The 72,089-nt window shown below is 30.7% G+C and overlaps 1 protein-coding gene across 1 annotated transcript; it reads right to left on the bottom strand.

Annotated features, from left to right (window-relative positions):
• Positions 1-23,610: 23,610 nt before the first annotated feature.
• LOC128993133 (uncharacterized) lies at positions 23,611-50,966 on the bottom strand. Its single transcript, XM_054416891.1, has 6 exons — positions 50,918-50,966; positions 29,774-29,979; positions 26,355-26,490; positions 25,681-25,814; positions 24,895-25,126; positions 23,611-23,694 (listed from the first exon to the last, which is right to left on the bottom strand). The coding sequence occupies exons 1-6, from the start codon at positions 50,964-50,966 to the stop codon at positions 23,618-23,620; spliced, it is 834 nt and encodes a 277-aa protein (XP_054272866.1). The 3' UTR covers positions 23,611-23,617.
• Between the last annotated feature and the right edge of the window lie 21,123 nt (positions 50,967-72,089).

Genomic DNA, 72,089 nt, shown 5'->3' on the forward strand with positions numbered 1-72,089 from the left:
ACTTCAAGCTTACTGAGGCGTTAGGTGGAAAGATAATTGTTAGTCTCATGATGAAAAGTTTCAAGTAACCTGTTTTAGTTCGGTAAAGAATTTGTATATTACTTCACTGGAATTAAGTTGAAGGAGGTTAATTGAATAAGTGAGATTACACTAATGTTTAGTCAAAGGAATTTAAATATAAAATTTTGAATAATCTTTTTATCAAATTGTTGCTTGATCAAACTAATAACTCGTATTTCATATTATTATATTTCATATTATTTATTAGTATTTCATACTTGTTAAATTTAATTACTGATCGCACTTAACTATTTCACTTTAAGTCACAACAAATTTGCATTAATCTCAACTCAACTCTCTTGTAAAATGGCGTTTGGCGTGTATGTAATAAATAAAATAAAATAAAAATAAAATAAAAAAACTAATGGTTTTATTACAAAGGGTATTTTTCAAACAAACAAGATCCCAATATACAGGGTGGCTGAAAAGTAACTTACACCTACCCCTTAACTTTTTAACCATTTATATTTGAAATCGATTTGCAGCAACCTTCTTAGATATGAGGGGCTACAATAATCCACGAAGGTTATTTTGTAAATTTTTCCCTTTAGGGGTAGTGGTGGTAGGGGGTAGGTCAAAATTTTAAATGGCAAGGCTAGTCAAGTATGATAACATTTTACAGGTCTTGACAAAACAAAACATTTGACATAAATAACAAGTAATAAACAAAAAACGGACCACTAATAACAAAATGTTGGCTCTAAAACGTTTCAAATCCAAATGGCAATGAGGGTGGCTGAAAAGTAACTTGCACCCCCGTTAACTTTATAACTATTTGAGATATTTGAAATCGGTTTGTAGCAACGTTTTTGGATATGAGAAGGTGCAATAATTATGGTTAATTTTGAAAATTTGGCCCTTAGGGGTAGTGGGGGTTGGGGGTGGATACAAATTTTTAATTATTCCTAATATGGTTGAGTTTTATCATTTTATAGGTCTTGAAAAGCTAAATAATTGACACAATGAAAATTTAAATTTGACCACTAAGAACAAAATGGCAGTTAAAAATGTTTAAGACACTAGTTATTATAAGTAATTTTGCAATATCTGAAAAGGTTCAAAAGTTAAGTTACTTTTCAGCCACCCTATATTTAAATACACACACTGAACAACATAACATACTACTTGGTGTTCATTTTTGTCCTAAACAAAGCATTTACCCTACGTATAAGAACTATGGACTTTAAACAACGAAGTATCTTCATAACTAATAATTAGATGTATAACAAATAAAGAATTTTCATATTTATAAAACTTAATAACATTTGATGAAATAGTCATCAATCTCCAAAAAATCCAACCACTGAACTAGATTTTACTACAGTACAAGTGCTTAGAAAAAATAGGAATCATAATACAGTAAAGATAATATAAATAAACCCTTAATAGATTACATTAAAAACACATTAGTTTGTGCTTTCCATCCCAACAAAGCAGTTATTTATAGTTTATAGGAATAAGCCCTAAAAACTGTAACTAATAAATTAAATTTTATTAAAGAATCAACATATGAAAAAGAAACTAAACAGTTTTCATTTTGTTGCAACCATTTGGTGTCGAAGCTAACAATAATTATGCGACTCATTATTTATTATTACAACTAATAAACGAATGTTTCCATTACTATAGGTGCTACAAACAAACAAGAATCACAATAAAGGTAGAGCCACAAATTCATTTACTGAACCCAGCTCGTTGCAAATCTGCACCCGCTGTTGAATATACCAGTCGAATTAAGTCGCGAGAGTTCTTTTCACAATTCAGTAGAATTGGTATAAATGTACAAAAGCTTATTTTTTGTTTTGTTTCTCATTCTGGTGGTTTTGGAAGAGTGATTATATTTGTGCGGTATTTTATCTAAATAAAACACAATGTGATTGAATTGATAAATAATTGGTTTGCTTTTTTTGATTGGTAGTTTGACCAAACAGGTATAAGAAATATGAGGTTAGCGTTCAGGTTCGTTATTTAAAATATTCCCGCTTCTGGGGACTTAAAAAAATAAATAAATCGGCCTTGGTTCAAGGTCTTACCAGACCTAACGGTACTAGATTATTCTCTATATGGAAATTTTTAAAAAGGTAGGCCTATTTAATAAGAGTGCAACAAGTTATAAATGTAAACAATTTATTTTTGATTTGTTACTCGTAATGATTACTAATTACAAAACTATTACTGAAAACGCAGTTCATTTAAAAGTAGTATTTTTCGTACTTGATTGATAAAATAGTTCACACCTGTATATAAGTAGCAGTTTGATTATAGTCGATGATATTTTTATGATTCATTATAAATACTTATACTCTGCAAGAGGTGATACTACAGTATGAGTAAGGATAGGTTACGCAAACAGCACATAAGATCATGGACAATGAAAACACCAAAATGCAAATATTTCTGGACGAAGAAAAAAAAAGATCTTGATGAGATGAAAATGTTTTGTTAATGTTTCGAAAATTAAAATAACATTAATTACTCAGGAGTGGTTGTTTTTACAATAATATTTCTTGTAATTTTATCAGTAAATAATTCAATTCATCGAAGAATAGTTTGTTGGTTGATGAATTCGGACCAAAATTATCAAAGAGAGTTAAAACCACGGAATGTTTAATTAAAGTCAATGTCAAATACGAATTCTCTAACTTTTTGTCGTTACTTAGATATTTGGAATTCCAATGGACTGTAAATTGTTGTAATATGTTCGTAAATTATGGCTAAATTGTTTTCTTTAAAAAGTGTTAAACTTGATACAAACTACGTGGGATATGATTGAATTTTATTATTTGAAATGATATTGTTTAAATGATGTTGATTTAAATTCATTTATAAAACATATAGTGCTTAAATGCTATCTTTTTACCATTTTAATAAATAATGATAAATTATACTCAATTTTTATCGAGGTTTCTTAAATAGGACGATTTGCTCTTGCTAGCATATTTTTCTTCAGATAATTTAAATTACATTAGTTATCAAGGGAATATTTTTCTAGAGAAAAATGTCAAAAGGGACGATGAAATAAAATTTGGTTTCGAAAAATAAACATTTATGTACAATGCTTTGCTAACCTTGTAGGCCAACCTATTACGTATTTTTATTTGTTATGTATTATTTAATCATTAGTTAAATAAAAACTATAATATTTTGGAATTTTATTGTTTGTTGATCCAATGTTATAAATATATTTATTATTTAATGTTTATGACACCCTTGTTCATTATACTTAAAAATATCAGTACATTTTGTTAAAAACCACAAAAATATAAAACTTGCAATTGAATATTTACAATGTAAATGAAATATTTTGAAAATAATATTGCTAGCTTGTAGTTTATCAGTGGAATAACTTAATAATCCATTTGCAAAAACTTGAGTAAGGAACAGAGTTATTCGACTAGCTAATTATTTTGTCAGTAAAATAGGTCAAACACTTATCGACAGGTTATCATCTGATTGGAAATTCTACTCTATTTCAACTAAACCGCATAAACTCACTTTTACATTTAAAAAAACCTTATAATTGGAACACCTTAAAATATTTTCTCATTAAACTAGTACCATTGCCCATTAACCATTAACCAACCAGTTAACCATTAACTGTAAGTTTGACGTTGTGTGTAAAGAAATTGTAAAATTAGTTTTGGTTAATGTCGTGATATTTTACTGTAAACTATTTATTTGAAGTAGTTACAGAGACTTGTTAGTTAACAAAAGCTCTTATCTCAAACTTTAAATAAAAAATTCCAATAAAGAGCGTTCTACTCTTGACCAAAGAGATCAAGTTTTCCTTGTATTTATATCCTGTCACCTTCCGAACAATGATCAGTTTACGTCTGAAGCGTTGAAATATTTTTTTATTGTTTAAGTCGTAAATTTAAAGCTGCATAAATATCTAAATGTAAAACCAAGCAATTATTTATTATACATCATAAATGAAGTCAGTATTAAGTAAAATATTTAAACATGTATTTTTTAATCTTATATAATCAACATTCATTATTATATGGTATGGTAAGCCTGATTAGTAGCCACAGACAGCCTATAACATTTGAAAATATATTTTTGCCATTACAAACATGAAAAGATAAGGATAAGTTATTTAATAAATCCACCTAGTAAAGCTCTATTTCACAACTACAGCATTTAGATATAAAGTATATTTAATATTAACCACTGTCAGAACAAATTAAACTTTATGGTATACTAGCTGTTACCCACGGGCTTCACCCCGTTTGACATCATAAGTACAGTATTAATAACACTATTGATTGGTTAAGTTAACCTGAAATAAACAAAATACACTAAAAGAAACAAATAATCACACCTGATTTTAATAAGGTAATAAATTGAATGAATAACATACAAATAAGTCCAACTGAGGTTTTTTTTAACATTAGGTATATGAAAAGTCCCTTTAGAAAGGAATTACGACCTTAAAGGGCAATTTATGAAATAATGGATAGTTTTGCGCAAGGTTTCTCGTCATGATGAACATTTTAAGTATATGGCTTATGGGGGTGTGACTTGTAGTTTTCTCAAAAGTTCATGGGTACTTTTGGCTTTATATATAGATAAATTGTTTCATGGTTAAAACTAATTCGTGTTTGTAAAACGTCTTAGGATTTTATACAGTTAATAGACTTGCAATAATCCTATACTCTAATACGAGCAATGTTTGTATGTATGTATGTATGCTTGCTTGCTTGTACCAAGATCTCGAAAACGGCTCCGACGATTTTCTTCAAATGTTGTAAATAGTTTATTTCTGGCCTAAAAACGAGTTTACTGCAGTTAGAACTGCCAACAAAAATCTAAATACGTAGAAAAATGAAACTGAAAATCACATTTTTTTAACATTATTCTTATGGGTTGCTAGGTAACCATGTTGGGTGAATTGAATAACAAGGAAAAAGTAAACAAAAGACTTGTAATTTGTCTATCCACAGTACACTAGCAAAACAAAATACAGTACAAAAGGAAAAACATCAGTTGTTCCTATTGAGCAAAGATTATACTGAAGATTACTAGATTCTATAGTCAAGGGTAGCAGTGTGGAGTGTAGGATCTGTTTATGACGATTAGATTACGGTATCTGCAATCCTTAAATGCTATGGAAAGGGAGGAAAACAGGTCCACGACATAGGAAGTGGTGAAGGAAGTAGTAAAGGCGAGCAGTCTGGAGTGTGGGAACTGTTTATGACGATTAAATTAAGGTATCTGCAATCCTAAAATGTAATGGTAGGGAGGAAAACAGGTCCATGACGTAGGAAATGGGGAAGGAAGTTATAAGGCTAGCAGTGCAGAGTGTGGGGACCGTCTGTGGCATTTATGTATCTGCAATTCTAAAATAGTATAAAGAAGGAGGGCAAACAGGTCTACGACATAGGGAGTGGTGAAGGAAGTAGTAAGGGTGAGCAGTCCGGAGTGAGGGAATTGTTAATAACGATTAGATGAAGTTATCTACAATCCTAAAATGCTATGGGAAGGGAGGGAATCAGGTCCGCGACGTAGGAAGTGGTAAAGGAAGTAGTAAAGGCGAGCAGTCTGGAGTGTGAAAACTGTTTATGATGATTAGATTAAGGAATCTAGAATCCTAAAATGCTATGGGAATTGAGGCAAACAGGTCCGTGACGTAGGAAGTGATGAAGGAAGTAGTAAAGGCGAGCAGTCTGGAGCGTGAAAACTGTTTATGACGAATAGATTAAGGAATCTAGAATCCTAAAATGCTATGGGAATTGAGGGAAACAGGTCCGCGACGTAGGAAGTGATGAAGGAAGTAGTAAAGGCGAGCAGTCTGGAGCGTGAAAACTGTTTATGACGATTAGATTAATGAATCTGCAATCCTAAAATGCTATGGGAATGGAGGGAAACAGGTCCGCGACGTAGGAAGTGATGAAGGAAGTAGTAAAGGCGAGCAGTCTGGAGCGTGAAAACTGTTTATGACGATTAGATTTATGAATCTGCAATCTCTAAAATGCTATGGGAATGGAGGGAAACAGGTCCGCGACGTAGGAAGTGGTAAAGGAAGTAGTAAAGGCGAGCAGTCTGGAGTGTGAAAACTATTTATGACGATTAGATTAAGGAATCTGGAATCGTAAAATGCTATGGGAATGGAGGGAAACAGGTATGCGACGTACTTTATACTTTACTTTTATACTTTCTTATGAAATGGCGACCATACAATGTAGGTATTTTGAAGTGATGAAGGAAGTAGTAAAGGCGAGAAGTCTGGAGTGTGAAAACTGTGTATGACGATTAGATTAAGGAATCTGCAATCCTAAAATGCTATGGGAATGGAGGGAAACAGGTCCGCGACGTAGGAAGTGGTAAAGGAAGTAGTAAAGGCGAGCAGTCTGGAGTGTGAAAACTATTTATGACGATTAGATTAAGGAATCTGGAATCCTAAAATGCTATGGGAATGGAGGGAAACAGGTCCGCGACGTAGGAAGTGGTGAAGGAAGTAGTAAAGGCGAGAAGTCTGGAGTGTGAAAACTGTGTATGACGATTAGATTAAGGAATCTGCAATCCTAAAATGCTATGGGAATGGAGGGAAACAGGTCCGCGACGTAGGAAGTGGTAAAGGAAGTAGTAAAGGCGAGCAGTCTGGAGTGTGAAAACTATTTATGACGATTAGATTAAGGAATCTGGAATCCTAAAATGCTATGGGAATGGAGGGAAACAGGTCCGCGACGTAGGAAGTGGTGAAGGAAGTAGTAAAGGCGAGAAGTCTGGAGTGTGAAAACTGTGTATGACGATTAGATTAAGGAATCTGCAATCCTAAAATGCTATGGGAAGGGAGGGAATCAGGTCCACGACGTAAGAAGTGGTGAAGGAAGTAGTAAAGGTGAGCAGTCCGGTGTGTGGGAAATGTTTATGACGATTAGATTAAGGTATCTACAATCCTAAAATGCTATGGGAATGGAGGGAAACAGGTCTGCGACGTAGGAAGAGGTGAAGGAAGTAGTAAAGGCAAGCAGCCCGGAGTGTTGGAACTGTTAATGACGATTAGATTAGGGTATCTGCAATCCTAAAATGCCATTGGAAGGGAGAGAAACAGGTCCGCGACGTAGGAAGTGGTGAAGGAAGTAGTAAAGGTGAGCAGTCTGGAGTCTGGGAACTGTTTATGGGAATTACATTAAGGTATCTACAATCCTAAAATGCTACGAGAAGGGAGGAAAACATGTCCATGACGTAGGAAATGGTGTAGGAAGTAGTAATGCTAGCAGTGCAGAGTGTGGGAACTGTCTGTGGCATTTATGTATCTGCAATTCTAAAATGGTATAGGGAAGGAGGGCACACAGGTCCACGACGTAGGGAGTGGTGAAGTAAGTAGTGAAGGTTAGCAGTTTGGAGATTGGGAGTGGTATAATGTATCTGCAATACTTTTCAGAGTAAACTAATAATTTCCCCCGAGCGAAGCTTGGTCCCCAGGTACTTATGGTTATTTGAACAACAATCTAGAACACTAGAACCTTTTTCCATGCAAATATTATTTTTTAAGATCGTATAAGTCAGGAAAATGTCAGCATATATTCTTTCTTAGCATATATGCATACCGTTACGTCATTGTTGTCACCATTATAAGTTCCCTCGAGGTTCTGTTTACCAATTTAGTCTTGTAACATGTTTATACATCATTCCTCTTAGCATGACAGAACACGTTGGAACATGTTTACGTCACGTCAATTACCCTCTAGTTTCTATAACGTTTTACTCACATTTACGAGGGCGATTTGTACTCAGTATGACAAAAATTTGTTGGTGTAAGTACAAAGTAAATGAAGTGTGATGATGCATATAAAATGTTCCAAGTCTAAAAATTAGTTTCCCAAAAATTATTTTATGTTTTTCAAAAATAACCATGCTTTTTAACTTAATACAGCGATTTCCCAATTACCTGTATATGGATTTGAGTAGATAATGTAATTTTCGTGTTCTACATTAAATTTCGAACAAGAATAATAGAAAATGGCGGAGGATCAGTTGTAAAAACTCCATTGTAAATAGATTCAAAGATAAAAATTAAGATGTTTGATAAAAATAAAAAAATAAAACAAAGGTCCATTGCATTTTTCACACCCTGTATACAAGAAAGTGTCGGAATATGTTAAAAAATGCGGCTTTTTATTAGCTTACCAACCATATGCTATACTATTTATTTCTTGTAAAATTGTTATAGTCAAGTTAAGTCCTTAATTATTATATTGGCCTAAATATTTTTAAATTTGGGGACGGATTAATAAAAAAATTAACAACGTTTTAGGTATTATTTATATATATTATTATTTATTTATATATATTTAGATATTAGATTACCATCAAGGTATGGTAAATGTAGAAAACGAACAAACAATTACTTTACTCCAAGCTATGATTATTTTTTTAAGTACTGTATGAACATTGAGTACAATTACACAAAACTATTACAAAAACACATACACCAGGATCGTTAAAACCTTTCCGTTTACTGCATATAAATTCAAAGTACATTTTAGAAGTACTAAATCATTTCTATAATTTTATTTCTCGGCTTCATTACCTTTCCTAGCTTCTTTTGTATATTTATAAAACGATAAACACTTAATTTTTAGTAATAAAACAAAATCGTTGGACTTTTAGTGATGAACATTGAACACAGTACAGTAATATACACTCGCAGGTCTGTTGTCTGTTCAGCTGTAATAATGTCTAAGCAAACAACGAGTAAAAGCAATTGTTTTAGAGCGTTCATATGTGCAGACAGCTCTTTTGTGAATACCATTCATGACAGCCAAGTTTATCTTAATTTGACATAAAATGAAAATACTTTTTCAACATTGATAATTCCTCGTGAAACAGAATAAACATTTTATTTCGTAAAACATTATAAAAATATAAATAAAAATAACAATGTGTCTTGAGATCGGAAAAATTCATGCATTACATTTTAACATACTGTATATCGCTCTAAATAAATGTATGCCTTGTGTATTTCAGCTAGTAAGGTTTTGTGTTCTTGTTTGTACTATGAATGTAAACAAATAAAATTATTTTAAGATCAATACCGAGGGAAATATATCATGTTATGTGCTATAAAACTACTAGTGGTTTTAATGATAAGTAAAATGCTATATTAGACGTAAAAATACGTTTTTCCAAAGAAATAGGGCCAAACGGGGGTAAAGGATGTAATTTGGATTGAGGAAATTAACAGATTGGTTAACAATACATTTTCTTTGATCTTTGGATTTCCACACAAATGCAGAATAGATAATTCCATCTTAAGTAGTAGTACGTCGCGTGTTATTCAATTTAAAAAAAAAAACCATTTCAAAAAGTGTGATTATATTAATATTGTTTTTGTTAAATAAATTGTGAGTAACTACAAGACAATAAATAAATAGCTAAAATGGCCATCTTAATAGATAATTTATTAAAAGAATTATTCATTTTAGTAATTGATTTAGACAGTTTGTAAATTATCTATTACTGAACGAACACCTGTAATAAAAACAGAATATAAAAGCATAGGATTATTGTTTGTATCGAGGGATCTACAGATAGCCTGAGTTGTGCGATATACGTGATAAATTGTAAGCATTTTGGATAATTTATGGTGATCTTTTACAATTTGCACATTTTAATGTTAACCATAAGCTATTAACATGTGCAGTTGAAGCATTAATGATTAGAAAATCGAGATAATTTGTCCTTAAAGAAGTGATGAATTGTGTTAGTTGTCCTAACTACTAACATGAAGAGAGACTACCTATTATTTTTTATATTTTTAAATGATAAAATCTTTGTGATCCACGCACTGCAAATATCAATGGCTGTAAAGTTCTAAAGCAGGAATAGCATTATCACTAATAAGACCATTCTTGTAATAGTAGTCGATATAGTTTTAAATCTTAACTAATTAAATTTAAGTCCTTTTATTTGTGTGCACTAATTTTTACACGAATATATCATAAATAAATTGACCACTAAGTTTGCTAAAACTATACAAGTTTTTTTCTGTTACATCATTTTAATTGGTATTTAACCAGGCGTTTTAATTGAAACTTCAACACGACGTTTTTAGTAGTTGTTTTTTGTCTTCAAAGGCTCTCTGATTTTAATAATATTACAACAAGTGCACGGCTATTAAATGCTTTTAATAAATTTTGTATATATTTTTCTTCTAAGTAATGCACTACAGTTCTCTATAGTTTTCGAAGATGTTTTTAGTAATGCAATTTTTTAATTGTTGTTTATATCATAAATATATGTCTAGTAATACTTAAAAACACATAATAATCAAATAAATTGTAAACATAAGAAAATACAACTTGATTGATCACTAGGGAAAGAAAATACAATGTGAATTATAAGATCTTGCTATTGAATATATTGCTCTTCCACAATTTACGTATATAATACGATAATAATAACCTCCTTACATTACAGTAACAATTGTATTTTGCTTTGTTCAAGTTGAGATTGTACAATTAGTATCATTGAAGACTGATGAAAGACAATTTTGAAAACAATTGATTTTGGTAGGTTCTTGGTATATGATAATTTACCAAAGATTTAACCAAAATAAGGGCGTTTGATAAAAAAAAACATGTTTTAAACGCAACGTTCCTACAAAAGAAATCAATCACGGAAAATCCACACTTATTACACCAACTTTATATGTTATATCTTATAAGTACCTGTATTAATTTCAAAAGTTATAGCCTATGCATGGTGTATTCTTGCCTCATCTAGTACAAAATTCTATTCTCTGGGCATTACACAACAATAAGCAATATTAAATATATATAGGTTTGGTTAATATTTAATATACAAAATTATTTGAAACTATATTCTTTGACTAAAAGTAATTCCACAACGATTTTACATGATATTAACAAGTTTATGATAATCGTAACAAATAATATAATAATATCATTACATCCTTATATATAATAATAATTTAAAAAATGTTGTATGGCAAAATTGCTTTTCATAGTAGTTCAATGAAGGATTATATTTCCGTTTTTTTATAATTGCACTGCGTTTAGTTTGACTTTCATCCAAATGCATACGCAAAGACAACGTAATCAATTAATTAATTGAACTTAATATCTCCACAGTAAACCAAACATAGATCCTATGCAGCCTGTAGTTTCCTTTGAGAGTAAAATGTAATAAATATAAATGAATAATGACCACAAAAGAGTTATTTTACCTTCCATTAAACATCATAAGATTATATTATTATAGTTTTCCTAATGCTATTGACTATATAATTTTGCATAATTGTATGTTCGTAGCATTGAAGGGTTTAAACCTATATTCACAGATATTTTTTGGTAATTTTACTTCTAGTAATTCTTAAACAGCATTTGTTTACAGTATAACACTTCTAGTTACAATCCAGTTATGACACTTGGTACTACAACGTGACAAGTTCACCCGGGATTATGTCAAAGTACAGCTACATACATATTTAATCCCTCAATCCTTACCCAAGAAACGTGCTTCCCATACAACGGTGAGGTGTGTCCTGCATAAGTTCTTACGTGTTTTGCATCTAGAGAAATTTATGTTTGATCATTTTAATCTGTAGAAGATTTTTGCTGAAAGTAGCTATAGCTGCAGTAATGCATTATTTAGTCAAGTCTTTTTTTCAATACCTTCAGGTACAGTGTTGCCTAGAGTCAAGGAAAAAGTTATTAGCCTTGTAAAATCATTTAAGTGTAACAAATAATACTTTACAGAGTATAATCCAATTACCTCATTTGCGTTACGCAGATTAACCGAAAATCCGGTGAAATTAAAATTTAACTAACAAAATAAAACTTTAAGAAAACAAAACACAAAAAAAAACATATGCTACATAACATGATCCAATCCTAATCATTGAAGAAATGCGTAGGGTTTGATTTAAAAGTTGTTAAAGCATTCAAGAACTATAAAGGTAATAATTTTAAAACTATCATGCCTTATTCCACTCATAGCCGTGACCATTTTTAAAAATTATTTCACTAAAATAAGTACCTAGAGAGTTTATATGCGTAGAACTATGAGGGAAAGAAGTGTACTTTTAATAGGTTAGAAGATTTGGTAAAATAGTTGGATTTTGGAACAGCGTCTAGAAGAATATCGTAAAATTATATTATACTTGTAACGAAATGAAATGTTATGTTTCTAGCATAAAAGTTAAAGATCTTGCCACCGCCAAAACTAACATCTTTTTGTTTATGAGATGGCCGAAGTTGTTGATAAAGTGTTTTTTCAATGAAATTGTATTTTTTTATGTTTAAAAAATTACAGAAAAATTAGTTGACTAAAGTCAAATTCCGTCATGGGTTGGTTGGGGATTTTAGAGAAAATATAACGATTTAATTACATTTTGAATGGATTAAAGACTTACTATATTTTTTTTTAAAGGAAATTCAACCTGTTTTATGTATTGTTTGAGGGGGTTTTGAAAACAGAGCATTGGACGCAAGTGGTATGCATTTTATATGTACAGTGCGGGTATCTCGTCCCTTGCTCAATTTTTCACTATTCATATTTTTTCTCTACATTTTTCAATTCTTTTAGAGTTTTACCAAACAGTTTATTTAAATATAAATGATTATTAATGGACATTTTATCAATTTATCAATATAATATTGAATGTTTTTCTTGGAAACCCTTTTATAAAACATTTAAATACGAGGGGGAGAGTATAGTCTTTACACTATTTGCATGTAACATAATTTTGTGAATTAAATGTCTTATAATTTCGCATTTATTTGAATCCAGGTATCTTATACATGAGGTCAATGTCAAAATGGGGGTTTATAAGTAGATAAAACATAATTTTCATATAATTATAATTGCTTCAAAATTTTAGCTAAAACTCATTGAAATGAAAATAAAACTACTATAATACAAAAATACTTTCTTAAATCATTACATTTTTTTATGGGGAAACCAAAATTGTTTTAAAAATTGTTCAAGCAACGGTTCAGTAGTTATACTTGATGTTAAGAAAAAACGCTTGATAAAAGGGATTAATTTGCACAAACAGCTCTTAATCCTTACTCATTTGGAGGTAGAGCCATTTATTGTGCTTATAACCTTTACAAACTGCAGGTAACAGGAGCTAACAAGCAAAACCACTAATGCATTATAAACACACTGCAACGATGCAGCTCATATAGTGTATGGCTAATTAATTAACTGAGATTTTACAATGCGGTTGAAAACATAAAGCTTGCATTCTTTTGTTTATTTTCGACTGAAGACTGCATTATTTCATTTTTCCCTGTTAACCCTTGTTTAAGGTTACTACAGATTAATTTGAATTAAGTCAGGGATTTGAGTAATTAAAAACAACAAAAATCCATATTGGATAGTCATCAAGATGTGAAAAATTAGGTTATAATGAAAAAAAAATCATATAAATATCAAATAATTCTGTCTAATTTATAACGATTTTATTACCTACCCAATTGTTTTAAATCCGTTTATTGTAAATAATACGAAGGATTAATTCTTAATGTAATAACAATTTAGTACATTAGAGACGCTTTAGGTTTCTTATCATTCACATTAAAATGTAATTCTTAATTATACAGTAAAACATAAAACTGTAAAAAGTAATGATTAAATGGAATTTACAAAATTAATAAAAAAAATGGCCGTCCCTGTCACTAAAACGTGCGATGACGTCACGAACAACCCTTAGAGTGACACGTCTGTGGTTGACGTTTTGGGGAGTCTTACTGAATAGTAAAGGGGGTTTAGTCTTCAAAAAGTGACCTGGACATTTAGACACTAATTATACATTAATGATCGTAAAGATGTTTAAGTAAAGAAGTAATCTTTTCTTGTTTATGTTTTGGATTAACTTAAAGGACGATGTTATTGCAAATATATTTATTTAGCTTTACATCACATAATTAGGCCTCTTTAATAATGGAGAGTTTTTTCTGCACTCTCTCGGTGTACATCCAACCAACAAACAATTTAATGACGGATTGTTAAATAGGTAACTTAATACCAAAAGCTGGGGTTCACAGAGAAAAAAATCTGTATAAAAAGTTATTTGAATAATTAATAGTAGATCAGTTGTAAAATATGTTGTTTCAAAAATGTGTTGGTTTGAAACAGTATTAATGATGATTAATGTTGACCTAAAAATGCGAAGGAGAGTTAAACCCATAACATGTTTAATTAAATTGACAGCGACGGATGAGAATTTGCAAACTTGTTCGTTCTTGTCTTTCGTTATGTATTTGGAAGGAAGGATTTTTTGTATAGGGTTATAAACTACAAATTAATTTAGTTAGTATAGCTATTCATTTTCATTCATTATAGATAAATAAGTATTTTTTGTAAATTTTAAAATATTCAAAATATTTTTATAATAAAGAAATACATTTTAATTTGAAGATTTTACTTAGCGAAACACAGTGGCGAAAACCCGACTCTAATAGCATGTTTCGTTTCAATGTTACGATTTTTTAAAGTCTAAATTAAAATCAATGACATTCCATAGTAGAGATAAATTTAAATACTCAAGGACTATGTCGCGAATGAATGGCGTTCGGCGATAAGGGACCTTTAAACCGATAAGATAACGGAGCCCATTCATGCGTTGTCTCTTTAAATCTCTTTAATGTTTAAAAACCTACCTCACTTATTGTAGCTATTTTATCAATATTCACAATGCTGTCATTTTTTACTCAGTTGTCCGTTTGAGGTCGGGTTTGCGGCATTGTATTTGTCTAAAAAAGATCTTTAATTTGATGTGCATATCAACCTATGCTTATCTCGTAGATTTTTTTCTCACACCTAAAGAGGTACCAGAACAAAATCATTTTTAACAAATCGTCAATGACTTATTTTTAAATTAATATTTTATAACCAGTGCATTTGTCTACCCATGCTGCTCCACAGCATTGAAATAAAAATATCATATCCGAGAAATAATCAAATCTATGATTTTTGATTGAGTTATGCAGTACTTCTTTCACAGTATTTGTTTACAGTATATACCACTCCTAGCCACAATCTAGTTATGACACTTGGTACTAACACCGTGACAAGTTCACCCGGGTTTAGGTCAAAGTACAGCTACATACATATTTAATCCCTCAATCCTTACCCAAGAAACGTGCTTCCCATACAACGGTGAGGTGTGTCCTGCATAAGTTCTTACATGTTTTACATCTCAAGAATTTAGTTATTTTTGATAATTTAGATTTTTGCTCAATATATGGAAGAAGCTTGTATCAGTCTTTCTGGTAAGTATAGAGCTGTTGCGTTTTGGACGATGAGATAAGGAAGGGTTTGTTTCCTCCTATATTCACAAATTTTTGAGGGGACTTCGTAAATGTATAAGTTCAACAGTTTTGCAACAATATTTTAGTTTATTAAGTTTAAACATATCACCGAGTAGTATGTGCAACTTTTGCAGTAGAATAAAAATTAGGGATTACGAAAATTGTCTTTGTAATATTTTAGAAATAACAGATGATAAATACGAAGCATTAAATTTATTCATGTTTTAAATGTATAAGCATTTAAAAGCTATACATATAAGCATGTTTATAAGCATGTTATACATTTAAAACATGAATAAATTTAATGCTTCGTATTTATCATCTGTTATTTCTAAAATATTACAAAGACAATTTTCGTAATCCCTAATTTTTATTCTACTGCAAAAGTTGCACATACTACTCGGTGATATGTTTAAACTTAATAAACTAAAATATTGTTGCAAAACTGTTGAACTTAAGTACAGCGTTAAGAGGGCGAATATCATAAAACATTATGTCTTTCTTGTAAAATTGAACATAGATTTTGCTTGTATAACAGTTTAAGTTTTCGCCACGACCCAAACTACCAACTTTTGTTTATGAGATGGCTTAAGTTTTCACAAAATATTTCATTACTTAAAGAGTTCATCGTTAAGGGCCGAAACCTTCTGAATATAAAAGGTTCATATTTATTATGTTTGAAGAACAAACATACTTGATTTAAGAGGTTATATTATATGAACGCCTAAACCTCATTCATGTTAAGGTAGAAGAGCCATTTATTGTGCTTAAAACCTTTACAAACTGCAGGTAACAGGAGCTAACAAGCAAAACCACTAATGCATTATAAACTCACTGCAACGATACAGCTCATATAGTGTATGGCTAATTAATTAATTGAGGTTCACCCTGCTTTTACAGCATAGAGCTTTTTTTCCTTTGTTGTTTTTTGACTAATTGCTGTATTGTTGTATAGTTTTCTAAGAGCTTTTTCGAAGCTATTGTAGATTATTAATAATAATTACGGAATTGATAAATTTTTAATTACGGAAATCAATAAATCAGGAGGTTATGAAATAGAATAATTTGAGAGAATTTCGATAGCGAATTTGAGATAGCAAAAATCTAGAAGTAATTAAACTAGCATTAAATTACGAAATTTATAAATCAAGGTTGAGAATGATATTCCTGAATGTTAACGGAATAAATGAAAGTCGCCCTTATGATAAAAAGTTAATTAAACAACAACTAGTGTACCTGTTGCTCGAATTCGAGCAATTGGGAAGCATTACAGGCGACTTAAAGATAATGGAAATACTCACGATCTACACAACAGTTAGATATAATCAAAATCTTTTGTAAATAGTTTCAAATTAATATATAGATGCCTAAAAAGGAAATTAGTTGAATAGAATCATTTCCTGTTCACTTATAGTGGTTTCTATACAGACTGCTGTTAACGCACACACGATTTGATTTGGAGGGACACTAGTCACCACGCCTGAAAAACTGTGAAAAATTCGCTTAAACATCGTGACAGGGTAGTTTCCTATACTAGACACCTCACCAAGATTACTAGACACCCCGCTCAGATTACTAGACACCATTATCTAGATTAATCCAACCTAAACTAACCTAACCTAACCGTAACCTGCACGTGGTGTCCAGTAATCTAGGTAATGGTGTTTGGTAAATTGGGCATGGTGTCTAGTAATCTGGGTGTTGTGTCTAGTATAGTAAACTGCCCTGTCACGATGTTTAAGCGAGTTTTTCAGGGTTGGTGTCTAATAATCTAGGCGTGGTGTCTACAGGAAATCTCGGTAACCAAAAAGTCATTTGAGAAAGTCGTAGTGTTGGTGTCTAGGAACAGTTTAAAACATGGACGTTTTAGGTGAGTTGGGGAAAAAGGAAGGTATAGTTTTTATGGTAAAACACAAATCTGCGTCAGGTGTAGATGAAATGGAAATTGTATATTAATGAGAATGAGTATGACTGTCGCAGGGACATGCGATGGAGACACGAACTACCCTTAGAGTGACACGTCTGTGGTTGACGTTTTGTGAAGCCCCTTGTAAAATTATTAAGTGCTCAAAAAAATAACTCTAACGTTGAGATTTTATACATTAGAGATTATGATTTTTTTAAGACATTGTTTCCAACGATTATGACAGTTTTGTCCTGTGAATGCCTTTTATTTTGTGTGTTTTAAACAAACTTTTGATATATTTACCGTAAGAGGTAGCCTTTAAAAAAACGCTCTGCTTGGTATAGTGATTTTCATTCTTACTGAGAGTCCACTACGCTACATTAATTACGGCATGTTCATGTCCACCACAGGCCAGTATTCTGTTCCACTAAATAGTAGTTTGTATTTCCAATATTCGTTTGGATATAGTTATTACAGTATAAGACTAGGTCACCATTGCGGACACTACAATGGATTATTTTTCAATCCGACTATCCACTGTACTATAAGAATAACGCTTGATTCAGGTTTTATGATGTGTTTTGGGATTGTAACTTTTTGACGAAATTATAGATTTTTATCATAAAAATGTTATGCTTTCTTGGCATAACTGTAACACAATATTTTCCATCCGTTCATGGTAAAAATGCTTACCTAATCACTACTGTGGAGTGATTATCTATTAATTTTATTTTCACGTGTATGAAAACATTTACAAAAAATATAACCAATCCTTAAAATATATTTACCAATTTCAGATAATTTTAAATATTAAGTATTTTGTACAGTATAACAGGATTGTATTAAATATTTAAATTTTTACGTAGTTTAAATCTCTTTCCATACTACTATTCTTTTAAGAAGTAAAAAAGCCAACTGAAATTGTATAGTGATTTTAATATTACAGGAAGTTCAATGTTAAAAACAATGACTCACTAATTAAATATATTTTCTGTATCTGGGACTTTGATGAATCCCTACAGAAATAGTTGTAGCAAATGAAATATTAAAATGTTTCGGTTGAACTCTATGATCTTAATGACAGCCATTTGTTTTTGGAATGGCCAAAGTTTCCGTATACCCCGAGGATGTTTCGCCGTGTTGTTGTGTCACTGATTTATTGCTTTTTGTAGTACAAACTGAAACTTGCAAAGGTTAGAAATATTGAAACTATAAAATAAAATAATATATATTTTTACATAATCGTCTATCTTAAGTTATTGACTCGAACTATTATTTTATTTGCTGAGTAAATTTATCATTCATAACAAGAATCAGAGATGTTTGATCAATATCATTCAAGCTTTTTCATTTCTAAATTTTCTATTTAAACTATATTAAGATTATTAAACTATTTTAGAATTATGCAGCTTTGGATAGTATACCATAAAATATACATTTAAAAATAAAACAATTAATTAGATGTGTATGTGTTGCAGAAGCCTTATACACTTATGAAACATATAAAATAATTCACCGGCTTAACGTTCAACAAACTCATTTTTCTATGTGTTCATAGAATTTTTAACTCCCAATTTTCTTGGTACGGCTGAAGTTTGCTCGTAAAGCATAATGTAACTTCTCAGCTTTGAGTGTTCATACTGAAGTAAACACAATTCCATTTTCTGTGGTGAAAAGTTTATATTGTACTTTACATACAGTTTTTTACCATTGTGTATTTCTGTGCCATATTACGCTATTTTATTAGAAGACTATTTAATTCACAGCGTTGTTTGTGCAAAAAGAAAAAAACCCAAGTTCAAAACCATTTCTGAAGTTAACTGCAGTAATTACGTGACTAGTCTAAAGTTTGAACAAATTATTTAATTTCAATATGGTAAGCCTACGTAAGAATCATGTAAAATACCAAATTGAAATCATCAATGAAGTGAATACTATCAGATTTTCTTGATTTTATAATGTTACATCCAATAAATTAAATGACTTTAACTCTACAAATCTTATTTCCCTACAATTACCTAACAAATCGGGCTTTCTTATACTGATAATATCACGTAAAGCAGCTAATTGCTGCATTTACTTACTTTTGCCGCACTCCCTTTTCCGCACTCATTTATGCCACACTCCAGTATTTCAACCAAACTATATAAAACAGTATGCAATTAGGCCTAGGCACATAATATGTATAAGCTTTAAAAACAGTTGGCAACACTTAAAGACACTATGACTACTATCTGCTGAGTGTTTCCCATTTCAATCAAAGCTTGGATTTAACCTAACCTAAAATGTGTTGTTTGGTGTATGAAAGACTAATTATTCTTACGCTTTATTGTAACTGTAGAAAAAATATAGAATAATGTTTAACACACTAGTTACACATATAACTATTTAACTACCGGTCAAGTAATAAAGCTGTAACTGTAAGTTGTATCATGTTATGTTGTTGAGAAGATATTAAGGTGGTTAAAAAAAGACTTTTTCACGGAATATAATTAAACTTTTGGTACAATTGTGAAACAAGGAAAGACAAGCAAACGAAAAGTGTTCATCAGTGAAATTGTGGTTTTGAGTTCCTGTTAATATATTTTCTTTTATGAAAATCTTGACAGAATCCAGACTAATATTTACATTCATTTTAATTAAGTGATAAGGAAAAAGGGTATTTTTTTAGTTCTTACGTGTAATCCTTTTGTTTGTAGGTTTTTGTCTTTCAAATCTGTTGTATTTAATTGTTTTTGTTTACATTTTAGTTTAAAACTATAATACATCTTTTAGAACAAATTTCTCTTGTTTATTTAATCCAAGAGTGAAATAATCCTCATTTATTTATTTCTAAAAACCTCACCAAGATTGAGTTGTGATAAATTCGTAGGACTAATAATAACATTTTAATTTATTATCATTACAAATTAAATAAACAAATATTTACGCACACAGGTTATGAATAGAGTTGCTATTAGTTAGTTTTGATATGTTTAATAAATTATTAGTATACAGCATTTCACAGTAATGTACCAAACAAATTTATTTAGAGTATTAAGTTAAAAGTATATTTATTTGTATCTGGAATGAAAAAACTTCCTTTTTAATTTCTACAAATGATCGAAGTATTAGTGGTTAGAGCATGGGACTCCGGTTCCTAGGGTCTCGGGTTCAAATCCCGCCAAATCCCCAATTTTTTTTTATCCAAGTGATTATACCGTAACCCCTAGTTCTAGCCTGAAGTAATGTGAAAAACAATCCCGGGCTCGTTCCTAGCGTCAAAGGACAAAAAAAAAAAACTGAACGAAGTTTGACAATGCTTGTTGCAATAATATTCTCGACTGCAGCGTTGCAACAACCAGCGTTTCGTAAATAAATTTGTGGTACACTTTCCCCAGTAATTTTTGGTTGTTAAAAGCACTTACAATGATGTAAACAATAATTTGTTTACCACAGTGAGACTTTCTTTACTACGCATTGTTTTTAAGAAGATTAAAATTTTTAGTTTTACTTTAGTGTTTGTTGATGCTAAGTGTACATCGTTTGAGGACATTTTCCAACACGTTTTGTAAAAATAGAAACATTTTTTACAAATTTTCCAGTTTAGATTTCAAACTCCAGAACTTTGTGAAAACCTATGTACAGTATCTGTTGTTACCAAATTAACATTATGTACCGAAACGATGAAAATATAATTAAATAGTTGGGGTATTCATCGAAATGCTTTGTTCAACTTTAAATTTGTTTCCTATAAAAATAACTTAAAGCTAAAATCAATCCATCATCGATACTAGAATGTTGTTTGGGAAATAAATACACAAATCCGAAATCCTCAATTCAAAATGTATTTTAAGGTTAAAATAAACAATTAATCCACAAAACACAAAATGGCTATGTCAATTTGTAAATACATTCACGCTAATAAGTAGAGAAGGTTTTAGACATGACGACGCGTTTACACTTGAACTCATAACATTTACACTTCACATAACTAACTCGCTTGGTAAATAATATCACAGTTGAAAGCTCGTTTCAGAAATTGTATTTGGGCGAAAGATTATTTTTAGCTTTTGATTACCTAAGCAGATCTAAAGTAGTTACATTCTTTACGTGAACATTTAGTGATTTCAGTTTTAAGTTAGTTTTTCTGTACCAATTCTCATTACTGTAATTTTAATTTATTTTATCAATGCATGGTTTTAATTTTTGTGAATTTTTTAAAGAGGATCGCATGTCTAATAAACCAGTTTATCTTTTATTTCTACTAGGTTAGTTATAGCATGAGTTGGGCTCCGCACCACTCACCTATGGTATTACCATAAAGATAAAAGTATATTAGTGATTGGTCGGATTCGAATATCTGCTTTCAAGCCAGAAGCCCCAGGTTATAACAATCAACATTTTCCGTGCCCCTGTTAGGGCAGTGATTAGAATATACCCCTTTTGATCAGGTTTAGGCAGGTTAGGTTAGGTTAGGTTAGGTTAGGTCTCCTTGTCAGTTTGTGATATAATCTTCAAGGTATTATGAAAGCTAAAAGCTATTGGTAAAGCAGTGGGATGAACAAGAAATAGGTCTTGCGTTATATACTAAAGCAGCCTCATCTTCAAAGTACTTAAAGAAACTTTTTTGTGTCGTTTTTAAAACCAACCCTACTTTATTGTTACCCATCCAATGCTTTATAGTCAAATTTGTACACATTTCACATAATTTCCATTCAAATTCAAACAAAAATCATACTAAATAGTATTTCTCACCTATTTCCAAGGAGTGAAATAAAAATGAATGTTTAAAGTGTTATAAATTAACTAGCTGACCCGGCGAACTTCGTATCGCCTAAGCTATAGGTTTCCCCTAAGACAGACCAATGGAAAGAAAGTACCGTTACGTTTAATTTTCAAGATGATCTCGTTCGCATCGCTCAATCACGTCCTGGTTGAAGTTCGTTCGCTACGCTCACTCACCTTTGGGTTGGAGCTCGTTCGCTACGCTCACTCACCTTTAGGTTGGAGCTCGTTCGCTGCGCTCACTTGCCTTCAGGTTAGCTCGTTCGCTACGCTAACTCGCCTCCAGGTTGAAGTTCGTTCGCTACGCTCACTCACCTTTTGGTTGCAAATTAGCTGTTGTCATAAATGTAAAAGAAATAATAGTGCTGCACCCTGTTGGTAATCCTTGTAACTTTAATGCTATTGAACATCATAGAACAGAACCAACTTGTTTAATTGAAACAGCTGAGATTCATTAATTCCATTTCTCATAAGGTTAACATGGGAAACTCCAGAGCCACTGGGGCGGAGCCCTTTTAAGAATTTCGAAACGGGAAATAGTTTACGTCCGATTCGCATACCTACAGAATTTACACACCAAATTTCATAACGATCGGTGAAGTCGTTCCGGAGGAGTTTGCAGACAAACACTGTGACACGAGAATTTTATATATTAGATTACCGACAAGAATGTCTCTTCATGTTTTGCTTAGCTGAATATTAGTTGCAAGTGTCGGAGCACGGGTGTCATACTATATTTATAAACTATATTTATAAACAGTACTATTATTTATAAACTGAATAAACAATGAATCACACCATGCGTTCCCTCGTCTCCTGCATATGCAATTCCTTCTGGATTTAAGATTTTTTTCTTTTGCTGGTCATAACATACATAGGTTTTTATTTGCATAATCTTTGTTTGGTATTTTGGTGTCTTGATAAATAAGTTCAATTCATTAATACTTTTGCAAGACAGTTATGTGGTAGTTGTTTTGATAACATTCTGAATAATTTGGCTAGAAAATCGTTAGGTAAAAGGTTTTCAGGTAATATGAAAATATAAAGTGTGAATGTATTGGACTAACCATCAGTATTGAAATTAAGAACAGCTGTGATAACTTTAAACCCACTGTTAAGCTTGAGGTGGGATGATTAAACTTTTTGCCGATTTGGAAGTATTTAGTTGAAGCTAAGGCTTTCAAAGGTTTGGTTGCTTTCTTGTCAACTAACCAAATATTAATTATCAGTAAAGTGCAAAACAAATAAATTTCACATATTTTTCAAAAGGATTTTAGGATTTCAAAAGTATGTAAACAGCTTCTTTGGCAATGCCTTGGATTGAAACTTAAGTTATATTTTTATTCGCACTAATTTAAATTTCCAAAAATGTTATCTAGCTTGTGATTTCTTATTCTAACATTTTATGGAACCAGGATTAGTATGAGGACAAGTAAAAATGCAAATAAATGATCATTTTATTCACTAAGCGGACACAATAGTTTCTATACAATAATACATAGGTTATTTATTTACAGGTTATTACAAATTGAGCATTTTATTATTTACATAATATGAACTTGTCAATCTACAAAGATAAGTGAAGATCACTATGTCACGATCGCAATATCCTTGTAAGACATATCAGACTGAATATTGCTGTGAGGTTCCATGTAGTCCTTAAACTGCTTCCTGGAACAGAATAAAATGGCTTAATAACAATGTTACATTGTATAGCAAATGTATATAATATTGTTGTGGCTCAAGGATTTTAAGGTTGACTATTTCACCTTATTTTCTCCAAGCTAACTCCCACAGCTGAAATATTTTTTGTTTCTATTTTCTTTTTTCTTTCTGCATGTTTTTGACGCTTAATTAAATCATTTGGATTGATTTTTTCCTTTAAAAAAATAAAAATTTCTCGGTGACATGTTTCTTACTTTTAGATATTTTTTGATAATTTTTGGGTTTGAATTTTCTATGAGTGGGTATTTTCAAGAAGATGTTTTGCTACGTTTAATCTTTCTAGGTTTTTCTCTTGCCGATATGTGGTTATTGTACCATAGATATAACCATTAAATAATTTAAGTTATTTCACGGTGACATGTTTCTTACTTTTAGATATTTTTTGATAATTTTTGGGTTTGAATTTTCTATGAGTGGGTATTTTCAAGAAGATGTTTTGCTACGTTTAATCTTTCTAGGTTTTTCTCTTGCCGATATGTGGTTATTGTACCATAGATATAACCATTGACTATACACAGAATATGATACAGATATGACATACTCCTTTAGTAGATTTCTCATCCGTATAGATAAATAAATAAATAAATAAATAAAAAGGCCTTTATTTACAAGCGAGTTTCATATACATGATTTTCAAACTTACTCAAGTCAAATTAAAACTAAACTAATTAAAACTAAACTAACCTAATATATACAGAAATTTAATATACAAAAAAACTACAAAGAAAAAACATTTACAATTTACATTTGTTTTTTTGCATTGCGGCCCTGAATGAGCCATACGATTTGGAGCTCTTTATGTCCTGAGGGAGGCCATTATACAACTGCGGGCCAAAATAAGAGAATGACTTTCTTCCAACCTCAAGCCTCACCTTAGGAAAGTGAAGCCTGCGGTCGGAACGAGTACCACGCAGGCAGATCTCCCCCCTGTACTTAAGCCTCTCGCTGAGGCACTGAGGCTCTCCCAGCGTGAGCACTTTGTGGACCAGGCAGCAGGTCAGCCTCCTGCATATTTCATCCATTGGGATGAGCTTATTAGGTCGACATCTACGCCAAAATATCTACGAGTCAACCGGTATCTTATCTATCTGTCGATATACCATAAACCTCAAAATGCACCGAAACCTCATCAATGGCATAACCTACCCCTGCTGAGCACCATGGACAGCTTCTGATTGGTCAGGTCGACGTGGAGGCGGGAAGTGTAGACTCTCTCCCAGGGCGGGAGCTGATCCAGGGTGACCCTGCAGCGGAACTCCAGGGCGAGGTGAGGGCCCTGGAAATGGCGTCGCTCTGGATAGAACGTCAGGCTGAGAGATTGGGAGAAGAGTCCGTGACTCACCCTTACTGGGTATTCCGATAGGTACGCTGGGTCTGCCTGGAGAACAAACGTGTGGATAAGAACAGGTTTAACATTCATGTCGACGATGGCCTGATATAGCACGGGGTTTCGTCCCCGAGGTCTCAGGTTCAAATCTCACTAATCACCAACTTAGGTATGTGACGATACCCGATTCTTCTAGGGCTTACCTGAAGTGATGTGTAAATGGTTCTGTGCTCATAGGATGTGAAGGTTGACATTAAACACGTTAAATACTTTGCATTGTGAATTGAAAGATATTCCATGTGTGGAAATGAACCTTTAAATCAAACTTGGTCGTAGGTCGGTAGAAGGTGCTGGACTAATAATCCAGACCCTGCTGGTTTGAGCTGCCTACTACATTTAAACACTTCGGTGCCACTAGCTCACCAATGTGGCTGATTGTAACGTCACTGTCCTTCTTTGAACCTAATGGCAATAACACTTGTATCGTTGGCACTTGCCAAGGGTGTGTGTGTTGAAAGATCTATGCAAGTCTGTCGATTATTCTAGGACCCAATCTTATGCTCAAGTTTTAATAAAATGTACCCCATTTAAGGAGGCCAACTCACCTTCGCCCCATTAATGTACCAGGACAGTTTTGGAGCCGGGTGTGACCAAGCTGATGTACAAGTCGCGTTGATGTAGTCTCCTAGACGATACCACTTCCTGACTCCAATGATCTCTGGTTCGGATGTTGGCAGCACTGAAATACAAATAATATTGAATATAGCCTGCATTCCACATGTATCAAATAAAGACCTTTTTCCATGAAATACCGGATACATAAAAAAATTTCAAAGATTAGGAAACAGAAAATGTTGAAAAATGTGCATTTTAACCATTTTTAACTCTGTAACTATGCCCTTTAGCAAGATTATGAAGATGATCATTCTTGTAAAAAAAAGTTAAATGACGTATTTGGCGCTAAATCTCATAGTTTACGAATTATTTCATGAACACCCAAAAAGACTGAACATTATCAATTTGTACCCCCCCCCCCTCTTTCACCCTAATCCGACGCTCAAAATGGTGTAACTTTTAACTGAACAACTGAAGGACTGTACTGAACAACTTCAAGTCTAAAGTAAGCTTTCACTTTGCATGTTGAGGTTAGGCCGTTTCTTGACTGTTTGCTCCATACTAGAAGCAACTTTACCTCGCACGTTTTCGATGGAACTAACCCAAAAACTTTTCCCACCAAAAGAACAACTAATCTACCAGCTGATTGTAGAAACCTACTTACCCATAACCGTGAGATTGTTGGTGGCGAAGACAGTTTTGAAGTGGGGTGCTTCAGTGGACACCTCACATCTGTAGACGCCGCTGCTGTTGAATGTGAGAGCTGTCAGGGTCACACTGCTCTTATCACTGAGGGACTCCTGATAAGGGACAGAGAGTAAAATAGAATAGCTCAGTTATTATGGTATTATAAAAAATTAGAATATCTCATAACAATGAGGATCAGCTGATAATTAACCATATGCTATTAATTCCTTGAAAGCAATATATAATTATCTTCAATTTATAATGTTTCCCTCATCTTATGATTATGGATATCCAAGATATATTTTTTAAACATATCTTTGAGAGACACGCACACAGTAACGATAAAGGATTTGAACATATTGTGATCCAATTATTTGAGATTCATGTATCAATAACAGCTATTTCCCTCCATTTCAAATAGAACATTTTCCCGAAAACGTGTTCTGAGGAACAGATAATATTTTGTTACTTCAAACAAGTGAAAATAATAATATTTTGTTAACTGAAATTTTGTTTTAATTTAATGAATATTTTACAAACATTGGAAATCTGTTTCGTGAAAACAATTATGGGTTCTTAATTAAACGTATAACAGTGTACTTAATATTTAAACACAGGTCCATGAATGAAATTTGTATAAAATAATGTTTGAGATTTTGGTTTATTTTAAACGCATTAAAAACTCATATCATATTCCTGCTCGATACTCAACTTGTATAGCAATCAACATTCAATGGCATTAATTAATTTGACATAACTTGAGACGTAGATGTAACTTGTGATGTGCAATCAATTTGTGATCAGCAGTCAAGCACGATCAGCTGATGTCATTGTTGTCATTAATGTAACAGCTGACGACAGTGGCGTCATGCCATCTGATGACATCTGAGACATCTGTTTTCTACAGCACTATCTCTAGATCACGACCGAAAGATGAGCAAACTATGATTGTACAAACCTGCAATATAGTGACTCGTTTTTTGAACTAACTTTGGAGATTTTAAGCTTATGGGTTATTTATGGGATTGTTTAGGACTAATACGGTTAGGATTCAGATCCTGGGACGTCATGAAAAGTTTATTTTAATGGCTGTGATAGAAAATGTTCGCAATAATCATCATAATAACCCATGGTGGTTATATTATCAACCACATGAAGTAACTTTGTTTACAATCTCAACTCGTTTTCAACTTGAAATTTGTGTAGTTCTGGGATTGTCTTTAAATAATATTTAATTGAATACATTTTTTTATGTACAAATGTAAAGAGTTAATTTTACTATCAAAATTGTTGTCATTCACATTTTAGTTCTAGAATTTTCTTAAAAGTAAACTATTAAACAAAATCCGTAAATTGCTGAACTCCTTAAATTTATTTTATTTTCTAAACGTACCTATTGTAAATTCATCAGTCAAATTTTTGCTCTCTTTAAAAAGGACTTAAGACATTGTAAAAGCTATTTCGTCCATCTTCTTTTGATCAAATTATTGTTTCCTATCATTTCTTTATTGTAGTCGTCGTAAGTCTTATCTTATGTTAGAATAATAAACCATATTAGTACCACGGTTTAAGGGATAGTCCTTAATAAAGTATTACATTGATATGTGTTATAATTACAAAAAACCTAAAATGTCACTCCAATTAGTACGATTGTGTGTCATTATAATTATTATACTAATTGCAGTGCCATTTTCGGTTCAAAACTTCAAATTCATTAAATGCCGATATTTAGATGCAAAATAACTACTAATGGATTAGTTAAATGGTGTCCAGTATTGCACCAACCTCATTGGATGAAACGGATTGCCTTGTGAATGGAAAACATTTTACATTACTGCAATCATTTTACTTTAAATACTTAAAATATTATGACTAAAACATTGTTAAAATTATATTTACGATCTTACATGATGGAGTATATTATAGTGAATGGATCGTTTACATGATGGACATATACTAAAATTTTACATAAAAACCTTACTTACAGAGTTTAAAAAATAAATATTACAACTTCGCAAACACTTTTGTTATGAAATGAAAGAAAGCCAATAAAACGAGTTGAGTTGTTCATGAAATACAATCGTGCAGCAAGATTGTTTTGTTGCTTGTTTGATTGACAAATACGAAGCACTGTTTGTTTAGGTGGACTATTTATGTTGTTTCAACTCCCATTAGGGCTAGTAGTATGCAGTATTGGGCAAGCAATTAGTATTGTGACAACTAAACCAGAGTGCTTTATGTTCTGAAATAATATTTTTAGGCTTTATCTTAATATAATTTCAAACAATAATTAATCTATTTTTTGTAGGTTCTGTTGCAATTTATATCGTTAAATATTTAATAAATATTTAAATAAATAGTTTACTGTATTTATTAAATATTTAAAATCTTATTTTTAATATTTAAAATATTTAAATATTTTTTAAATCTATCTTTAAATATTAAATATTTAAAATAAAATTTTATTCATAAAATGTTATTTCATTTTATGAAATATTTTAATATCAAAAATATTTAACTTCAAAACATAAAAGTTTTAATAAACTCCATTTCAAGTTTAATGGATATAAAACGAAAGTTCCACTTTTATTTTAACACCGCGTGTTAAACTTTACACTCTCTAGCCTATTAAAATCAATGTTTTGAAGCTTTAGAGTTTTTAAGCTGATAGCCTAGTTAGAACTTGTATCGAGTATTTTCTGTCTTTGTAAATAAGTTAGTGTAGGTAATATGACATTTTAAGAACTTGAGCATAACAGTTGTTTTTTACTTCAATACGATTTTACAACCTGCGGCGCAAAAGTTTAATGAATAAATTTATGTTTTGATATGGGTTATCTAATGATTCTTAACTAATTCGAGAACTGCACAAATAATATTTTCGACGCAACCAATGACAGTCTACAATTTTAACACAACTACTTGTCTGACCAAAAATGAGGTAACTTTTTATAACAGTTTTTTTTTAAGTTTGCTGATAGAATATAAATATAAATAATATTTATTAAAGGGTTTACTGCTCTTACTTTCAAATCAACTAGTTCTGTAAATTTAAACAAGAAAAAAACACTTTCATAACCTAAAATATCCAAACTTAACATTAAATTGTAATATTAAACAATTATCAACGTTGATTAAGTATATTAAATATAATTTTAAGGCTATTGTGGACATTTTTCCAAAGCAAAAAACACAATAACTGTTTCAACAACAAAAACGTGAAATATTAGTTCCCTTCCGTATCCTCAATGCTAAATATTCTTAAATTAGATCCTCATGCAACAATGCATGCCATCAAACTTATTTGACGATAACCAATGAATAAGCTTAACTTTTTAAATGAAGTAAATTAAGGTTAATGTTAATTCTGTATCAAACAATGACAAATTAACTTACATCCAGCACGATGCCGGACCTAGGGAAGATCTGCGTCTGGGGCGAGTTCCCCGGCATGAACCTGTAGAACTCAAAGTCATCCTTGTACCACTTGACCGAGTATAGCTTCTCCCCGTCAGTGTCGAACCGACAACACAGGGTTATGTCCTCGTGGATGTCCACCACTGGGGGTACCACCACCTCGGTCAGCCGCAGGCTGGCCACCACTGCAAAGTAAATTGTTTTTATTTAAAAGTTCGGAAATGTTACATAGTTATACATCTAATATGTGTACATTTAATTTCATTTGTTTTTTTCATTGATGTATGCAAAGTCCTTGACCTCCTTAAGTTTAAAGTAATTTACACTACTTTCAAGGTGTAATCCAAGGAATCTTTTTTACAGATTAAAATTTAAAAAGAAATTTTCATTTTTATGTGTTTAGCTATTCACCCAATAATAAATTGACACACTTATCAAACTATACATCAATATGTTTATTCATTTATTTGGTTATTCATCTATCCATAGCATCTGTATTTAGCCTTTGATTCGTCGATTCACTTGTCAATGTATCCTTTATTCGTTTATACATAGTTTGATTTGTTTACCCACCCATCATCAATCCACTTATTAATACGTCTTTTCATCCATTTTATTGTTACTGTCTACCAACCTATTTATAAATAACTTATACCCATTCATGAACCATCGATACATTTAGTAATAAAACAATTCATCTGTTTGCCTATTTATTTAATCGTGAATATAATCATCCATTTATAAATACGGCTATCCATAAAGTCCTTCGATGTATTAATTAATTCATCCATCAAATCCACATGTGTATTAATTTAGCCACCAAAAAACCTTACTAAAATATGTTTACGATTCAGAGTGTACAATTAAACGGTATCAATATGAAAGGAATCTGTTATTTTATAGGACTCAAAAAGGAGAGGCATTCCTCCTGAATAAAATTTCAATACAGTTTCGATAGTAAATGACACAAATTAGAAGCATGTTTATCTTCGTTAAATTTTTAAAATACTCCTCCATAGCATGTCTGTAGTCACGTTTAAATGTCTAAAACATCCACTTGAATAAACCTTCACCACAGAGGAAGTACTAAACTACAATGACTGACGTTTAAAGCCAAGACTTTCCCGACTCTGACGTATATCCTACGTAGACATTTCTAAACGATTTTACGTTCAGATAAAAAGGTAAACGTTATGTAAGCTTGTTATTTTGTGTTTTTATGTAAGAGAGTCGTTAAAAACTCAAAGAAACATGCGTGAACATAATTAACAAACAAATAAACTTTCGATTTTAGTACTTTTGTTAGATTGTTGGATTCCATAAAAGTTTTAAACGAAAATACGATTTTGGCAAGAGGATTACCGTTGTTTGAATTAAAAGCTGGAAGTTTCAAGGCATTTAAATCAGAGAATTCGCCAAGTTTCATTTACTTTGACGGTGCTTGAATTATTCCCGTTTAGTTACAATGATACATTTGCAGGTAAACTAGTTATTCAATTTGTAATTTGCATGATTTCTTTAATAAAAACTGCTCATTATAATTATGTACTCTTAAAACAATTGTAAAATAATATATAATCCGTGATTTGTAGATTAACCTGTCTATTAAATCAAGTGTACTATCGGTGAAGTAAAATAAAAACCCCAAAAATACACAAGATATTTGGTTACTTACGTATCAGCAGGACCACACCCTTTTTGGGTTAGGTTAGGCTAGGTTAGGTTATGTTAGGTTAGGATAGGTTTGGTTAGGATAGGTTAGGTTAGGTTAGGATAGGTTATGTTAGGTTAGGTTAGGTTAGGCTAGGTTAGGTTAGGTTAGGTTAAGTTAGGCTAGGTTAGGTTAGGTTAAGCTAGGCTAGGTTAGGTTAGGTATTCATAACGACCACACAACTAACCTAACCTAACCGCCGCAGCGCGCTGTTAAGGGTGTGGTCTGGCTAATACGTAAGTACCAATGGTTTTTGTAAAATTAGGAATCCGTATTTAACCCCGATAACCTGTATTTTAAATTCTGTTTTAGTATTTCAGAGCTCGAATGCACGATACTTGTTTACACCTTTATCCATCTATACATCATACACAATTGTTTATAAAAAATATTTATATTTAATGTTTCTTTCTGCACATTCACCGGTGGGTATGCTAGAATAGAATACAAATCAAACGAAATCTAATAAGATTTCAAGTGTTAAATTCGTATTACTTTTACCACAAAATTTAAATATTTACTCATTACAAAAGCCCGATTTTCTCTGTAAGTCGTGTACGAGTTTCTTTGTGGGGCACAATAATGATTTCCCCGGTGTTTTGGCTTTGTCCGTTCTCTTTATAATGAACACCTGATGTATTTCAACAATCATTAGTTTTCGTAGATGCACAATGAGAAATATTTAATGAATATGCAAAATATATCAATGTACATAAGTCTGCTTAAGCACTGTTATCAGATATAAGTAGCACCCGTACACTTCTCTACCTATATTAAAAGTGTGTATTTTTTGTTGGTAACATTTAAGTACATTTATGTCAATTTAATTATTGTTCAGGTAGACTTTTCGTTCAGTGCTTTACTCTTTGGAATGGTTTATAGATTGTTAAACTTATTCAAGTTATTTTTAAAGGTTGTTTGAAAAAATGAATCAAATATAAAAATGGCCTCAGCACAACCCAACAAGACTAATATTTTAATTATTTAGACAGATTTATAAAAATTATAAATCTTAAATTTTGTTTAACTTAGTGTATTATTAGCATAGCTGATTGAGAGATGGTAAACTGGTTTAGTTTGAATGAATTAAAGCATGGTTTGTGTAGAAGAAGGTTTACAGTACTGCTTAATTTGTCAATAAGATTAATAACACAAAATATAACTGTAAGTAATATGTTGAAGCAGAAATTCAAGAGAGAGAGAGAGAGAGAGAGGTTATATCATTTTAATTCCAATACTAAATGCTGTAACATTTCCTGAATTGACTTAAGCTGCATTTTTAGTGAATATTACTTTCAAACTCCATCATGGAAAGGATCATATTACATTTTATATTCAAACAAGGCTTGACGGCCATTATGATAATTTGTTTGTTGTTGGACGCTATGACACGCGTATCCTTACTTTGAAATTCAAGCAACGTTTAAAAAGAAATTATAGTTATGATAAATTTTAAAAATATTGCACACCCTTAGTTAGATACTAGAGCTTAATGTGTATACTGTAGTACTTGCATGGGCCAAGTTATCAATTTGGTTAATTATTGTCATCAACTAATTGATAAGCTAAGTGCCCTTTGAAGTAATAAATTAAATTGTCAACTAGTCTAGGTGGAAATAAAACTTATAAGTTGTAATAATGTAATAAGTTGCAAAAACTTGTAAGTTGAATAAAGTGATATTCAATATGTTATTCAATATCACACAATATATCAAAAACTACACGTATCATCCATTACAAAACTAATTGAAGTCTGGACGCAACTGGTAGTATTTTTAACACAAATATAAGTGAAAGATGAGAATGTAATGGAAAGAGATGCCTTGTGAACCTTTGTTAGTGATTTACAAAAGATTATACTTCATGATCAAGTACAGCTAGATCCAGTTCCACGCAAATTAAAATATACTTATTTTTTCTGATACAGGAATAAACCTACTTAAGATAGCACTAATTTACAAATTTTGTAAAAAATAGTTTAAAATTGAAGCTATGTAAATATTAAGGAATTTAAGTTAAGTTTTAATATAACAAGAGGTCGTCCAGTGGTCGAAAACTCAACTAAAAATATATAATGTACAGACTTCTCTATTTTCGCCCCTCACTGTAAATAAAACATGTGATTGTAATTTCTTCATATTTTTATTTTATGTTTACATTTCGTTGCTATTTTGTCACCAGCATAGCTGCCTCCCATAAGAACAATGTTTTTTTTTCATTTCATTTTTTCTTTAGCCTATTTTAATTTATAAAGGGATTCTGCACATTTATAGTAAAATATCTTTCTAACAGTATGCGTAGATTTTCCCAGTGATGCACACGAGCTGAGAAAAAGGTTTTCAAGAAACATGCTTGTCTATTAATATTTAGATTCTTAATAAAAATAGGTTTTTCTTAGAGCCTTACCTTTTATTATGAATGCATCCTGAACCCAACGAACCCATCAAAAATACACCCAACGAAAATAAACTTGGTTGTACTGTACATATAAATCACTTAAGGTTTCCATAAAGGACTTGGCTAGGAAAATGTTAATAAAGAATGAAGGTGGTGAAATATTAACATCTATGATTTAACAAAATTGAATTCTTAATAAGGGTTGACTTCAAAGTTTTTCCCGTGTTTGGATCTTAATCACTTTCTTTTATGAAATCTTTGTTATGGGTATGATTTTAGTTTGTTTTATGTATTTTTAATTCTTTTTTACTTCCTAATTTTATCCAACATGGTTAATAGGTATACATTATCATCTACTTTAGAGCTTGGCTGTACCATGATAAGTTAGTGGACTATGAAATTTGGACTACACTTTCAATGGAAGCTATGTTGTTTATAACTTATAATATTTAATTATATCATTGAATAATTAATACAAGTTTTGTAAATCAGGCTTAGTAAGGATGGAAAAATAAAAAAATACGCGATGTAATCTCTTGCCTGATTCAGTCTCATTCTTAAAACAATAATAAATAGTTTCGCTGATAAGTTTTGATGAAATAATTTAATTAGATTCGACAAGTGCCGATTGAACATTTTGTAAATTTTACACACTAAAGTGCTACGGAGCGTTTTGAGGTTAAACTCAACTCTCTCAATTTAACAGCGGTAGATCACTTTAACAACCTCCGACATAAGGTTCTTGCATTCCCTCTAAATGTGTGCTTCAATCGTGATGCAACATCTAAACTGGTAGGCCCAAATATAGAAGACTGTCTTTTCAAATTATTCGCTTGCCTTTTTGTCATCTTATACAATATAGTCCTTATAATTTAAAAAAATCACCTATTTTTAATTAAGGTTATTTTCATAACACACTTGGTAAATGGGAAGTGTTGAAATTAAAAAAATATCAGTTCTTCTGATTAAAAGAACACATTAGCAAACTAAAACATGCCAATAACTGACTGGGAATATGGTTTTTTATGGGGGAAGTTTTGTCTTCCTAATAATTAGGATATTTCACACATTAATACATTCAACTCGCAGACTAAGCGAATTTTTATTTGTCCGATTACATTTTCAATTCAATTCTTTGCTAAATGAGGTTCAAACTCGAATTGGTTGTTTAATAAATTTTAATTATCATAAGTGAAAAAGGTAAATATAAATGTTATGACACTCAACTGGCTCTTAAATAAAATCATCGCATTATTTAAAGCTTTATAAGGCCATGCTGCGGTATATATGTTGATATTTTAAGTTTAAATATCAAGGTTGAAAAACTAATGAAAGAGTTTTAGTCTTCAATCATTATTTTAAAAACGTCCACAATATTGGATCCGTAATCACGTTTAAACGTGCAAAACATCCAAGTGAATAAACTTCACCACAGAGGAAGCACTAAACTACAATGACTGACGTTTAAAGCCAAGTCTTTCCCAACTCTGACGTATATCCTACGTAGACATTTCTAAACGATTTCACGTTCAGGGAAAAAGATAAACGATAAACGTGATGTACGTTTTTATATAACACACGAAAGACACAAAACACCAAAAGACGTAAATAGATTAGTGTTAAGGAAATGTGTAAAATAAAGAGGATTTCCAATCTAATTATAAAATTGAGGTGGTGTCTGTCTATCAGTGTGGCTGTCACGACTAAAATACTAAATCGATACAGTCAAAATTAAGTACAAATATGGTCCACATATCCAGGAATGTCATAGGCCTATTCACTTCCCTGAGTTCCTCTCGGGTTTCCCCTCAAAAGTCAAATGCTTTGAGGTGAGGTTTTCAAAAGTACTAAATATTGCTTGGCCATGGAAGCATGAGAAAATTCACAATGTTTACCTTTGCGTTGACATTTCCATGTAAACAATCAGAATTGCCAAATGCTGATGCCACAATTTCAAACAGCTGATCCGAACAAATATAATATTTTACACAGCTCTATGTGGTAGGTTTATTAATTATACAACTTTGTAATTGATTAATTATTCTAAAACTTATTCGTTTATTATGGCAACAGAAAATTATATAATCCTTGCTGTATTAACCAAGATAATATGTTATGATATAAAGGGAACACCCGTTCTTCAAAATAGAATTTTCTTTCCGTTGCAAAGCACGGGTACAGCTAGTATGTTAATCTTTATATAAACATTTATAAAAGTTTTAAATCAAAGGCGCGATTTTGGCAAAAGGATTTCCATTGTTAATTAAATGCAGAAACTTCCAAGGCGTTGAAACCAGTGAATACGTAAAACGTTTCATTAACTTTTCCATCAATGTGATTTATTTCAGGTGGACTACATTAAAATACTTGCATGTAGCTTTTAATTATATGTGAATTATCTTTGTGGTATTTTATTGTAATATGTAATCATGTTCACTTAAAAATGTAAAACAATCTGTGTAGGAAAAATTTGATTAAACGAGTAATTTCATTAATATATATATTTATATATATGTATATATATATAAATAATTGTATATACAATATTTCTTCATCTACGTAATACACGAAATATATAGTTCACATCCCCATAATATTTTACTTCCTATACTCGTTCTACTATTTCACACTTTTTAAAACCTCAAGGGATTTAAAGCAAGCTATTTATTTACCATTTCTTCCAACAACAGGTTACACAACTGTTTTTAGAAAATTACGAAGACTATTGTTTCCTTCTGCTTTACCAACAAGTACTGTATAGAAAACCAACAAAAGCCAGACGAAATTTAGTACTACATATACAACTTTTTCACGAAATTTAAATCTCTACTGATTACAAAAGCCTGATTTTTCTCTCTAAGTCTTTTACGAGTTTCTTTGTGGGGCACAATAATGATTTCCCCGGTGTTTTGGCTTTGTCCGTTCTCTTTATAATGAACACCTGATGCAATTCCACAATCATTAGTTTTCAGAGATGGAGCTGAAGAAAATATTATATAAAAATATTTTCAATTGTACTTTCTAAATAATTTACTTTTTTCGAAGTAATACACTTTTCTGTTTATTGTAAATTCTGGAGCTTATTGACAAACGTTTATAATACAGTATATGTAAAGTTTGAGTGTGATTATGCCGACTGAATATTTCTCTTTTAATTTAGACAATTTTTAGGACATGTTCTTTACTTTTTGGTTGCAATGCATGAAACAACGCTTATATTTTGATGTTCGGTTTAAGGGGATCAGCTATAATTCGATTAAAATAAACTGTTTAATAATACACAATTCATTATCACTTATTGTCTGATGAAGTAAAACATTTTTAAAGCACGAACACCAATTTTACTAAGAAATAAGACCTATCAGTCAACATTTGTCTACACAAACGTTACCAACTGAATCAATCTTATAATTTACCAGCTCAGTAATCAGTAATCTTCCTTACACTATTCAAAGTACAGTAAATACTATTTACAAAATCTGGAATAACAAATAATGTGAAACATAAAAGCTTACAGTTTTACAACAGGTTCTAAAATGTACTTTCACTATTTCATTAAATATTTATATACATGTTGATCAAAAATGTCTTTGATAAATATTTAGGTGTTTACATTACATACGAATTGCATCATGTAAAGAATAGTTACAACCTAACTGTTCAAACAAGGTTAGAAGGTCCATATTATAATAAGCATGTAGGTAGACGCTATGTTACGGATGTTTACTTTCCTTATAGTTCAAACATTATGTCCTTAATAATACATTTAGTTAACGACATGCTAAATTTTAAATAGTTTTGTTTTCACCAGATGCCTATGGATGTTTTGGTATCACGATATAAAATAAATACTTATTATAATCAGCACACGCCATTAATTTATAGTGGAATGCTGAACGGCTATAATGCTTGCTCGGGCCAAGTTGCCAATTTAATCAAATGTTGTCAACAATGAATCAATCAGCTGATTCGAATTTACAGTAATTAACTAAATGTTCAATTTATTAGGACATAAAGCAACACGATTTAACACGATACACACAGCATGATTCTACGCGAGTTAAAATATAATCGACCTTATTTGTCATTAATCTAATTGTAAGTTAATTCATTAATATTTTGTAAGTAATGATTTAGGGTTAAAGTTAGTGTTAGGATGCTAAGGCATTTATTTTTATTTTTTATACAAATATTTTACATCTTTCCTGCTATTTATTTTTTTTTTTAGAAAACTTTATCATGAACAAGTTTTTTAGTAAAAATATTAAGAGCTTCGATAAGATTTAATTTTTAAATGGGTATTAAATCCAAAGTTTATCTTACATACATCTTTCAACTGTTTATTTTTTAATGTAACATATAAATATATACTAATAAAAGTCAAATACCACTCACTGACTCACTGTATCTCAAAAACTACAAGCCATAAAAACTCAGGAATTGGCATGGAGGTTCCAATCAACCTCTAGGTGTGCAATAAGAAGTGTTTTCGAGAAATTCCATCAGGGCGCTGCCCCAGTGGCTTTTAAAGTTTCCATGTTATCGTTATGGAGAAAAGATCTGTTTACATTTGAACACATGAATACTCTTGAATCTGCACAATTAATTAAGGGGACAGCTGGTTATATTTAATTACATTAAATGAAAATATTTACATTATTTTTGTCGCTTAAAAAAGTGTTTTACTGCATAACACATGTTTAATAGTTAAATGAATAAAAAAACATAAAGTATAAGCCCTACTCAGGTTGTAAAATATTTATCTTTTCAATTTACCTTTTTATGAGCGAAGCCACGACGGGTTTGCTAGTTTAGTATATTAATATGTACTTTTATAAAAATTAATTTACCTACTTTTATTTCCCATTTTTAAATTTTGTTAACATTGATTTATACAAATCCAAAGTGTTAAGTGAAATACACATGAATGATAATTCGGAAACACTGTAATTTATACAAAACTTTAAACGGAGGCTTTTTTAGTAGGCTATTAATATTTTTTAGCTATCATTGAATTATCTTAATTAATACAATTCTTATTAAACTTGATCAGTACCGTTGGAAAATGAGTAATATATGTATATTCTTTCCCAAGTACTGTAAATAGTTTAGTAGCATTTAAAAAGTTTGTAAATAATTTGAATAGACCCTACAAGTACCGATACAACCATTTGTAAATGTTTTGCCCTAAAGTGCTACGGAGATTTTGAGGTTAAACTTAACTCTACATTTAACAGCAGTAGATCACTTTAACAACCTCTGACCCAAGCCTTCTTACATTCCCTCTAAACGTACGTTTTTAATAGTAAAGCAACTTTACAATCAATGTTGAGCCCAAATATAACACACTAGCTTAAGAAACTTACTGGCTACAGTATCACTATTGATAATTGTCATACTACAGAGACCGATGATAATATAAGTTATGAAAAAGTTCCATTTAAATATATTACTGTACATAGAACGTTGAATAAGTTTGCGTAAAACGCAAAAATTATTAATTTAAAATCTGTAAATATTTTAAAACATTCACCTTTTCATTGTATCCATTTATGGTACTATAGAATGAAGTGTGATTTAAATTTAGTTTCACTAATATTATTATAGACTTAATATAAGACTTAATATAGACTTAATAAAACTTAAATATATATTAAACATGAATATACACTTTAACGTATAAATCAATAGTTGATTCATTCCGGTATGTTTTTTCCTTCGTGATAAACATTTTAAAATAATTTTAAAAATTTTAAAATAATTCAAACAAATGTTAATTAATTTATAAACAAACATTATAAATCATAGTTTATTTACTTGATATGTTGTTACTAGAGGCTGAAGATGAGTTTTGAGGTAAACTTGAAATATACCTCGACATTTTTTAGTAAATTGTGATTAATTTATTTTAGTGATGAGTAACCGACAACCTAAGAATAACATCAATAGTTGATTATAAAGAGCTTAAGTATTCAAGCTTTTACACATATGGAACTCAATTTGCCAGCTCTTAGCCTTAACTTAGACTTTATACTATTGGTCCCTCCGTAATATTTATACAATGTATTTAATATAAAAAAAACCAAACGTAAAACATATTTTTATTTGTGAGCACATGATGGAAAATGGGTAAAATTGTTAAATTTATTTTAATACGTGTATTTAAAGAATGATTGCAAAGTATTTTCATCCCTAATTCGTAGCGATATTTTACAACGGTAAGGACTTAATATCTCTTATACGCAATAACCTGTTTTAAAAATTAGAAATCAAGAACAAACTTCAAACAAAACATTCCCTTATTAATCCCTCAAACACTACTTATATGCATATACAAGCTATTTTTACATGAGCAAGCTTTAACCTGAAAGCCATGTAGGGAGGGATTTCGTTGTTTGCGAAAACCCAATAACCGCTTAAAGGCAAACATAGAGCAAAGGTCGAAACGAAACTGGAATATATGAAAAGAGCTTTGGATGACGTTAAGGATGAGGCAAGCTTAAATTACTGCAAATGTGAAGTGATTTAGTAACAACCTAACCCTAGTTCACAGAACCGATTTTATGTTAAATGAGTTTAAAAACGAAGATTAGTTATTTAATTAGTTTAAATTAGCTGTTAATTTGTGACAAAGTTTAACGCACTCGGATGGAAATTCTATGAAACTCTACAACTGGGCTGTACATAAACGTATCGTATTGAAGTTAAAAGGTAATAATTAATATCTTTGAAAATGTTTGAACCACTTCAAAACTTTGCTATTCTAGAAAAAATAATTTAGTTAGTCACCACTCAATTTGTCAATTAAGAAGTATGTACAGTATATTCCCTAAATTAGACATCGTAATAGTATAGTAGAAGGGGTCAAATATGACAACTAAAATTTGTATATAATATATATATTTTACCTAGCGTTTCTTTAGATAAGCGATATATCCTAGATCTGTTTGGTAATAGTTATTTGTTGCTTTTAAATACCAATCCAAATTCAACATGTGCTTTAGAAGATTAAATATCTCTATTTATAATTTTAAACCCTAACGTTAAGTATTTTCTCTAAAACCCAAGTTTATATTTGGTAACCCAATACCTATTCCCCATAACTTTATTTTTATTAACATACATTTGTTCATCAATACTAAACTAAATGTTCCCTACAGTAAAGTAATATTCAGTTAATTTATCGATATCATACCACTATGCACATACATTTTCATATTTTATTATATTTATTTATGCTTATATATTCTTGTCATTAAATTGAAAAACATAAGATAGTAAATACCTTACTTTATACAGGAAACTAATAAAGTCGTAGACATCTCAAAGGGGATTCGATCAGCCAATGAGAGGAGGGGGAAATAGTCACGTGACCAACATAAGTTAACGGAATGATTGATCTAGGACCGGAAATGCGGGTATTACGTCACCGGAAGTCAATCTTCTCACAAGAAATGTGAGTAAGGTCTAAAGTTAGTTAATATATCAATCAAAATAGTGATGTTTTCAAAGGTTTTGAGGCCTTAATTACTAGGGCCATCATAGGTCCTTTCAATATTGATCATATTTGAGAAACTGTTATATTTTAGGTTATCAAGTGCATAAGTTAAGTATGACTTAGGAGTCACAATATTTAAGGCTGATAGTGATGAAGATTTCACAGTCATTGTAGAACTTATACTGAGACAACGGAGAAAATACTTATACAGTAGTTAAAAGATATCAGCAATGAGAATTCGAGCAAATTATGCCATAGCTAATTTTAATTTCATATTTTTTAAATCTAGTAAGCCCATAGTAATGTATTTTCCATTTCGAATTATATAGATTATTCTATTTTATCAAGGGTTTACAAATACACTAATCTAATTTTTTTATTAATTGCATACAGTTTGATTTGGGATTTACATTTTTTTATTATAACGCAATACTAACCATTCGACAAGCCTACATCGAAAGTTTACTAATGAAACTTTAAATATATATATAATCCTTTTTAGCGTTACGGAAAGAGATACATTTTCCAAAACATTTATTACACTATTGTTAAACTCCATACTTAATATTTTAGAGTTTCTGATTTGTTTTGTTTGTACACCATACAATAAACCGTAACAATGTTTTTATTCCTTTGACATTCCTCTATTGTTGTACACATGTAAAAGTGAATGTTTGGATTGTTATAATTATTATTCTCATGAGACCGAAAATCCAGAATGGCTGAATTGTTTGGGATTGTATTGTTACAGCTGTAAAAAACAGTGAAATATTATTGTTGTTGTAATATAGTGATTTTTGAATGCTTTAGAGTTAGAGTCAGCCCTTTTAAGAAAACAACTTATTTACAGTACACAACGAATATGTATTTTTTTAAACTATGTTTAAATTTAACACACTCACATTTTAATGGTAAATTGAAAATATTTAACTGAAAATCTGGACAAAATGCAATTACGAATACAATATTTAAATAGTGTGATAATTGCAGAGTTAATTTGTTCAATAGATTTGATTTTATAAAGTGTAACAAATCATAAGCGAATCCAAAACATGAATCGGACTGGTGAACTGGAAGATCTGTTTTGCGTTTTGATGAACAATTGTTATTTTTCTGTTCACATGACATCTTTTTGGAGAGAATTCGTTTGTCATCCTAAAAATACACACGATTATTCTGTGAATTCTCTGGAGCATTTTTGAATGACTTAATTTGAAAAAAATATTCTTTTACATGAGGTTTTTGTTATAGGTTGAAGTGGAAACAATTTGACTTAAAGCAAAATTTGTCTTGTTTTGTATATTGTAATTCTTGAAGCTTGAGTTCTAATTCTTTCAATCAAAAATATTTTAAAAGTCAGATAATTTTGAACAGTTGTACTATATAGAAAGTCAAGTGACTCATTCTAGTTCAGTATCAACATATTTTTTCATACGATCATCCAATTACAATCAAACATAATCAGTGGCCATGTTTTCAAATTTCACCTATCTCCAATATTTTAACAGCTATGTATTAGGTAATATGTTGTGACACATTAGTATTGTTTAGCATGTTAAGTGGCTCATTATAATTTAGTAGTAACGTATTTTTTTTTTTCATTTGATCAGATCATGCAGTTCAAATCAAACATCATCTAGTTTCCCAGCTTTTCTATAGGTTACAATAAATTGTGTGGTATAAAAGCAGAATAAATCAAATATGGTCAATATCCTTGATTGTTCGCGCTGATTGAGAATTGGTTTTGGTAAGGTTGGTAGGGGGGAGGGGGAACTCGCCACCGGAATATTTATCAGGAACTTAGATGGACGGGGTGACCCATCCCTGAATGAAGGGGAGAGGGGTGATAAGTTGTGGTGAGTGAAACTTATTTAGTGACTTGTAAAAAGATTCTTTAGAAATAAATACAATATAATGGTGTTATAATAGATTCATACGTCACTGGCATATTAGGGTGCATATTTTAAGACGACTATAAGTGAAGAATACGTTTAGGAAATGGAAAGAATACGTTTTTTCCACTGAGATCAGCTGGTTCTTTAGTCAGAACCATGATTAAAAGCTCAATAATGATAGATTGATCCAGTTTTGAACCATAAAAAGCTGTCTATAGTCTGTATGATGGCATTTCATCCTTATCGATTGTATCCTTTAACTATTGGTGACTACCCAGCTCAGGAGACAGGTTCCATCATACAGGCTATAGTTAGCCTTCTGATTAGTAGCTAACTTAACTCAGTCTAAAAATAAACGTATATTCGGTCTCATAAACGATGTTAATTAACAGGAAGTTATTAAATATTTCAAGGATTTGTGTTTAGTGTTGAATTTGTGATGGAACTTTTTCCAAAATAGTTTATCTTTACTGACTCTTTTTTCAATTAAAAATACCATTTTAACCCATATTTCCGATCACAACATTTAAAACTCATGTTTTAGGTTTAAAAATCAAAGTCTTTAAATCTAGGAGTGTAACTGTGAAAATAGCATAAATAATTCAAGAAGAATTTAAGTGTATACAGTAATTTTGTAAAATGATTATTGGTTTATAAATAAATAAATAAATTTATATACACCTTCAAAAACCATTTTACTAATTCATTTTATTTATTGATTTACTTTCTTATTATTTATATATATTTTTCATATTTTTGTGAAAATTTTACAACTTTTATTTAATTTGCTTGGACTGTTTTCAATTACAAATTTACAATATAGTTAACATTTTAGTTGGCCTCTAGAGGGATAAGTGCAAACAAAAGGAAATGCCAGTTGACTGTATAATGATTTCGTTCACCCTTAAGGTATATGTATTTATGTAGTTTACTTATCCTATCCCCTCCGTACTTTCTTATCCTATACTAAATTCAGCTGATCTCTAGCTTAGATATTGTTCTAAGGTACTACAGTCCGAACGTAAACAGTGATTTGTTTCTAAATCATAAACATACTGAGAATTCCGACAAATCTATAGTTTGAGAAGTATGTATCTATGTATGCCTTTAATGAATTGCCAAACCATTCATTCCAAATCATTTTTTTCTGATTTTTGAAGTTTTTTTCCATTCATACCATCTGAAAATATTAATGTTTTACGCAAATTCTTAAAATCTATTAAGACTCTACCCAGACATTAAAGTTGGAATGTTGAGCGTATAAAGTGTTATTTATTGATTGGCTTCAAAGGAAAGAAAAAATAATTGCAATGTTTACAGTTACTTTGTTTATTTTTTTCAAAAGTCTTTCTATTTACTCTGCCACAAAGCTGACAGAAACAAAATGACTACGATATGGAAAAATTGTATTTTTATTTTTTATTACTAGGCGAAATAAAATAAATTTTGATGTTCTCTATTTTGTTGCCGTTCATAAAATAATAATAATTCTATGATATTTAGCATTATTAGCTATAATTCCTTGCTTATTAGGATTTATTTTAAAACTTTATTGACAATAGTTGCTAAGCTGGGGTAAATAAAAATTACGAAAACAGTATGTTACATTTAAGACTCGTTTACCGAATATTTATGAATCATATAGGCTAATATATTTTAATCTGACTATGATTGAACTTATTTTAGAACGTTTTATCAATTTAAACTTAATAACATATTTACGTTTTTTACAAGTTCAATAGGATTTTCTCAATATTTCTGGGAAAACATGAGTTCATTTTCAACAATATTCATTAGAACGTGCCCCCAAGTGATTTCCTTTTTAAGAAACTGGAATATGGAGGGATTATTACAACATTTACTGTTTTCTCTAATTTGTATAGTTTCAAACACAAAATGCTTATGGAAAGTCAAAAACAAATACGTAAGTTTTCCTTTTTTAAATCACACGTTTACAAAGCTTTTAAGATTAAATATTAAAAGAGATAAAGCTTTAAAGCACTATATATCTTTCTTTGTTTACAAGCTGGAATTGAATCACTTTAACTGTTCTCTGCCACAATACAACTTTCTCTAAGGGTAAAAGAATGTACTTTCAAAATAAAACAAAGCTATATAAAGACATTGATCTCTAAAACCCTAGCATGTTTCCTATTTCTAAACAAAGCTATAACGTCTTTGACATCTACAACACTAAAACGTTCACTGTCTATAACAAAGATATAAAAACATTGACCTGTACAACACTGGTAACTTAAATATGCAAATAAATATTTATTCAACTAAAATGTTATTTTGTTTTCAACTCATTTAAACAAATCTACAATATCACAAACGTGGAGATATGCATAAGAATGATTGATATACTGTACAATATTATTTAAAAATGCATATATTTGTCGCTAGAAATAAAACATTTGCTTTAAAATCAACATCTTCAATATTTGCCATTATTGTTGGACAGCGCCGTTGTATTTTCCTGATGCAATACCTGCAATACAAGAGTGGCTCTGTATTGCTAGACAGCGCCGTTGTATCCACTTTTGCTTCAATACATTGAAACCAGAAACACACATTTTACCAATTTAAAAGGTAGTCAATTTTTTCTCAAAGGTTGTATATTTAAAAATAACATGAGAATATCGTGTTCCGAAATAAATATTCTAAACAAATTATAAAATGAAATAACATGTAGCAAGTCAAATTTTGTTCTTCCTCTTTAACGGTTTAAGGTCCTATATAACGAAATTAAAAAATAAAGTTAGTAAATAATTATGACGGAATTTTATATACAACCGTGTGCATTCTGAAAGTAAAGAGTTAGTTTGGACAACTAGTATTTTCATGCAGGCGTCGTTCAAAAGTTAGTGTAAAAGAGATAAACAACAGTTGACAGCAAAACCTCCCAGTGTCACTGCTTTGGTCTAACTTGATTTAACTTTAATTCCAGCAGACAAAAGCTATATAAAGCTTTCACAAGGCTAAATGTTTGGTACTTAAAAAAGTTAACAAAGGATTTTTCATAGTTTTAATACGATAGAGGATTACTTAATTTAGTCATCACTTTTTTATTATAAAAGCAGATTTTAATGAGAGTACATCAAACAGAGCTACAATTATTATAGGGTCGTCTTTTTTAGAGATAACATTACAAATTATACACAATTGTACTAATGATAAGATATTTGAAAATGTATTGTCAGTTTTTAATTGGTTAAAAGGATATATATTTTAGAACATTCGAATGGAGAGAAAAAATTACAAGTTTTATAAATAATACAATTAAATATAAAACATTGGTTGTAGCTTTTACTTTTGATTATTATTTCTGTATAATCATTAATAGACGCTACTTCAATTTTAATTTGATTTCTTAATGAGACTTGAATGATAGATTACTACACTTAGTCTGTCATAATATGAAAACCTGTTTGGTACTATAAAAAATTAAGAATTTATTTTTATTGTAATTGTGGGTGGGATTACTAGCATTAAGTACTAATAAATAATATCATAATCGTATTGTAAACTTTAGTTTATTGAAATTAAACTATAATAGGACAAATTTGTCATAATGACACTATTGTAACGGTTTTAAGGATTGTTATGAGATACATCGTTTTCACCTTAAAATGTTATTCTTTTATTCTTTTTAAATATAATTTATATATTTTAATAGGACTACTCCAAAATAATAGAAATGAGTGAAATACTTAACTCTACAATCTTTAATAGTAAGAAAGTTTTATGGGATGGAAAATCCTATAGAATATTCCTATAGAAGGATGTACCATAAGCACTGCTATAATAGGGTAGTGAAAGCGAATGGCGCTGTAGATACAGTTACTCATCCAGAATATGTTATCTCCTTATGTTAGTTGAACAATAGACAGCTGTGGCATGCACGTCACGTTTAATACAATGACGTCATTATTTCCATAATTCAACTTCAACTCAACAATAGGTGGGATTCCCAACAATCAAAGACACTTCTTTATCTTTGTCGCGACCCTAAAATATTTGTGAGTAGAAGATAATGTTATTTAAAACTTTATAGCTATATTTTTGTGCACCAAAGTTTAGGTCTACTATTATAGGAGATTAGCAAAATTTGGTTAAGCTACTTTGTTTGAGTTCAAGTGGTTAAAGAGTTTGCCTTCAAATACAAAGTTTGGTAGTCAATACTAAAATGGATCGATTTTGGACCGAATCATCCGTTTATCGTTGTGACATCAATTATCCTATTCAATTATGAATCAATTATTTTATGAAGAGTTTTCCATGGTAGGTTTATAGTGTCAAACTATTTAACTGTTCTCCGTCAAATATTAAAAAAGTTATTTGGCGATCATTATAGACGTTTTAACCTTAAATTCTTTTTTTCATGATGTCCCATGACGCACGCTCTGTATCTTTAAACCATGACGCACTCTACAACGAGGGATGTTTTATAAAGAAGCTGGCGTTCAACAAACCTGAGGATGTGCCAGTAATAGGCATGAAACAGCTGTAGTTTCATAAAACTACCTAGGATCGATGACAGAAGCCAGGTAATTTAAACCTTATTAGTGTTAAATTCTTTGTTAAGAAAAATGTTGAATCTACAACAAATTAAATTGTTTTAATAACCAAACGTGGTGACGTAACATGATCAAATGTAACGACATTTGACCAGTTTTGAATTGATAAATTAAAAAAAAATCACACAAACACACATTACACAGTTTTTTACTAAGATACAAAAGTATTTAGTTATTTGGATATCAAAAACTTCAATAAATTATTTTTGAAGGGTAAAACATTGGTAAAACTATTTAACTTGTGGCGCCTTTATCTATTAAAAACATGAATTATCAGGCAATCATTGAAAAGAGTTTTGAGTGAAGTAACAACCACTGAAGAGAACATAGAGAGGAACATAATTTACAGTCTTTTAATTTACAGCCTAGGGAGGTTCCTTTTAATTGCTTACAAAAAGCTCTGTATCTTAGCCAAACTGCCCTTGGTTTTGTAAGAAATTTAAACTTTAAACAATGTAATTTTTAAACAATAGTCCTCAGCCTCTTGAAGTAAAATTGATGCAAAATTCAGAACCTACGTACTTAAGAAAAACCTTCTTATTAATTTTTTTTGTTAATTCAATAATAATGTAAGAGGTTTCGCAATAACATTAGTCCAAAAAAACCGTATTGATTTGAAAATTTCGTATGAGTGTATAATTTTTAGTATAACTAGCTAATATGGTAATGTAAAGTAAATTTTTATCATGTTGTTTTCTTACCACATTCAAAGACGAAAAGGCTAGAAGTAACATGAAATATACCAAATTCATAAAATTACATATCTTCAACAAATTACTTCTGGTCGAACAGTGTAATATAACAACAAATTACAAACAAATCGGTGTAAGTAATATAACAAATTACTTCAACATAGTGAAAAGTCAGCAGAGTGCTTCAGCGAATGTTCCTATCTAGTTATACAAACCCCATTCTACATTGCATCCATTAGTGCAATCAAATTAAATGGTTTGTGTATTGTGGTTCTGTTTGTATAAGAGAAACAGGGAGAATACAAACATTGACTTTAAAATAACTTATGTCTCCATTACCCTCTAGCTACTTCATTGGCATTTTATACATTATTTTTTTCGCCATTATCAAAAATATAGTTTTCAGGAAACTGGTGTATTTTCAGTGTAAGTTAAGACAATGTAGACAATGCTTATTCTTTTATGTTGGTTAGTGTTTTGTGTGTTTAATATGACATTGGTAAATACCCCCGCCGCAGCAAACCTGCAGACTAAGCGAATTTCCATTTGACTGATTGGATTTACACTGAAATGTCTACTTAAAAATATAACATTTATTCCAGATTTAAATAGAACTAGTTTAACAAGTATTAGGTTTGCTGCATCAGGGAGGGTAAAACTGTTTTTTGTCAAATGTGAATAGTTAGTAAGAAATAAAAACATTTTCCAAATTTGATCAAAATATGTTCACAAACAAGCAAAAACTACAACAGTTTACTTATTCTCCATAAGAATAACATGGGAATTTTAAATTTACAATTTTTTGGAATTTTCTCTGTAACCATTAGGCGCATAATAACGCTTCAATATACTAAATTATTTGTTTTTTTAAGCTCTACAAAATGGTTTGGAAAGAAATTGCTAAATTTTATGTTTTTTGGGTCAAAAATGGGAAAAACCTTTTTTTACCACATAAAACCCCCCGTAAACCCCCGTTCCCATGGTCCGATCATGCTGGATCGCGAACTCGTTCGAATAAACGTACGTTTACACGTTTGTACCAAATTTCGTCAAAATCGGATCATTTTTGCTCGAGTTATCGTGCTGACGGACACATATATATATATATATAAATATATAAATATATAAATATATATATATATATGAATTTGAACGGATGGTGTTTTTGGCCTCTAGGGACCTCAAAACGAAAAAAAAATCGGTCCCGCGTCCAGGTCTTACCATGAGTACTACGGTAATAGCTTATTCCCTATATGGGAAATTCGCTAAAACACATTTTACATGTTTTGTAAAGAGGGAACACCTTATATCTGGTATTCCCATGTACGTCTGTTTGTGGGTTTAAAATTAAATTTATCCATTGAATAACAACTTTGTGGGATTTGCTGTTTGAAATTTGGTTTTACAACCAACGTAAAACTTTTACTCTAGTGGCAATTAAAATGTACACACTTGTGAGAAAACAATTTTACTTTGGAGTCGACAAGTCGATCTATATATATCTATGCATATGTCTGGTTATTAGTTGAGATTGTTTAAGCATGGCTGTAAACCTTGGATTTGCTTTGATCGATATAAAAGCTTAACCATACCTGACAGCTTTGGAAGGCTTTTTCGTCACAAAAATTGGTTTAGAAGATTCAAAAACATAAGCTTTAAATTGTAATTACTACTAATTGGATGTAGTTTTAGGGTTATTTTGGTGACGGTGAACAACTACATCAGATTCGAGGTTATTCAAACTTACAAATATAATATTTACCCTCGATGCCTTAGGTATATAGTTTTTTACAATAAAACAAATTAGTGTCTCCAATAAATAAATACTGATGATTGGTTATTTGAGTGACCTAAAGAAGCCCCTATTATATGTACAAAATAAAGATTAAAGTAATACATATACAACCACAAGGCGTACCCAAAGTAGTATTAAAGATATGAATAGGCTTAGTGGGGTTCACTGTCAAGAGTATCTTAATTTAAAATATCTACCTATTAAGTTCATTACTTCTTGTAGAATAAACTATTATGTTAGTTTTATATTTTTTACATACAATTAACCCAGTTTTTGTTAGATCTCAATCGTTGAGTTTTACCATTCATATACTGTGTAAGAAGTTTTTGATCATCCTAAACCCAGCCTTATAAACAGGCTTAACCCCGTTATACTTCAACAATACGATAAATGCAATTTTAACGCTATGTTACATCATTGAAAATATATCAACGCAAAAAATATCTACCAAAATTTGAAAACTGACTAATTTTAAATTTTGGAAATAAATACTCTGTATTTACATCTAGAAGTATGGAAATTAATAACAATATTTTTCAAGATAAATAAATTCACCTGTAAGCACATAACAGGACGTAGTAACCAAAACTGTGGTCGATCTCATGCTGTAGCCATACCGAGTACAAGCTTACCAATAAACTGACTGTAACCTCCCCGAGCTTCCACCCCTAACCTTAAGGGGGTTGGGGGCTATACCCCCCCTTCACCCCCCCCCCTTATAGTGGTTTATATAGAGTACACCTCTAACTCCATCCTTCTCGATATAATCACTGTTTAGAATTTGGTTTTCTCCTTAGAATGAAGTGGGAACGTACATAGCTTTAATAAACCATAATTTTAGTTATTAATAAGTTAACGTTTAAATGTACTTTGTTTAATTGACAGCATTTTGTAGACTTTAACTAATGGCAGTAGGTAATGGTGTAATGGTAATTACCGTGAGTTGTTGAGTAAAGGTTGATTGTATACATTGTTAATTGTGTACAGGTTAAGTATAACAAAGGACCATGTGGCTGTAACTTGGCCTGTGTAAATAAATTTATTGTTTCATTTCATTTCATTGGTTGTCAATTGGGTTCAACAAAAATTAGTTCTTTCATTGATCTAACTAAGATTTGCTCATGTAAATTAAATTTAACATATTTGAAACCGGACTGTGTTGGATTATTAATGTATTTTTTTACAGCTGATCGTTTCCTGTACGTAATTTTAGCTGGAATTGGTAAGTTATTTTGTAAAAATATGTAAGCTTGTCGTTAAAATACGATGAAACTCGTGTAAATATTCCTGTTTATACAGTAAACACGATAAAGTTTGAGAAGGAATTTACAATAAAAAATTTATACATTATATTTTTTGTGCATTTTAGTAAAAATGTTAGCGAAAAGGTGAACACGAATCATAAAATACTCAGTTTTAAAAATATTTTATATTTTTGAGATAATTAAGGCTTGTCAAACTTAGTATAAAATTGTTAGGCGAAAGAATTTATTTATTTAAAATCTTTAAAGCTTATTATATAAATTTAAGAGCTTTTCTGATCAGGTAAGCTTAAATAAAACATAGATTAAAAATCTGTATACATATGACCAACGTACAATAGAATCAAAGTAGAAATAGTAAATTATAAATGTTTATTTTAGTTAATAATTCTAATGGCGCTTATGTAATTAAGTAACATGTTAAACATGATCAAATTATAAATCCAAAAGTAAGATTATCTTTGAATCTGCAAGAGTTCATTACATCATGTGAAGTAGCGTAACATATAAGTAAACTGTTTGCGTAATTTTACCCACTAAAACCTAATTGTTTATAAACTAAACTCGAATTAATAACAGAGCCAAACCTAATTAGAGTGTCTAAGTAGTGCAGATTAAGTACCATTTAAGCTGTTAGTATTGACTTAAGTTAGTTATGAAGAAAATTTACTTTTACTTTCTCCCCCTATAGTAAGCATGTATGGTGATAATTTTTTTTAAGATTTTGATTTGTTGGTGGAGATATCCGTTTTATCCTTTTTCGGACCCCCTGAAACCGAAAAAGTTTAAATTTGTATTTGTAATAGTAATTTTCCACAACAATCAAAAATATAACGCAAAATCATATATTCACCAAAACCACTCAAAGATTTTGATTTAAATTTAGTTAACATAAAATAGTACAACCTCCAATGCTGTAAAAGCAATGTTCAAAAGCTATTGCAATGCTTGTTGTTTAAAAACCCCCAACGTAAATCTAAACACAAATTTTTACTTTAATTTGTTTGGTGTTATTCCGGGATAATTTTTAGGCTCCATGTAATCAAAATGATGAACCTTAACCTTAGAGTTTTCAAATCAATAATCAAATTTATAATAATACGCGGAAATAAGTAATGAATCGTTCTTTCATGGTAATGTATAAAAGAAAACTTGAATACATTCTAAGGACACAAGTTACTATACAGGGTGTCCCGGAACTCTCTACCAATATTTTAGGGCATTGCTCCTGGGTAAGAAACATACCTAAATATCATATTTAAATTGTCCGGAAGTCCTTAGTTACTCACACAGCCGCCATTTTTTTTTCCAGTTATTAATTTTTTTCTAAAGAATGGTTAAACATACGAAATGAAAACTTTGCACAAACATTAATGACAACTAGACAAAGCTACAAGAAAATTATGAAGATTTTTCAAATTCATAAAACAAAATGGCGACTATTTTAAATGTTGTTTCTTAAATAGCTCAAAAACCGTTGATTTTATAAAAAATTTAAATGGCCGCCATTTTGTTTTATGAATTTGAAAAATTGTCATAATTTTTTTGTAGCTTTGTCTAGTTGTCATTAATGTTTGTGCAAAGTTTCCATTTCGTATGTTTAACCATTCTTTAGAAAAAAATTAATAACTGAAAAAACAAAATGGTGGCTGTGTGAGTAACTAATGACTTCCGGACAATTTAAATATGATATTTAGGTATGTTTCTTACCCAGGAGCAATGCCCTAAAATATTGGTAGAGAGTTCCGGGACACCCTGTATAACTGTATTTTAAATATATTTATGTTCGTCTCGATAAAATTACAAAAGGTATAATGTAAAACATATTTCAACGACAAAATTGTTCGTTTTTGGGTAGACTGTAAACACTGGAGCTCTGGATATTATTCATAAGTTATACATAGTCGAGAAACAAACTACGCCAGTCAACAGCGCGGCAAAGTTTGAAGGGGTTGCGCGTTTATAACGAGCTTAGCTGAACACAATATACGAATAAATGGAAAATGTGTTTCGGTTTTTTTATTGTTTACGGTGCAAAAGATTTAAAGGTAATTTCATTATTATCAAACTATTTCAAGTAGTTGTGTTTGATTTGTTATTGGTTAATACCTGGGTTAATACAGTGCAATGTTAAATTAGTACAGTAGAACCTTGATAACGAGACCCTCGATAACAAGTCACCCTTGATAACCAGTGTTATTTTCAAACTCCCAAGAATTTATTTTACCATATAATTACATGCTATTGCAAACCTCAATAAGAAGTCAACCTTGATAACAAGTCTTATTTGATAATCCCCTTGAGAGTCTTGTTATCAAGGTTCTACTGTAGTTACCACCTTCAGCTGCGATCACCTATTTGTATACAAAACAGATCACTCAATTTATGAGAACTCTCTTATGGTTCTTTAATAAATATCTTCCTCCGTTAAATGTCATGGTAAATATAAATCATCAAACATATAAACATATAACTACATAGTAAATTAAAATTTTATTACCATATCGACAAGATTAATCAGATCTGAATTTGGCGAATCTCATAATTTTGATTATATTTAAAATTAATAAGCAACAAATCATATATAATGACATTCTTCAACTGTTATACTCAATTACACTAACATCAAGGAAATATATTGCGATGGGTTTGATTGTATTTCATAGTTGACTAATTAAGTTGCAAGCAACTAGACAATAGAATTGTTTGGAATAGTATTATATCTTGATTTAACAAATGAATATTGAATTCGCCTGATTTAGAATACAACCGTAATGATATAAAGTTTTAAAAATACATTCAATGGTATTTTTCTGAGTTAATATTCAATACAGAGAAAACTTTCCTTTTCTGATACATCTATTATAACTGTTATAGCCCTAGGTCATGGCATTATATAAATGCAACCCTTTTGTGATTGGTGTTACTTGGCAATGGAGCTAAAATTAATAATGCATTCAAAATTATTGGTTCTATTTGGTATCAAAACCACAGTCAGCTTTATAAGTAATAAATGTATTTTATGGCAAAAAATAGTTATGATTTACACTAACACACATACTCAATTACAACTTTTTGGTCCCACTTATTTAACCAAGCTTTTGTTTAGTTAGATCATTGACTATTGGATACTGAAGTAGACATCCCATCTATATGGACTATCGATCTATATTATTACTGAGATCGATGATATGGACAAGCTGTAGCCACGTAGTTGTGTAAGCCAGTCACAGAATGCGCTAGTGTCTAAAATTCTAGTTTATACCTTGTTTGTTGTTGCTGACCAGGTTATGGGTCAAAACAGTTGCTATAGACCACCATAAATCATTCCCTAACTTTGACTTGGTAAAAAAGTTTGTGTATTCAGCAGAATTAAGTAATTTAGATCAGCTCAATCTGTAGGTGGCTCACATCAACTACGACGATTTTGATAAAAACTATAGCTACAAATTTAACATTTGGTTGGAATGTCTAATCTTTTTCAGATAAACTAAAACAAAAATAACGCACTATGATACTCCTTTATAAAACATTCCCGCTACGAAAAATACTAATTAAAAATCTTCTTCGATGTTTAAAACAATCTAAACTCAATTCCAAAACGAATATTACTGACGGGATTTATATGTATCTTTATTAGCTCCGCACTAAAGTACCCTTCAGAGGTTAGTCATGTGAACAGCTGTGAATGACGTTACCCGATTTCCATAGAGATATCTTTTGAGTTTTCCAGAGCAAAAATTAGTTCTCTTTGAACGCTGTCAGGTTGAATTCTTCAACGCCATACTCTGATATGTTTAATTTTAATTTTATTCTATTCACACTGATATTGTTTTTTTATTATATCAATTTGAACTCATTGTCAAATCCAATTTTACTAAAGTTTTATAAATTTATAAACAAATATATTTATTACTTAATTTCTAGGTTAAAAGAGTTCCATTTAAGCTCCAGTTACGAAATAAAAATAATTATCCCTTCCGAAAAATTGTTTATTAATTACATAATAAAAAATATGAATAAAAAATCTACCTACTACTGTAGCTATCTATTCATATTTAAATGCTATATGTTTATATAAGTCTACGTTATGGATTGAAACCCGAAAGGTAATAGTTTTGCAAATGAATTCTTATTTTCTAAGATTTGTTAAAGGTTTGTTACTATACAAAATGTTTATGCTAAATCAACTTATTTATACAAGGTAGAAGTGATTATACAATGTATGGTGTATCTATTGTATACACTATACACTTATCTTCCAATCACACGTGACTTGCTACTGTAAGTTACTTCAGTCGCTTTGTATTGTAATTTATCTCTAAACTAAGTGAAAGTTACGATACAACCAAGAGATTCAAAGTCTACGGCGATGGTTTGTTCAAAAGATGTTGTTTATATTCATCTTAAAATTATAGTTAAATATTACTTTACGATTGAAGCTTTTGATTAAATTGCAAATCATAAAGGATAAGTTGAGTCCTATCAGTATCATGCGGTAATTTTTTATAAAAACCTCTTAAATTTTGGTTTTTTCGTTAGATTGTTGAAAAATATATTATGTAAATGTGATTCGTTTTCTGTATAAAAGAAAATATATGTGTAGCCAACATGTATCACATAATATTGGAATTGTGTCAAATTGAAATTCATTTTAAAGCCACTCCGTGGAACAATGATTTTGTTATGTTGTTTATTTTATTGATTGTTGTATTTTCCTTTGTTTGTGTTATGTAAGCAAACTATTAAACACTGAGGGTATATTATGATGTTTTTTTGTTAAATTTGAACTCAAACCGTTTTAATTTTAACTATTAGCATACATAAATCAAATAAAAGGTTTCAAACAAGGTTTCTTATTAGACAATTTATAATTTTCATAATTTTTTATTTAATTTCACATAAAATTTCTTTTTAGTTAAATTGATTTCCTTCTAAACTACTTTAACATAGAAAATGTTCCTACCACAAAATTACAATTTATTCAAGCTCTAACTTTTAGTTTTGTGTCGTTCAAATTTGTGCTAAATATAACTAAATTTTAAAATTGCAACCTATATTACTTTAGTAGCCGCCCATAACACAACACACGTATTTAGTGATTTTACCACAGTTTTTGTCACTATTTTACATATCACGGCAAATTGAAAGCCATTCAACATTCAAGTTCTGTCAACGCGTGAGAAGCGGAATTCCTTGGTGATATACGGCTTTGTTTATGCAAACTTTGTCACATTTGCAGATTGAAAGGAAACATATCCAAACACTTTCAGTTATTGAAAAAACTTTCGATTATCCGAAACTCACTTCCATACGGAAACTCACTTTTAATAAATTTAATGTTTTCCCTTTATTTATTGCGTTTCATGGTGTATTTTCTACTGATAATTTATACAACGAATCACCACTATCTAAATAACAATACTGTAATACACACTCCATTCTTGTAATAATAAGAATGTGCAAAATAATCATCTAAAATTATGAGTCAATGGAAATATGCTGTGATGTGTACTTTTGTAATGATTTAAATATATTTTAAAAAAAGGTCTTAAACATTTAAAATAAAGTAAAATAATATAAAATAATAATAATAACAATAGATTAGAGCAAAAAATAATAAAAAATTAAATTAAATGAAATACTAATAACAATGGTATAAAAAATAAATAAAATAAATAATTAAAATAAACTAAAATAAATTTTAAATATTTAAAAATCATTTAAATATAATCTAATGTTATGTGTGAAACGATGATACACGTTGGTAGATTGACATAATGATTACCAAACTAAGCACTAAGCAGGTCCAAAGGATATGTCTATCTCGGGACAAAGAAGCCTTAACTTGTCTGCCTTTGAATCCCGCCTTTTCCACTTTAAAGTAAAAATGAAAACTATCTAGTCTCTACGGGAAGCTCAACGTCTTTTGAGATAGAAATCCTGTTGACAAATAGTTGTTTCATGATTTAGTTGTTTATTGTCAACTGTAAAGTAAGGTGTGGTTAAATTACATAGAGCAAGTAAGTCTCTGTATTATTATATTAATAATTTTCTGTACCATTTTCTGTAAAGATTTTCAAGGTAATAATAGATATGCGATATCTACTTAAAATATTTCAGTAATCTACTTCAGCATCTACAGTCGAAAAAGTCTTGAAAAAATACTAACAAATTATATTGAACCAAATTACAAGATTATTGTTAGATATTTTTATATCTTTATATCTATGGCAGACATTTACCAGCTTGCCTTAAGAGGAAGATTTTTCATCATTATCTAACGGAAACCCCAAACAGCTTGGCCGATGCCAAATCGCATATGCGGACAGTTTTACAACATTGTACTGAAATATGGCCTTGTTTGGGATGCCTTTTGAATCTAAAGAGGCATTACTTATAGTAATGTTTGTTACAAAGCTTTGTATGTTTCATAGATTACTTATCAGACAGTTCTGCTGAGGCTAAAGTTCCATGTGATTTTCAATTCCGTTTCTAAGTAGTTACATATCTTCTTCACATTGTTTTTTTTTTTCAGAACTTATATACATTTTTCAAACCTTGCCTTAGTTTTGTTGTATTTAAGATCCCAGATTACGGTCTTAATATGGTGTAAGATCTTATATTTATTACACATTAAACCATATGTTAAACAACTTAAGAGTGGAATGGAAATTTCTTACTAAACATCTAGTTCTTTTTTTCTAAAACCATTTAATTAATTACAATGCTCTAGCCCCACCTGATGCTTAATGATAACATTAAAAGTTCAAAAAACATAAGTCAATTTATTGATAGTTTTATTCTGGTCTACAACAAAATTAATAATATTAATAATAGAAACAATTTGTTTTTCATAACATTAAACCAAATAACACACCAATTACACTTAGTCTCCAAACATTTAGTTTAAATAATTCAACTGAAATTTCAATAACGAACACTAATTACAAATATATTACCTGATGTTTCCATTACACAATAATGCAATGTTCCACCAACTTCTACATTTAATTAACGAATTAATTAATTAGATTCTGTAATTACATACCAATTATTGTTACCTAGTCAATGGATTCAAAGGGATATTATTACCTTCATCTAGGGATCGTACTGTGTTAAACAATGTTAGTCTCCAATTAGACGGGAGCCGAAACTCAATCATACAAACTTTGACAAACTTGGATCCAAACTGCAATAGATAATTAGGCAAGTTTGGGGTGTATTGTAACTTGGAACTGATTCGTCATTTGATCGTTGTTGGTGTCAACTTTGAACTATGTTACTCTCCTGGTACATCATAACTTAACTACAATCAATTTATAAGAATTTCAAAGTACTACTGTATATTTTTAAGTAGATTGATAAGTGAAATAGTCTTTATCTAATAAGTTTTGTTTGTGCACTCTTGAAGGTTTTCTATACACCTAAAAACGTATTTACATCTGAAATAGTATAACTAATTTACTTTTCTTTAGACAATGTTTAACTTATACGGAACTCGACCGTTTATTTCTACAGCTAGTAACACCCAGATACAAAAGCAAAGAATTTTGACTACCATTTTTGGACATAATAGACATTATAATGCTAGATAGAATAGACACAGAGATTAACTTACAAAGTGTTACGTGGTTAAATCTTATCATGTGTCCCACCCCTATCTATCATTGAACTACTGTAATAACTAAAAAAACTGAATGTTTTTTTTATTGTATTATTTTTATCTCTATGCGTATTAAAGAATTTGATACTTAGCTGACCGTTCAATATATGTTAATTATAAAGAAATTATAATATTTTTAAAACAAGTTCATAGCTTAATAAAGCAAATAAATTTGATTCCTAATAATATGAGAAATCTATATAAATAAAATTACAGTTTTGTCTGTACATTGCTTAGAATCATGCAGTTTTTGGTTATTTTTACGTTTCATAACCTAAGAAAGCCGAAACGAGCCTTATCTCAATTTCTGTCTGTTTGTCTGTCTGTTTGTCCATTCTGTGGTTTCGTCTGTAACGCCAACATGTCATTTTACGCGGCCTACTCCTAGAAAACTAGAGTACCCATCAAGGTTCTAATCATTTTTCTGTATTTACTGGAATGATGAGAGTGTCTTTGGCTATAAAAACATGGCATCGCTTCTTTGAAAACAAAATAACAAACCATCAAACACCCAATTTTGTTCGATTTTTGTCAAATTTTATCCCAATGTTTACTATTACTTTTATGAAATAACGATCAACTGTTTGGATTAGTTTTTACTTCTAGCTGTCACTGATATGTTTACATTAATGTGCAGTAGTGAGGTTGAGGTAGTATTGTAACTACTTTTAACCAGTGTCAAAAGAAACTTTCAATTACAGGCCTAACTTGGGGCTATGCCTCATATATCTATAAAGCAATTCCTTTTATCATTAAATATAACACGATCGGGTGACATTTAATTGCGAATCCTTCGTTTTGGCTTTGAAATTGTCAGATATTGTATTTGCGAAGGTTTATATGTATTCCTACACAGTAATAGTTTTGCCAGCATATCTGAAAAAAATGCACACTAAATATGCAAACCAACTCCTGTTCTGAATAAAGGTTTCAACTTACTACAAGATTCCCGTACGTAGAACGGGCAAACAGCTAGTATGATATAAATATCTTTGACAATATTTGTTAAACCCTTGTTAATCATTTACCTCCGAATTAGTAACTTTTGTAGCATGAAACTAATAATTTTCTTGAAAATATTTTCTATCACAAAAGACGTACAGTATCCCATAGAGACCCAATCATTGTGTTTCGCGTTAGTAAAGTAGAAAACATAAGGGGCTTCAAAGACGAGTTAAGGCTTCTTTGTCCCACGATAGACTTATCCTCTGGGTATGTTTAGCTTGAAAAGTATCTTCTCAAGTATTTACTAAAGCTTCTCATCATTTTCTTCTATAAATATATTTTTATTATCTAATAAACTAAATATCACTAAAGATACTATTGTATTATAAATCCCCTTTAAAAGTTTTAAAATGAAATGAAAATGTTTCCAGAAGTTGCAACAATAAGCAAAAATATGTGTTTTTCAAGCCATCCGAATTCTAACAGAGTGTTTGTTTAGAGTCAACAATATGCTTTTTAAATAACATAAAAATATATTAAGGTTTGAGTTTGTGGTATAACCACTTTTTACTAAAGGATAATTTCTTTTTAGATTTAAAACTATTGCTGTTAGGTAAATCATGTATATTTTTTAACGATATTTTATACATTTTTAAATCTTGACAATATGAGCTACATTGAACTTTTATTGGTACTTAGATGATTATGAGTTAAATTTAAATAAAGATTTTCGCAGAAATATATTGCCTTTGTAACAATTCTCATAAATATTTACCAATTTTTAAATGTTCGAAGTGTAAGTGCGGGAATCAATAAGTGTTAAGAGACGTATTATAACATGGTAATGTCATAATAACTCCAACACATAAAATACCAATCAAGAAGTTATTAAATTTGCAATATATCATTAGTTAATATTAGAATATAACTAACTTTGAAAACTATTCATATAAACAAACGTAAGCACTTTTTTATTTCTGCCAGTAAAAATAATTTAATTACTTTCAAAACCCAGAAAATAAGTTAAAACGTATGTTAAAATATTTCAACAGACATTAATAAGTAATTTATTCGGAATGTTGTATTGGAATGTTTGCATTTTTTGAAGCTCATAATGCCTTCACTATGACTGCATAGAACGTGTATATACCCCCTATGATCTGATACATTCTACCCCCCCCCCCCACCCACCCCTTTGCTGCCACAAACCACTCAATAAACATTGCATTTTAGACGCCAGCACAATACAGGAAGCCTTAGAGGATCATATATCTTATAACCTGACAATCCTAACCTGCAAAACTATTTGTTTTTAAATTGTCAGGCAATGCTATTTTTTCTTTTGGCATTTCTATTCATATTCATTTGAGATTGGGAAGTAATTTTTATCCATTTTTATCCTAAAATAATATTGGGAACTGTGATGAATCTGAATAAGAAATGTGTTCTGTAAAGGTACCTTTAACTATGCAGATTTGTATATTTATTTGTTTTTATATTGAACTATTTTACAAAAGCATTTTTCAAAGGCAGATGTATATGGATAGGTAGAAAATGTTTATCTAAAATCACTATAAATAACCATAAAGTAATATGTAATATTTAAATGGTTTAAATTTATTGTCCATGTAATTTAATTATATTTGATTTTATTTTCGATGGTACGTATTTAAGATGAGCTAGAAATTACAGTATACACATAAAAAAAGAAATATGAAATCGAAGTTGTCTGTATCTTTTTGTCTTTGTTTTAATAAAGGAAGTTTGATAAAAATGGTATTTACTCAGGGGAGGTATAGAAGAGGCTACGATGACAGCTGTGGGCTTCTTATTAGCTGAGGGAACGCCATTACCGTAACAAAACGATCTAAAGACGTCGGCCTCGGTGGTCTAATGGTTATCGTGCCGTGCCGATATGCTGAAGGTCCCGGGTTCGAATCCCGCTGGTAGCATATACTTTTTGTCCAAGATTTTTTTTATTATCAGCAAGTTTGGTTGGTTTGGTTCGGTTATGACAGTTTAATTTTATTATTAAGTCATTATAAAATTTTGATTGAGCAATTTCTAGTTTTATTTAATAAACAGAATTATTTTTTCTATTACTGTACCACTAAACTTTTGTTTTATTATTTCATTATCAGCAAGTTTGGTTAGTTCGGTTAGGTTATGATAGATTAATTTTATAATTTAAAAATAATAAAATTGAATTTGAGGCATTTATAATTTAATTTTATGAACAGAACTATTTTTGCGATTAGTAGGCCTAAACCTTCATTGCCAATGTACTCTTTACTACAGCGCTGTTCACGGAGGAATTTAGAACTAATGCCTCATTCGTACCTCCCCTAAGTCAGACCCGATAAAAATGAATATAAAACACATGTTTTACTGTATTTTACTTATTTTTATAAGGGATTATACTAATCACAACAAAAATATAATATTTACACCCAAATAATAGAACATGACGTTAAAGGATTACTTATTTCAAGCAAAATTTACCAAATCTAGTTGTAACTTATTACAGAAACTCTGTCGATGTGTATTTGAAAATCATGTTTTAATATGTTTACTTGATTTAAATAACGTACACAAATCTATTTACAGTAGTAGCTTTTACTTGTTGTTTCCCTTTCTTGCTAAACAAATGGAACAATGAACCCCCCCCCCCACCCCCCCCAAAATATATATATATATTAAGAAAACGATTGACTTGGAAAAATATATAGTTTTATATTCTGACGCCAAGATCTGTAGTGATCTCTTGGTGGCAGTAAAGTAGAGGACGTGACAACAGCTGTTCTGCAGACGACACGAGTCCTCTGTGTCACATTTGATACTGCAGACGTCTTGAGTGAGATGATGTTATTTTTGGAGCAGCAATAGAAAGGTCTTACACTGTAGAGAAAATGTAGAATTGTGAATATGTTAAACGAAAGATACTGTGGTCGTTGACACATGGAAATAATATTTTTAGTATCCCTTATATGCTTGGAATGATATTTTCTATGTCAAAAGTGCACTAAACTGTACATGTAAATCATTAATTGCAGTCGTTTCGCCAATTTTTTATCTCATCATTAACATGGTCAAATATTTTACTCATAGGTTCGTATTTTTATAGGTATAGGAAGAATATATGTATTTTTACAATACCTATTCCAAAACTATTGTCACAAAACTTATTTGAATCCCCTTTATGATAAGACTATATGTCCTTTGTATATAATACAAACTGCTTGTGTGGCAAATTTGTTATAGTGCTTAAAGTAGTGTTGAAACTGCTGCTGGGTTTCATGACATACCTACGCAACACTAGGCCTGTTTATTTATCTGTTAGGTCGGCTACGTGTGACAACACAGGTAAACAGATCCGACAAATACACAGGATCGTGTTGAACTGTGTGCTCATTTGTTCCAAACTTGATTGACTAAACGTCAATCAAGGTTTTAAACGTTGCATGTAAAAAACTTACATGCAATATCCAACAAGCTGAAACACTGTGAATGTTAAATATAGAGAAAAATGTATTACTGTTTGATTTCACCTTTAGACACCTACTTGGACTCAAATTCTCATGTTCGTATAGCAATCATTTATGTATGGAATATTTTCTTAAATTTTAAAATTTCAAGCAAACAGAACTGGGAAATGTTTGAATTTATTGGAATAAAAAAATATATAGATATGATAAACAAAGGCCTATGACGTTGGTGAACCTGAGATGTAAATACATAACAAAGTATGGTATCAGTCGTCATAATGAAACTAGTTGTTAACCAGTTAACCGTCGAGGTATCATTCTAATTTAAGCAAAACTTTACTACCATTATATTGCTAGATGTAGCTAAAAATCGTTTGAATTTCAGATTTCGTACATATTTTCAGAAACAGAATCAGTATGAAACCCTAATAGCAAATAATTGTATGGCGTTAAGGGGCATAAAAAATGATTTCTACGTCAGTGGAAGTGATTGGATTTGATCGATTATCCATTGACAAAACTTGGACCTTTTCAGTTAATTCACTACCACTAGTGGAATGTGTTTAGGTTGGGTTAGGTTAGGTTTTTCTAACTCCTTACTAACCTAACCTAACCAAAGTTTCATTCACTTCCACTTCTATTGCTAATGATCTATTGCTCTAAAAACTAGTGGTAGAGGATTAAACTTTGGTTAGGTTAGTTTATGTTGTGTTAGGTTGGGTTAAGTTGAGTTAGGTAAGGTTTTCTAACTCTATACTAACCTAATTAAAGTTTAATTCACTACCACTTCCATTGCTATTAATCTATTACCCTAAAAAAAGTGGTAGTGATTTAAACTTTGGTTGGGGTAGGTTGGGTTAGGTTAGGTTTTTCTAACTCTATATTAATCTAACCTAACCAAATTGTAATTCACTACCACTTCTATTGCTATTTATCTATTGCTCTCAAAACTAGTGGTAGTGAATTAAGGGATCATTCAAATAACAATCAATACAACCCCAAACTTGCCCAATTATCTATTGTAGCTTTGATCCAAGTTTGTGTAAGTTTGTATGATTGAGTTTCTGCTTCTATCAAATTATCAACCAACATTGTTCAACACAGTACGATGTATAGATTGGAAGGTGATAGTATCTCTTTGAATGTTATGCATAAACTATAAACCCGTTAATGGTATGTATTTATGAAATCCAATTAGTAGTTCCATTATTTTAATACAATATTTTAGGATATTACGCAATTTAATTATAACATTTCCTTTAAAAACTCTTAAAACTTTCACTTTCGTGGATAAGTGATATAAAAAGATCCATAATACCATTGGTTACACAGTTTCTTTTCAATATCCAACACTCATTCAGCAACAGGTTATTTGCCATAAGATGTATCACATATAAGCTAAGTATTCGTATTTCCCTCCAAATAAACGTCTTACCACCAAAACTCCTTGCACCATATGTTTACATCTAGTTCGCAATGTTTTCGTCGTTAGTGTGATAAACAGCTGAAGATGGAGGCGGGTAAAATATACGCCATCTTTCTCACTCTGCACGCTTTGAATTCATAATATCCTTCCTTTGTTGAGATTTACACCTTATCCACATCATTATATTAGAATTTGTACACAGTAAGTGGCAATACTTTTTCTGCTCTGGTATATGTATTTGTATAGTTATTTTACGTTGTAGTTTATCTTTTATGTTTATGAATAGATTTATTAATTTAACTTTACTTGATATTTAAAAATTTATCATAATGGTTGAATTCGCATTTATTTGCACTACAGAAAGTATTAAAATTATTTTGAACAAACTACAATATATTACTATGTAACAGCATTGTTTAATTTTTTATTTATGAAATAGTATTGAATAGACAAACAAATCAAATAATAGACCATTTTATTCCTGAGGAAATAAGTTATCAAATATGCAATGTTTAAACATTGAATCTTTCCCACACATGCAAAACCTAAGCGTGGATAACTAATGAACTAATAATAAAATATATTGTGTTGATATTTTTTAGGATTTATTCAATAGATGTTTATATTTTTGCATAAAAGTTTATGGAAACGACGTTTCAGTTGTTAAGAATTGGTGTAGAGTATTAATTACTGTATAGCAAAAATTACATTAGTTGGTTTCGTTTGGTAGGCTAGTTTAGTTAATTATAAGCTAGTATATAGTAAATAGTACCTAGTAGTATATAGTATACCGGCTGATGAAGAGCGAGATGGTATTGTGGTTAAAGCGCGGGACTTCAGTCCCTGAGGTCCCGAGTTCAAATCCCACCAAACCACAAATGGGTTTTATCTAAGTGATAATACCGCAACCCCTAGGTCTAGCCTGAAGTAATGTGAAAAAAATCCCAGGCTCGTGCCCAGCGTCCTAGAACAAAAAATATTTCTGCCCACTCTTAAGTGTAAAGAATGAAGCCAAGTTTTTTTTCAAATCAAGGCTGTTATAAACAGCCTAAGGTTATAGTTCTCGCCCTAAAATATGAAGGCTTTAGTTCAACCAGGGTCGATTCTGGGATTAGATGCTGCAGTTATTGATATCATCTAAAATAAGATATCTGTACTACAAAAGTTCACTTTATTAACATGTCATTACAACAAAGAAAAATCCACGAAAACAAACTGTAATAAGACTTCTCGTGTGCATAAATAATCTATTGTTTACTGTTGAACAAGTTGCCACAAGTTGAGTTAGGGTAAAGTTTCTCAAGTTCAGAGTTTGTATCGTGTTTCCTGTTGTACAATACAACCTGTAATCTCAAGAGGTTTGTACAACAAACTTGTATAGAATTGAACAAGATACTGTTTTCTTCTATTTTTTAAGTTATAAAATTAATCGTATAAATAAAACGTCAATATTCAATATATTTAAATCACTAAACTTAATATTTAACTGTCACAATATTCTTTCTCGTGTTTAAACTATATAAAATCTAAGCTTGTAAACTTATCTAATACAATATTTTCCAAAAGTATTAAAATGGGTTAATGTCAGATATTGATTTAGCTATTATATTTTAGAAAATGTAGTTAAGTTCCTTCTGAACAGGTAGTCAAATAACCCATAAGAAAATACCCCCGCCGCAGCAAACCTGCACACTAAGCGAATTTCCATTTGCCTGATTGGATTTACACTAAAATGTCTACCAACTTAAAAATATAACATTTATTTCCTATTTAATTAGAATTAGTTTAAAAGTACCTAGGTTTGCTGCATCAGGGAGGGAAAAACTATTTTTTTTATGTTAATAGTTAGTAAGAAATAAAAACATTTTCCAAATTTGATCAAAATATGTTCATAAACAAGCAAACTACAACAGTTTATTTATGCTCCATAAGAATGACATGGGAATTTTAATTTTTTTTTTTCTCTCTTAACCATTAGGCACATAATAACGCTTCAATATACTAAATTATTTGTTTTTTAATCCATACAAAATGGCTTAGAAAGAAATTGCAAACTTTTATGCTTTTTGGGTAAAAAATGGGAAAACCCTATTTTTACCCCCATAAAACCCCCCGTAAACCCCCGTTCCCATAGTCCGATCATGCTGGAAGAAAAAAGTGTTTAAAGGTTTGAATTTTCTTTTTTAATGTTTTAAAGAGTATTAAGTAGTATTCTCTCTGTAACAGAGAACTAACTTACACCGATGGCCTTTAACCCGGCTGCTAGTTCGGTATTTGGAAAGATGCAAAGGCTAAGATTAAATTGTGAACCTAAAATCCCAATCAAAGAATCGTTATTAAAAACTGGTATTTGCAGTCTTCCCTTGTCATATGTATATTTTATATCTGCTATCTATTTTAAATTATTTCTTTTTCATAAACATTCACATTTTATATCTTATTGAACCTACAGTATTCATATGTTACATCTGTCACAATGTTTTGTAACCTGTCACTGACAATACAAATGAAACGTTATCAATATGACATCTGACATGAACATACCTGCTTTGTTATGCACATATGTAACTGCCAATGACGTGATGGGCTTTTGTTTACTATGCTGCTGTTTTAATTTTAATCCATTAAAAGTATTTATCGGCTTTTCATCTGCAAGCCCTAATATAAACAGAATGTTGCACACAATTACTTTGCCTTTTGGACCCCTAAGGATTATTCATGGATTCGTTTATATTTACCCTAAAAATGTTTCCCCTTATTTACAAAAAAATCAATGTTCTTATTAAACAGGTCTACGGTGGACACAATGCAAAATAAGGATAGTTAAAAAGTATGAAATGCCTGATCATCAACACATCACAAATATCCACTCATCCTAACATAAGGAATAGCCAGAGAACGGTATTTTTCACAGATAAGAGTGAAAGAATAAATCAAACATTAATTCAAATCAAGTACTAAATTAAGGAAAATATTTGTGCAACAACCAATTTAAATAGGTTACACCTTAAGATACAAAGATAAATTGCTTAAGGTTACACCTTAGGATACAAAGATATAAAATTGTACATAATATACAGAGTGTCCCGTAAGTAAACAGCAAAATTCTGGGAATGGTTTTATGAGTCATAGTAAAGAGATAATCAGGCCTGATTTTTTCAACATCGCTTCGTTAACCAAACCAGGTATCCACAATTTGGTATTTTTTACATAAAAAATTTTATCTTTGGATTGTCACAATACAGACCTTCATGAAAATGTGTACGTGTTAAAGGAGAAAAAGTCTATAGCCTATGTAAAAAAATGATAACTTGGTCCAATTCGAAATTCCAAAATATAGTGCAATCTTATTATCATAGCCTTATTCTACATCATTTTACAACAAAAAATCATTATATTTCAGCTATGTTATCATTCGATATTTTCGATCTTGGTGTCTTTTCAGTTTTACCTTCTCTTTTTTTACCAATAGAACGATCTCGGAGTTTGGCTGTTTAATTACGAGATACCCTATGGATTGTGTGTCAAGTAGAATTGTATTAGACGTGTCAAGCCCATGAGTGTTCTTGACACTGCAACCATTGACAAAGCTCTACTTGCATGGCAGATATGTATTAAGTAGATTACCCAGCTTCAATCAACGACAATGAAATATATTTTTTTTATTTTGTTTTATTCAAAATTGTAAATCGTTTTGCTTTAAATAAACAGTTATGGAATGTGGAAAGTACTGGATAATCCATTAGATTTTAGTGGAAGGAGTGTTTGTATGTTTATTCCCAAAATATTTTTAAATGGATACTGTTATGGTAGGCTATCTAGGTTAGTGACAGGACATTTATGTTTGGTTCTGAAGTTTTTATTTTTCTCTGAATAGTTTCAGGGACCACTTAGGTTTTTGGACTTTAAAATAATTTTTTAAACTGTAATGACTTTATGTAGATGGAATTTTCCTATACACCGAGAAATATTCTTCTCACTTAGGGATCGGTCTTTTTTCCTGGTGTAATTCCTGCTTAGATGTCCCTAATCACCGTAATAAAGCATTATCCCGTAACTAAAACTATTGATTGGTCAGATTTGGACCTATAACTTCTGGATAGAAGGACCATGTAGAAGACCATACAGATCCAGACCCTCCACGTCTAGATCTGTAGCCGATAACCATTATAACACCATTAAGCTACACACTCATAGTTACCACGTGCAGATTTAATTTACGAACAACATACAATAATTTAACGTAGGTTCCTTCTATATATCCTACAGTACGAATGTATCCTACATTTTCGGCGGTTTAAACTTGTCGGATATTGCAAGTAACAAAACACAAAACCTCACTCAAACCCGTGACAAATGAGCACACAGTTCAACATGTGTATTTGTCCGATCTGTTTACCTGTTCTGTCACACGTAGCAGGCCTAGCAGTTAAGTAAACGAGCCTAATGTTGCATAGTTGAACCGAAATTCTCATTTCCCCTCCACATTACAATTTTTGGATTAAACTTAATTATAGTTATGTCATTTCACTGTAAACTCACGAAAAAATCTTAAAGATACGGACACCAATCAGCTCGATTTTAATTGTTTTTTTAGCTTTGCGTAAGTTTTAAGTTTTTAAAAGTTAAAACCGTATTCAGTTGTTCTCCTTCACTCTTGTGAACTATTTTTACCTCGTTACTTTGGACCCGCCTTATTATTCGCTTCTAAATTACAAAATTATAAAAAATCCAAAAAATTACGAATTATTTTCAAAATTACGAAAGCTTATGAAAGTTGCTTAGTATTCATACATTTTTGTAATTTAGTAATTTCGCTATTTACCCCCCTTAGTATTACTTCTCATTAATATTAGCAGTTGATCCAGTGCCATTAAAATAAGCCCTGTGCACTTAGCAACTGATTTACCATAGTGATACTAAGCTGGGGGTAGGCCTACACTGTAATTAATTAATCATCTGTGTAACCAAATACAAAATGTATCAACTAGCCACGGTTGTGAACTGGATGGTATGATACAATACATAGAGCAAGCATATTCTACACTTCAAGTAGCATTTTATATGACTGAATATTGTATTAATCTCAACATGTACGTTATCGATTCTCTATAATATCTTTGTCATAATGGTACTGGAATTCCTTTATCTTTCACGATGGGAGGGGGGTTCTCTTTGCCTTGGTAAATAAAGATATTGCCCTTGTCTTGTCAAACAGAGGAATTTCCTCTTTCTCGTCATATGGCCTTTTATATCGTATAATAATTCATTAAAGATTTTTGTCGTGTCTTATCATATGGATTAGTACCTTTATCTTATCATTTGGTGTTGCTCTTTTCCTTGTCGTGGATTATACTTAAAGGCTTATAAATTAAATTACGATTTTTACCAAAAGTTTAAAACATGTGCAAAATAGAATATGGTTTGGACAGTTCCCTCACAAAATTGCTTAAAATACCCTTGATAAATAAAAAAACCCATAAGGGATACTAAAAATATTATTTTCCTACAGTCACCCGACAAAGTTGGCTTCCTTGTACTGTTTATAGTACAGAAAGCTGCTAATTGCTGCATATTTATACTTTGCCGTACGGTTTATACTTTGCCGTACGGTTTATACTTTGCCGCACATCAGGATTCCAACGAAACAACACAAAACAGCGTGGTTCTATTATGCACGTAATCCCTGTACGCTTGGAAATAGGTTGGCAGCACTTAAAGATAATACTACTATGAGCAGCTGATTGACTATTATAACTACGATTTAACCTGTCATTCGTGTTTATAGTTTCGGTACTTCTGAACTTTCTTGACTTTTCTTTTAAACGTTTTAAAAACATTCCTACGATCTTAATAAACAAGAAAATACCTTTAAAGCATTTTTTTTGCGCGGAAACCACTTCAAATTACAAAAACATACGGAACTATATTCTCAAAACGCGGAGCAAATTTCTTGCCGAGGAAAAATAGCGGAGTGATACGGACCGCGGGTACTACTTTCTCTAGGGCACCATTTGTGTTGCCAGCTGAACCTAAAAACGTGTTGTATAGTGTTTGAAAGACTAATTATTTATATGCTTTATAGTGACTGTAGGAAAAATATAATGTGTAACACGAGTGAAAAAGGCCTTTGCTGCACTCGAGATCATTCCGCACTCGCCTGCGGCTCGTGCGTAAACATTGCTCTCGTGTGCAGCAAAGTGCCACTTTCACCACTAGTTACACAAATAACTATTCCATGTGTCAATGACCACAGTATTTTTCGACTAACATATTCACAATTCCACATTTCCTCTACAGTGTAAGACCTTTCTATTGCTGCTCCAAAAATATCAACATCTCACTCAAGACGTATGCAGTGTCAAATGTGACACAGAGGACTCGTGTAGTCTGCAGAACAGCTGTTGTCACGTCCTCTACTTTACTGCCACCAAGAGATCGCTACAGGGCTTGGCGTCAGAATATAAAAGAATGATTTGGCCAGCTGAATTGTCTTCTGATCCTTTTTCAATTTTTTTGTGTTTTTCACAACCTGAATCGAGATTATTTTATAGACAACATATTTGACAAATTTTGAAAACTGTTTTTAATCTGTGTTGATTTTAATTTTAGTTAATTATTTATAACATCATGTCCTACAATATTTTTAAACATAATTTAAAATATATTTACGTGATCCGTTATACAATGATAAAAGATGGAAAAGTACAGCCTCTTTGGGAGATTTCAGGGTTTATTTTCCTAATTTTTAGACTATGATTCACATTGTGTGTGTAGTGGCTTTATAATATAATTTATAATCTAATTTTCACAATAGAAAAATATTTTGCTATCAGCAAATGACGTGAAGATTTAGTAAATACTTGAGATGATACTTTTCAAGCTAAACAGACCCAGAGGATAAGTCTATCTTGGGACAAAGAAGCCTTAACTCGTCTTTGAA

This window comes from Macrosteles quadrilineatus, unplaced genomic scaffold (assembly GCF_028750875.1).
Source record: "Macrosteles quadrilineatus isolate MER2022 unplaced genomic scaffold, UCM_ALF_1.0 Scaffold_4__1_contigs__length_99947679, whole genome shotgun sequence".
NCBI lineage: Eukaryota > Metazoa > Arthropoda > Insecta > Hemiptera > Cicadellidae > Macrosteles > Macrosteles quadrilineatus.

What these genes read in the sequence shown, in the direction of transcription:
- LOC128993133 (XM_054416891.1), bottom strand. Translation starts at nt 50,966, where the DNA reads ATGAGATCGACCACAGTTTTGGTTACTACGTCCTGTTATGTGCTTACA. An exon ending in CAACAATCTCACGGTTATGG is followed by an intron (nt 25,815 to 26,354) that starts GTAAGTAGGTTT and finishes TTTGTATTTCAG; the next exon opens with TGCTGCCAACATCCGAACCA. An exon ending in GTCCATGGTGCTCAGCAGGG is followed by an intron (nt 23,695 to 24,894) that starts GTAGGTTATGCC and finishes ATTCTGTTCCAG; the next exon opens with GAAGCAGTTTAAGGACTACA.